The sequence below is a fragment of the Sorghum bicolor genome, chromosome 4, assembly GCF_000003195.3.
Source record: "Sorghum bicolor cultivar BTx623 chromosome 4, Sorghum_bicolor_NCBIv3, whole genome shotgun sequence".
Taxonomy (NCBI): domain Eukaryota; kingdom Viridiplantae; phylum Streptophyta; class Magnoliopsida; order Poales; family Poaceae; genus Sorghum; species Sorghum bicolor.
In genome coordinates this window covers 2,049,304-2,108,172 of record NC_012873.2, presented here as the reverse complement: position 1 = coordinate 2,108,172, position 58,869 = coordinate 2,049,304, and the positions used below count along the sequence as shown (strand labels likewise).

At 44.1% G+C, this 58,869-nt stretch overlaps 10 protein-coding genes across 11 annotated transcripts; 3 read left to right on the top strand and 7 right to left on the bottom strand.

Annotated features, from left to right (window-relative positions):
- LOC110434940 lies at positions 624-4,577 on the bottom strand. Its single transcript, XM_021460000.1, has 4 exons — positions 4,255-4,577; positions 3,720-3,952; positions 2,752-2,990; positions 624-1,422 (listed from the first exon to the last, which is right to left on the bottom strand). Exons 1-4 carry the CDS (start codon positions 4,425-4,427, stop codon positions 823-825), a joined length of 1,245 nt encoding a protein of 414 aa, XP_021315675.1. The 5' UTR covers positions 4,428-4,577; the 3' UTR covers positions 624-822.
- On the top strand, positions 8,253-9,335 carry LOC8055081. The gene has a single exon (XM_021458923.1). The coding sequence runs from the start codon at positions 8,253-8,255 to the stop codon at positions 9,333-9,335; it is 1,083 nt and encodes a 360-aa protein (XP_021314598.1).
- On the bottom strand, positions 13,886-17,825 carry LOC8055080. Its single transcript, XM_002451417.2, has 2 exons — positions 17,488-17,825; positions 13,886-14,482 (listed from the first exon to the last, which is right to left on the bottom strand). Exons 1-2 carry the CDS (start codon positions 17,722-17,724, stop codon positions 14,249-14,251), a joined length of 471 nt encoding a protein of 156 aa, XP_002451462.1. The 5' UTR covers positions 17,725-17,825; the 3' UTR covers positions 13,886-14,248.
- Positions 20,442-21,612, bottom strand: LOC8055079 (18.9 kDa heat shock protein). Its single transcript, XM_002451416.2, has one exon. The coding sequence runs from the start codon at positions 21,484-21,486 to the stop codon at positions 20,935-20,937; it is 552 nt and encodes a 183-aa protein (XP_002451461.1). The 5' UTR covers positions 21,487-21,612; the 3' UTR covers positions 20,442-20,934.
- LOC8068286 lies at positions 23,602-26,049 on the bottom strand. Its single transcript, XM_002451415.2, has 2 exons — positions 25,640-26,049; positions 23,602-24,336 (listed from the first exon to the last, which is right to left on the bottom strand). The coding sequence occupies exons 1-2, from the start codon at positions 25,768-25,770 to the stop codon at positions 23,886-23,888; spliced, it is 582 nt and encodes a 193-aa protein (XP_002451460.1). The 5' UTR covers positions 25,771-26,049; the 3' UTR covers positions 23,602-23,885.
- Positions 27,223-31,163, top strand: LOC8055078 (tRNA (guanine-N(7)-)-methyltransferase). Of its 2 annotated transcripts, XM_021459849.1 has the most exons (5): positions 27,223-27,368; positions 27,450-27,653; positions 28,511-28,559; positions 29,784-30,090; positions 30,557-31,163. In XM_021459849.1, exons 4-5 carry the CDS (start codon positions 29,788-29,790, stop codon positions 31,016-31,018), a joined length of 765 nt encoding a protein of 254 aa, XP_021315524.1. In that variant the 5' UTR covers positions 27,223-27,368; positions 27,450-27,653; positions 28,511-28,559; positions 29,784-29,787; the 3' UTR covers positions 31,019-31,163. The 2 variants fall into 2 exon arrangements, with proteins under 2 accessions (XP_021315524.1, XP_021315525.1); XM_021459850.1 differs by lacking the exon at positions 27,450-27,653 and having other exon boundaries at positions 27,244-27,368.
- Positions 31,606-33,791, bottom strand: LOC8055077 (ankyrin repeat domain-containing protein EMB506, chloroplastic). Its single transcript, XM_002451414.2, has 7 exons — positions 33,347-33,791; positions 33,182-33,261; positions 32,895-32,993; positions 32,699-32,797; positions 32,416-32,514; positions 32,228-32,326; positions 31,606-32,010 (listed from the first exon to the last, which is right to left on the bottom strand). Exons 1-7 carry the CDS (start codon positions 33,663-33,665, stop codon positions 31,906-31,908), a joined length of 900 nt encoding a protein of 299 aa, XP_002451459.1. The 5' UTR covers positions 33,666-33,791; the 3' UTR covers positions 31,606-31,905.
- Positions 38,207-39,941, bottom strand: LOC8068285 (probable xyloglucan endotransglucosylase/hydrolase protein 30). The gene is made up of 3 exons (XM_002451413.2): positions 39,428-39,941; positions 39,223-39,323; positions 38,207-39,100 (listed from the first exon to the last, which is right to left on the bottom strand). Exons 1-3 carry the CDS (start codon positions 39,648-39,650, stop codon positions 38,309-38,311), a joined length of 1,116 nt encoding a protein of 371 aa, XP_002451458.1. The 5' UTR covers positions 39,651-39,941; the 3' UTR covers positions 38,207-38,308.
- On the top strand, positions 45,017-50,355 carry LOC8055076 (ribose-phosphate pyrophosphokinase 1, chloroplastic). Its single transcript, XM_002453195.2, has 10 exons — positions 45,017-45,200; positions 45,554-45,727; positions 46,392-46,640; positions 47,124-47,267; positions 47,383-47,550; positions 49,042-49,111; positions 49,363-49,444; positions 49,557-49,716; positions 49,888-49,967; positions 50,146-50,355. The coding sequence occupies exons 1-9, from the start codon at positions 45,090-45,092 to the stop codon at positions 49,924-49,926; spliced, it is 1,197 nt and encodes a 398-aa protein (XP_002453240.1). The 5' UTR covers positions 45,017-45,089; the 3' UTR covers positions 49,927-49,967; positions 50,146-50,355.
- Positions 50,773-54,929, bottom strand: LOC8068284 (pentatricopeptide repeat-containing protein At1g71210). Its single transcript, XM_002451412.2, has 2 exons — positions 51,892-54,929; positions 50,773-51,213 (listed from the first exon to the last, which is right to left on the bottom strand). The coding sequence occupies exon 1, from the start codon at positions 54,714-54,716 to the stop codon at positions 51,963-51,965; it is 2,754 nt and encodes a 917-aa protein (XP_002451457.1). The 5' UTR covers positions 54,717-54,929; the 3' UTR covers positions 50,773-51,213; positions 51,892-51,962.

Here is a 58,869-nt window from a genome sequence, read left to right as displayed (position 1 = left end):
AGGTTCTTGCGGTGTCTTACGTGAGGACGAGGTTCGTGCAACACCTCTTAGCCAGTGAACCACCAAGTGTTGGTCAACACAACGGGGACTAGCATGCCTGTAAGCACATGAACCTCAGGAGAAAAATTATGTATCTCATTTGTGTTTGATTGGCATTCTCCCGATGATTAATTGGTTCATATCTTGGGGATTGATTCATCCCCTACGCGACGGAATAAAGATCACATCCTCTCTATCTACTTTCTCGCAAACTAGTTGTAACAAGCTCTTTGTGTAATTAGTTTCGGAGCTTGTCTTGCTTGTGCTAGTTTAGTTTTCTTTGTGTAATTAGTTTCAGAGCTTGTCTTGCTTGTGCTAGTTTAGTTTCTTCACCTAGTTGAGCTCTTTAGTGTAGCTAATTGTGAGACCTCGTAGTGACATAGCCTAGGTGACAATGACACCCTGTCCCTACATCACATTGGCATCCTGTCCCTACATCACATTGGCACGGTGGGAGAGCACACTTCAGAAGGTGCGGAGGTAATACGTAGGGTCTGCATAGACGAGCTAGAGGAGATAGTGGTGGTGTTTGAGGTCACTGAGGTGGAGGAGAAAAACCATAACAGCCACGGGTGTTCACACTCTAAATAAAATTTGATTTTTTAACATAAACAATCATTTCTTTTAGACCTAAATCTTGAATAATATGCTTTTAACTAAACCGCTGTAACACACGAGCAATTTTGCTAGTATACATATAATAGGCATAGAAGTGCAGCCTTTAAAAAAAAAACAAAAAAAAACCCGTACAGATCCATCTAGTCTAGCACAAGATTAACGCAGTTAAACAATACTAATTGATGACACATAGTCCACAATAGTGGACCAAGTCACCTTCACCGAAATAGTAGCGAATTTAAGCTTTATCTGTTGACTGGCATGTCCATGTAGCTTAGCTTGAAACTTCATCTGTCGATTGGCACATCCATGTAGACTGCCTTGCACATTGTTACCTAACTTGAACATCAAGAGCATCGTAGTACCATGTGAAACAGAAACAACAAACCTTCTGAGAGACCCTGACTGACCAATCTTGCCATTAAAAAGCTTGATTTCTTCGTAGACATCCATAACATCAACAAAAGAACTTAAAGATAAATTTAAACCACTCAGTACTTGTGATATAACAACTTCTATTGTAGCTTCCACCGCATGCTCAACAACAGCTAAAGATACGTCGACAGCTCCAGAACTGCCAGTAATGCGATTTACTACTGGTTTCCATGCTATATAATTGTAGCATGAACATGATATGGCTCCATCAATCAGTTGCTGATCATCATCCTCCAGCGCTTCATTCTTAATCCTCATGTCAAACTCTATTAGAACAATGGAATCCATTGAGATACATCTTTTGGGGCCAGTCATTTCAATGAGATCACCCTGCAAAAAAAAAAATGCTGTTATTACGTAATAGCTTTACATACCAAAATAAGAGATGTCTACAGCTAGATACTATCTTTACAAATCATGTGCCAACAGTTTCAAATAGACAATAGCATAAATTCTGAAGTTTTAGGAAACAAAATCATTCAAGTTCCAGAAACATACATTGCGAACAGAAATTATTATGTCAAAATGAAACATAGTAACACAATGGTTAGGATACTATAATGCATTAACAACAATAAATATGAATACTGCACATAGTATTTACATCGTATCAGCAGCTATACATTTTGTATAAGATACTCAGCAGGCAAATGAATTTGCATACACAAATACACCCATATCCACCAACATAAGATCCTCAAGGTAGAGCCACCAATGACACCAACTCAAACTAATTATAGGAGTAAATGTGAAATTTCAGTTATAAAAATAAGTAGAAAATAGGTAATACTTATAAAGGCTAGTCTCATGGCATTAGCATCTACATAAGCATAAAATGAAAGGAAAAGATTATTTGTTCAATTAAGGTTGGCCGAAGAATTTTAGTGCAATTTGTGCTCACTTCCATGCTAATTTATCTTTGCCATGCCCATGGATCTTCCACCATTGACAATCAAGGAAACTGATAAAATTCCAAGAGGCTTTCTTCGGAGCGAAAGAAGGATATGAGTCTGGTGGCTTGGACAAAAGTTTGCCGCCATCCAGAACTCGGTAGACTTGTTTCAGACCTCCAAAGCCTAGGCTGATAGACCTCTACAACTCGGTGGGTGGCCTCAAGGCCGTCGACAACCGCGGCCAGCCACCATCCACCGAACCAGTCACCATCAGTGGCAAGCTTCTCTTCACCAAGGAGCAGTGGCTCGCCTGCCAGAGAGAGAGAGAGAGAGAGAGAGCAGAAGAAGGGGGAGGCTTCGGGTTCGTCGAGCGGCCAGGCTTGAATTCCATTATCATCTTGGGGGCTTGGGCACTCTGGAACCATCAAAATTGTTGTGTTTTTATGGGGGCCTCACCAAATCAGCTTGGAGCTTTGTTGCTAGCCAATGAGGAAATGAGGCTGTAGGGTTTAGGGCCAGAGGTATATCCTACCTGGCTGCCCTGGTGCCCAGTGAGTCTTTGTTCCTAGGTTGAGATCATTTTTTGTTTTGGAACCAAGGCAAGCCTGTATTCTGACATTGGTGTGACTTGTGAGTGGGCGTTGGTGTGTGTGTGTTTGTAACGGTTTCTTACCCTTTTTTCTTCTTAATATAATGATATACAGCTCACCTGTGTTTTCCCAAAAACAAAAACTTATGATAATCACAGATAAGTATAAAAGTTTACCTGGTGCACGACGATGGGATCATCCCTGCTATAACTTACAACATAGTTAAGCATGCCATCCCTCTCATCCCGTGCTGCTATGTATCCATATAATTGTATTGGGCCATTGCTGATAGGACTTTTGGACAGCCGCACCGAGAAAAATTGGAATATCTGTTGTGGAAAATGGTACATACAATTTTCCGCATCGGGTAAGCACCTTTCCGTGGGCTTCGAGAACATCATTGGCTCCAACCGAGCTTCACCAAAGATGACATATTATATAACACTTGCTACTTCATAATGCAGAGAAATGAGCACATTACAAAGAGCAACCATTCTTTGCCATACATACTGTGCTGAGTTGCAGAGAACCATCTAAAGAATATTGTCAATTAACTCAATGTATGCATGGAAAAATTTAAACTGTTTCACAAAACCTGAGGTTGAATATTTCAGAATACCAGGGCTCTAGGGCTTGCATGTAATCAGATTAAATTATATATGATCACAACTTATCAAAACTCTTCAAGAAATTAAAAGAATCACAAATAACATGGGCTCAGTTGGCTGTGTGATCAATCAGCATGATATGCTTGTGACCCTTCTCTTATACTGTAGGGGGTAAATGATAAATTAAATGGCCAAATCACGGTTAAACTATTTTAGACACTAACAGGTGCCAACTAACTAGTGTTTAGCATCTAGTCTAACAATGACCACAAGCCAATATTGTGAATATATGCACAAAATCTTGCCATTTAGATCCAATTTGGACTGCCCAAGTCTAACCCAACCTGGGCTGACTAAGGTTCCAATCTAAATTGGCAAAATAACTCTGATCACGGGGCTCTCCCACCCCCACAAAGCTAAATAAGTCTGCGCATATATTCATCAATATATAATTGCCAAAAAAAATAATCATTTGAGAATCCATAAAAAAAAAATGGCAAAAGAGATTTGGTCATTTGGACCACTTACTGACTTACTCTCAGCACAGTCAGCAATATCAACTTCCAAAAATTCTTTCTGTATAAGCTTATTATTGTATATAGCGCCATCACGGTGGCTGCTATTTGTTAGGACACTTGTGAAATATATACCATCCACTGTTGGGTGGTACTCTGACTCATCAGTCACCTTTGTCCTCAGATTGTCTGTGTCCATGCATTTGGTAGTGTTACAGGCAAATGGGATAAGACTCCAAGGTTTGTAAATAGACCTAACACAAAACAACATAAAGGGTCAAATACCAAAGTAATAACCCGTCGGTATTAAAATGGTAACCAAGATTGAAAATAGTTTCTATAATTTTCAACCCGTAGCAACTCTAATACAATAATATCAGTTCTTTTTTTCCCCCTAGGTGGGTGAGCTTCGCTTGGAGTAAAGAGGTCAAAGAGATTTCCTTTCTCTTTCAAAAACCTTATATAACAGATGGAATCTAGATCCAAAAATTCAGCGTGACTATAACGAATTAACGAAACAGGTTGGGAAGACAAACGAAAGGAGGCATGAACAGACCTAGAAAGACGATCCATATGTGAAGGACGATCCAGATTTAGATGAGCTGATACTGACGCCATGACTGGAGCATCTCGTCTCGCAAACCCTGGAGGGCACCAGCACCGGCACAAGCGAAGCAGATCGGAGCCAACTCTGCCGACCCCAAGAATAGATCGTGGGACGATTTGCATATCCACCGCTTCGGTGTCTTGAGGCGATTCGAAGTGGCTGGCCACCGGGCGCCGGCTATTGGACCTAGGTGTGAGGGAATTTTGGAAGAAGAGAACTACCACCCGTGAGGTCAATCAGGTGGAGATATTATTGTGTTTTCTAGAAGGTCGGCGTTTGATTTGGGGGAATATAAAGAGTTGGTTTTTAAAAAAGGAAAGATTGAAATAGATTAAAGAAAGAAATAAAATACTATTAGAGCCGATTATAATTGTTTGAAGTCTTATTTAAGAAAAACAAAGGTTAGGAATCCTGTTATTTAAGAGAAACAAAGTCTTGTTATAGCCAAACACGTTAGAAGTCCTATTATATAGAGAAGAGTAAATTGCTGGGCCGGTCCTTAAAGTATTATGTGGTTTTCATCTAGGTCCTCAAACTATGAAATCGCACGTCTGAATCTCTAATGTATTTAAGTGATCTCATCTAGGTCCTCAAACTACGAAATCGCACGTCTGACTCTCTAATGTATTTAAGTGATCTCATCTAGGTCCAAAATACACATAAAGAGGGTTAGAAGCTGACATAGTCATCCATATGGATATGATTTAAGCACATGACTTCTGATTTAAGCACACGCGTGCGGCCGCCGGCTCTCCCCTGCTCACCATCACAGCGCCCGCGGCATACGACCTGGTCATGTAGGCGGCAATGGCGGCTGGTTACGCTGCCGAGCAGGGTGAGGTAGACATGGGAGGGGAGGGGCTTGGTCTGCGGTCATCGGTGTTACACTCACTCGCGTAACCCTACATGACCAGGTCGTATGTCGCGGGCGTTGTGATGGTGAGCAAGAGCGAGCCAGCGGCTGCACGCGTGGACTTAAATCAGGGGTCATGTGCTAAAATAATATTCATGTGGATGATCATGTCAGCTTCTAACCCTCTTATATGTGTATTTTGGACCTAGATGAGATCACTTAAATACATTAGGAAGTTAGACGTGCGATTTCGTAGTTTGGTGACCTAGATGAAATCACTTAAATACATTAGGGAGCCAGACGTGCGATTTCGTAGTTTGGGGACCTGAATGAAAACCACGTAATACTTACCGGCCGTGCAATTTACTATAGAGAAACACGGGCCTGCTGGCTGCGAGGAAGCCACGCAAACCATGGATCACGGTGACATGGCGTGGGCGAAGGCGGCCAGGGCGGCGGAGAAGGAAGATGGTGTGGCGTGGGCGAAGGCGGCCAGGGCAGAGGAGGAAGATGATAATACTCCGTTACCATCGGATTTGTTACGGATATTTTCCGGGGTGATCTCATCTCCTCGGATTCCCTTTACGGGAATCTATCCTAACTACGACTTCCCCCACGACGGCCCACGGGATATCACCCAAGACTACGCACGTACCCGTGGAGACCGGTTCCACCTCCGTGATATCACCCACGACTCATCGTGGGCACGAGTTTACTTGGGGCGAGAGTTTCCTCTCCCCCCCGACTGTATAAATACCCGTGATCAATGAATAAAGAAACCCCCCGAGTTCATTCTATTCCTCTCTGTTCTCGTACTCTCGCGTTCTACTTGTAACACGTTATCAGCACATCGCTCTCCCCTGCCCCAGAGGGGAATAGCTCGGTTGGATAGAACACCGTCGAGGGATCGACCTTCGCCTAGGGCATCACCCCAAGGTAGAATCATGCCTTTCCCTCGCCGTAATCCTGCCTCAATGGCTTCTCTCATCCTCCAAATCGTCTGGATGGCGATGAACCGTGCCCGGACATTGGGCACACACTTTGGCAACAACCGCCTTCAGGCGGAACTACTGGAGGACATCCGGGAACTCCTTGGCGAGGCTCGCGGCTATCGCTTTCGTGGCGAACGCCGTGATCTCAACAGGAACCCCGGGCGTTTTCCTGTACGACGTCGTTTCGGGGGAAACCGACATGCAAACGTCGGCCCTCCGTCACGGCGTTCGGTGGTGTCGTCCACGGCTTCGCCCGCGGCGCCATCCGCGGCTCCGCCCGCGGCGCCACCATCGAGGGCACCAACTCCACCGGCGCCTCCAGCGCCGGTCCTCGCCTTGCCGGCTCCACCCCGGCCTCGGTGCCCGCTCCACGGCGACGGCCCGTGCCCACCACCGCCACCATCCATGGTGGCCAGCCAATGGCTGTCACTGGGCATAGAGCCGCAGTCGCCGATTCGGTACCCGACGCCGACGCCGTCTTCTGAGCGGGCTGCGCACAGCCCGCCTCCGCGCCGTCCGTCTCCACCAACAATCGCGGCGCGGATGTCGGCGCCGACTCGTCTGCCGCCGTACTTCGTCGACCCAGCGCTCGCTGCTCCACCACCGCCGCCACCAACTCCACCCCCGCGTCTCCGCCGCACGTGGATCAGCGTCCCCCACGGGCCATCGGCTCGGGGACGCGCTCCCCCGGCTTGAGAACGTCACTGGGGGAGAGGGGGAGGGGGAGGAGGTGCCGTTCGCGGACTCGACGGACCACCGCGCGACTTCAGCGGCCTGCCCCGAGCGGTGGCCTCGCGCGACGCCCGGCCTCGGCACGGCGACCCGGCGCCGCGGCTCCCGTTCGCCCGCACGGCGCGGCCCACGCGCGCCGCGCGGCACAAGGCGGCCTGCGCGGCCGAGCGGCTCGCCTCCGCACGGCGCGACCTCCCCCGCGCGCGGCCCGGCCGCCGGTGGCCGAGGCGGTCCTCGCGACGCGGCCTCGCCCCGCGACCGCGGCTTCTCCACGCGCCCGCACGGTGCGGCCCACGCGCGGCACGCGGCACGACGGCGGCGGCCTCGGCGAGCGCGCGACTCCGCCCGCGGCTGCGAAGCTCGCGACGACGCGGCCCTCTGTGCCCCGACCGGAATGGCCAGCCACTCCTCTGCGCTGGCCCCACAAGGGCGCGCGGCACGAGGTGGCCCCGCGGGCCCACACGCAGGGGCGCGCCCCCTGGCGGCGGCGGCGGCTTGGAGGCCCTCCTGGCCAGGGCGCTGGCGGCGGCGGCTGGGAGGCTGGGGGTTAGGGTTTGGAAACCCTAGCCCCTGGCCTTATATATGGCCCAAATCCCCCCCCCCAATTGGGCCAAATTGGTGGCCCAGGCCCAGGTTGGGGCCTGCGAGCTTTCAGCCTGGGCCAGTTATCATTGGCTTTTTATTATTATGCATTAGCTAATTTTATTTATTTATTTACATAGCAATTTTTCATTCCCTAAATTACATCAGTTTCTTAGTCTAATTTTCTTGTAAATTTAGACACTGATGTATATATTGCATTGTAAATATTTTTACATTCCGCAATCATATTATGAATGGAGAATTTACATGTCGAACGCGTTTTGTCTTTACAATTCCCTATCACATGTATATATGTAAATATTTTTATGGTCAATTTTTCTCCCTATTTGGAATATTATTTTTCACTAGATGTCACCTTACTTTATTATTATTTTGGCGACCACAAGGTAGTACTCATACTACTGCGGGATTTATTCCTCAAAGTGCTCTCCCAAATTTAATAATAAACATACAAGGACTACATCCCAAAGTGAAAATATAAAATGGTCTACACCTCCATGGTGACTACCTATGTTCCACAAAATGAGAAATCAAAATACCATAAAACATATGCAAGTTTACCTTGCTACACATAAACAAGTTTACCTTGTTATTTACATACGCAATTTTACGTTGCTTTACATACGCAATTTTATATTGTCTTACATACGCAATTTTACATTGCTTTACATATACAATTTTACATTGTTATATAAATATGCAATTACATTCTTGTTAATTTTACAACCCCGCAATTAATTAAGATTATGCAAATAAACATGTAGGCAATGGCCACCAAAGAGTCTGATGCCCAAGTTTCTTCTAAGAAGGAATTTGCCGAGCTAGCTCTTGATGGACACAACTTCCCTACATGGGCGATGGATCTCAAAGTGAGTCTATCGTTACGCGGAATGTATAGGGCAATTGACACTCCCAAACAGGGAGATGCTCCATTGTCTGAACCATCCAAGTACCATGCCTTATACATAATAAGGAACCACATCCATTCAGATCTCAAAGCTGAATATCTGATGGAAGAGGACCCACGGGCTCTCTGGCTTGCTTTGCAACAGCGGTATGAGCAACAAAAGGCAGTTATTCTCCCGGAGGCCACTCATGAGTGGAACCACCTCCGCATTCAAGATTTCAAATCTGTGAATGAATATAACCATGCCATGCACAAACTCAGTTCCAAACTGAGGTTTTGTGAAAAGGAGCCATCTGATGCGGAGAAAATTGAAAAGACTTTGTCTACCATGCTTCCCGCTCAAATGATCCTCCAACAGCAATACCGTGAGAGGGGATTCACAGTCTATTCTGATCTCATTAAAACATTACTTCAGGCTGAGAGGCACAATGAGCTCCTCATATGGAACTCCAATCAAGGCCCTGTCGGTGCCAAGCCCTTGCCCGAAGTACATGCAAATGCTCAGAAACAGACACCAAAGGATGCCAACAAAAATGGCAATCCTAGATCCTCCAAAGGCAAAAACAAGCGCAAGGGACCCCGTAAGCCTCGAGGTACTAAGGGCAAAGGCAACAACTCTAAGTCAAAAGACAAGTCCTCAACTTGTACAAAGTGTGGTTGCTACAACCACCCGACTAAGAAATGCCGCACCCCTAAGCACCTTGTGGAACTGTACTTGCATTCCGTGGGACGAGGACGCTCCAACCAAGGACGCTCCAACCAAGGTGGACAACCGTCTGAAGCACACTTCAACGATCTGGCAGCCCCCGGATGTTCCAACCCCGCCCCAGCGGGACCGAGCAACACAATGGCGCCTCTTCCACCTGATGGCATGGCAAATGACTCCACCAACAACATGATCATTGAATACAATTCTGATGATCTGTTCGGCGACTACAACTAGATTGATAGTCATTTGAAATTTTAATTTCATCATTCGCCTTCGGGATTGTAATAATTGACAATTTGTTTTTGCTACACTCTGTTTGATGTTCATTGACTTATGCACAATTCAACATCAATAAATGTTTATATTTCATATATATTCATGTTGAGAATTTCATTCTCTTTTATATTCTCTATTTTCATAGATTGTACGGGAGTCAATCCGATGGATGAGGAAATGTGCCTAGTGGACAGTGGCACCACTAACTCTATACTCCGGGAAATAAAATATTTCCAAACTCTCACAAAGAGCAAAGGAAATGTTTTAACAATCGCTGGACGCGATGCTGTAATAGCAGGCTCTGGAAGAGCCATTATTACGCTTCCTATGGGTACAACGATTACAATCGAGGATGCACTTCTGTATCCTGATTCAACTCGTACCTTATTGAGTTATAGAGATATCCGCAAAAATGGGTATCATATCGAAACCCATCACCAAAATAATGAGGAGTTCCTCCTCATTACAAAGGATAACGGATATGGCAGAGATACTCTCGAAAGAATTCCCTCAACTTCGTCTGGATTGTACTATTCATACATAAAACCCGTACAACATGTTGCGTACAAAGTAATTTTTCAGAATGTCAATGCATTCCAAACTTGGCATGATCGCCTTGGTCACCCTGGCATAGGGATGATGAGAAAAATTACTAGCAATTCTGTTGGTCACTCGCTAACCAATGCAAAGTTTCCCCAATCCTCAGATTATACTTGCACCGCATGTGCAACAGGGAAATTAATTTTGAGGCCCTCTTCCCTCAAAATCAAAGTTGAACCACTCAACTTCCTTGAACGCATTCAAGGGGACATATGTGGCCCGATAAATCCTTTATCGGGACCGTTCAGGTACTTCATGGTTTTAATAGACGCATCCACACGATGGTCTCATGTGTCTCTTCTATCGACACGAAACCATGCTTTTGCCAAAATAATTGCGCAAGTTATCAAACTCAAAGCGCAACATCCTGAACATCAAATAAAATCCATTAGGATGGATAACGCTGCTGAATTTTCCTCTCGAGCCTTCAATGACTATTGCATGGCCTTAGGAATACAAGTACAGCATTCTGTCCCATATGTCCACACACAAAATGGGTTAGCCGAGTCTCTCATCAAGAGAATCAAGCTCATTGCTAGACCGCTATTGCAGAATTGCAATCTACCAACCTCATGTTGGGGTCATGCAGTCTTACACGCTGCTGAACTGATTCAATTGCGACCAACTGCATACCATGCAACGTCCCCGTTGCAACTAGTACATGGAAATCCCCCAAGCATTTCCCATCTGCGAAAGTTCGGTTGCGCTACATACGTACCGATCTCACCACCGAAGCGTACAACAATGGGCCCCCATAGAAAACTGGGGATCTATGTGGGATACAAATCTCCGTCGATCATAAAGTATCTGGAGCCCACCACAGGGGACCTCTTTACGGCCCGGTACGCTGATTGTATCTTCAATGAAGATCATTTCCCGGCATTAGGGGGAGACTTACCACATCACAAACAATGCCAGGAAATCAATTGGGATGCCCCAGACATACCCAACTCAGATCCACGTACTTCAGAATCTGAACTCCAAGTTCAGAAAATCATAAATTTGCAACACATTGCAAACAACGTGCCAGATGCATTTACAGATTATAAGGGTGTTACAAAATCCTATAATCCAGCGAGAAATGTACCGGAAAGAGTAGAGGTACCAAACAAAACTACTCAACTCCCTAGTAAGAGGGGGAGAAGTACGGCTATCTCCACGGATACAGCTTCTAGCAAGCAAAGGAAACGGAAGACAAAATCTTCTGATCCAGTAAATGTAGCTCAACCTCATGTTGAGAAACACCCAGTGGAGGTTCAACCTTCACATCCCACATCAACAGTGCACTCAATTACTGATGCTGGGACATCGGAATACCCTGATGCGACCATCTTGGGAAATGATGATGCATCGGAAAGGGTCCATGAAATTTCCATCAACTATGCAGAAACTGGAGAGTCATTTGATAGAAAGACTACAATTGTCGACTCATATTTCTCCGCAATGATTGCCGAAATCCTTGAAAATGATCCAGATCCTAAGACCATGGCAGAGTGCAAAACGCGCTCGGACTGGAACCAATGGAAGGATGCAATCCAAGCAGAAATATCCTCGCTCACAAAAAGACAGGTATTCTCACAAGTAATACCTACACCTCCACAAGTATTCCCTGTGGGATTCAAGTGGGTTTTCGTCCGAAAGCGGAACGAGAACAATGAGGTGGTGAGACACAAAGCGAGGCTTGTAGCACAAGGGTTCACGCAGAGACCCGGCATTGACTTCAATGAAACATACTCTCCAGTCATGGGTGGAATAACATTCCGATACTTAATCTCTCTGGCTGTACAAAATCGTCTATCTATGCAGTTGATGGACGTAGTGACTGCATATCTCTATGGGTCACTCGATTCGGACATATACATGAAGGTTCCTGACGGAATCCCAATACCGAATCAAAACGCAAATCGCAACATGTATTGTGTAAAGCTACAGAAATCACTCTATGGCTTAAAGCAGTCGGGAAGAATGTGGTATAACCGACTCAGTGAGTACCTTCTGCAGAAGGGCTACTCCAACAGTGATGATTGCCCATGTGTCTTCATCAAGAAATCCCAAACGGGATTCTGCATCATATCGGTGTATGTTGATGATTTAAATATCATCGGCCACAAACAAGATATTGATGAGGCATGCAAACATCTTAAGACGGAGTTCGAGTTGAAGGATTTGGGTAAAACCAAATTCTGCTTAGGCCTACAGCTTGAGCATCTTTCAACTGGAATCTTTGTGCATCAATCTGCATATGTCCAGAAAGTATTGGAGAGATTCAATATGGACAAAGCATATCCTTCCAAAACCCCTATGGTCGTTCGGTCTTTGGGACTAAACACTGATCCATTCAGACCACAAGATGAGGGGGAGGAAATCCTAGGACCTCATGTCCCATACCTTAGTGCCGTCGGAGCACTGATGTACCTTGCCAATAGCACCAGGCCTGACATCGCTTTCGCAGTGAATTTGCTAGCAAGGCACAGTGCCGCTCCTACCAAGAGACATTGGACAGGAGTAAAACAGATCCTCAGATATGTTAATGGCACAAGGGATCTCGGATTATTCTTCCAAAGAGGAACAAATTCCGAGATGATAGGATACACCGATGCTGGATATCAATCAGACCCCCATAATGGCAGATCACAAACCGGTTTCGTATTTTTACAAAACGGAACCGCCATATCATGGACATCATCCAAGCAAACCTTGGCAACAACGTCCACGAATCATTCTGAAATAGTCGCATTATATGAGGCCTCACGTGAATGCGTTTGGCTTCGCAGAATGATCAACCACATACAGCAGTCGTGTGGTCTTAAAGCTATCACAGCTCCAACCATTATCTATGAAGATAATGCGGCTTGTGTTACACAGATGGAGACAGGCTACATCAAGAGCAATATCAACAAACACATCTCTCCAAAGTTGTTCTATCCTCATGAATTACAACAAAAGGGAGAGATTGATATCTTGAAAACCAAATCATGCGACAATCTTGCTGATCTATTCACTAAGTCCCTACCAGCTTCCTCATTTGAAAAATGTGTCAAAGGAATTGGTATGCGACGACTTAGAGATTTGCAAAGTTCAGGGGGAGAAATCTCCTAGACATTGGCCTGTCTACACCATCATATTATACTCTTTTCTCTCTATGAGTTTTTCCTCACAAGGTTTCTCATAAGGAGTTTTTAATGAGATAATATTAACACAAGAGTGTCATATTCCTTGTTTTCCCCACAGGGGTTTTTAAAGGAGTATCAAAGACACATATTGTCCTCTAAACTACAACATGAGTTTTTCTCCTGCAAAGGTTTTCTCATATTAGTTTACAATGAGGCAATCATTAAGTGCTATAACTTTCTCCTTCTTTTCCCAAGCGGTTTTAAGGAGTTTTACTATAGCACATATACACACGTATTTTTCCTCGTTTTTTATCCTACAGGAATTTTTGGAGGAGCAATACGATTCATTGATCTCAACAAGTGATTCGATCAAGGGGGAGTGTTACGGATATTTTCCGGGGTGATCTCATCTCCTCGGATTCCCTTTACGGGAATCTATCCTAACTACGACTTCCCCCACGACGGCCCACGGGATATCACCCAAGACTACGCACGTACCCGTGGAGACCGGTTCCACCTCCGTGATATCACCCACGACTCATCGTGGGCACGAGTTTACTTGGGGCGAGAGTTTCCTCTCCCCCCCGACTGTATAAATACCCGTGATCAATGAATAAAGAAACCCCCCGAGTTCATTCTATTCCTCTCTGTTCTCGTACTCTCGCGTTCTACTTGTAACAGGATTCAAGGTACAAGTGTCGGGATGAAAACTGAAGGCGAGGGTACACATTCACACATTTCATCAGTCTGTCATATCGGTGTCTGCTCGCAGATTTGCCGCACTGCATACATCAATGAATGAATGGTCAATCAAAATCATCCCATGCATGGATTCAGTATTTCAGTGGCTCCATTAGCAATGGCAAGCACATTCAACATGTCCAGCGGTGGCTCATTCACTTCTGTAAACGTTCGGTCTTCAATAATGTACAGCTACTAGTAGTGGTACAGAGGGGTCTGAATCGCCTCGAGATCAGGCATACCAACACACTGAACGAAGAATGATGGATACACACATCAGCAATGAACTACCTCTAGGTCCACCTCAAAGATGGGGGAACCTGGGTCATTCGCTCCGCTCCTGTGCGCACGCAACCACACGTCTGCCCAGCGCGCATTGATGGATCAGAGCTCAGGATTGCATATGGGCTCAGACTCTCACACCCACCGCAGTTGCCCTTGGTGTTCCAAGCTATGGCGGATGTCACCGTCGACAGCAATGACATGCTTCCTCAGCGCTGGAGTCGGTTTCGTGTTATATTTCACTTGGAACCTTCCGACTGGGCTTGTGTTGTTGTTGACCGAGTCTTCTGGGATAATTTCATCCAAGAACTCATCAGCCACGTCGCCATCTTCATCGATCCTAAGCCTCCTTGTATACCACCTAAAACCCTGGTTGGATAAACACAGGAACCAGATCATAATTATAGTGGCTATTTTGAAATACTGGATAAAAAGAGTTGCAAGCAGTAAAATTTAAGACAACTGACAACACTGAAGGAATTACGTGTTTTTCCTCAAAATACAATTACATACTGAAAAGCACAAACATCCGAAAGGCATGTGTTAGGTAAGACTATTTTAGCTTGATGCAATCTATGCACATGACCGGAAATATAGGCACACCATTCCATAAAGAAATAAGAAAGCAGGGGGAAAAACCTAGGCCTTGTTTAGTTCTCAAAAAATTTTGCAAAATTTTTCAGATTCCCCGTCACATCAAATCTTTAGACATATGCATGGAGTATTAAATATAGACAAAAATAAAAACTAATTGCACAGTTTTGTCGGAATTGACGAGACGAATCTTTTGAGCCTAGTTAGTCCATGATTAGACAATATTTGTCAAATACAAACGAAAGTGCTACAGTGTCGATTTCCCAAAACTTTTTGGAACTAAACAAGGCCCTACTATGATAGTGACACTTAAAAAGATAAGACAACACAATTTGTTAGGTAAACAGATACACAGATGCTCTTCAACATGTAACATGAAATGTGCTATATCGAGTCCTTTTGTACAAGATATCCCCTTCTTCTGTAAGGGCCAAAAATATTCATGGAACATGCAATATACACCCAAAAAGATGAACTAATATAATTAAAGTTTGGTATTGAATATCAAATTTGCAAGTTTCATGTCCTACAACAGGAATTACAGAACTACTTGAATGATAGATGTGTGTGTAGTAGGAGAGATGCCCACTTGCTAGTTTTATGTCCTACAATAATAGAACAGTGCTTTGAAACAGGTTGACAATATAGAAATATTAGTTGATGTAGCATTACTTTTCAAAATGTATTATGAAAATTCATTGTGGAATCCACAAGAGGAGATAGTCATACAGGTTGAAAATTGCTGTGCTATGAAGAACTTGTTGCCAAACAGGCAGCAAAAGACAGTGTCTCATAATGCCAAATCAAAAGGTTTGGTTCCACCAAACACCTCTCATTTTTGTAACCAAGCAGGAATTCACAGATAACTCATGCCCGAAAATTGGTATACACAGCTACAAGCTTTAAAGGTTGTTTAAAACAAATTTACAAATCATAATGTCAAACCTCAGACAATTAACCAACTATGAACTATCTCAACAACCTTTTGTAAACCTCTACAATTTAGCAATACACATAGATCAGCTAATGAATCATTGATAGCAACAAAAGCACGAGAACTCCATCAAACGAAAATAATGTAGATAACCATAATGTTATGGTCGAGCAAGTGTACCAGTGCCGCAACCGGGCCAGTGGCTGAGCACAGGGTCGAGCTAGCCCGTGGTCACCAGGTTGCGGCGTCAGGTTCAGTTGGCTACAGCTGGCTGGATAGGGATCAGATTATTTGATTTGGAGTTTGTTGAGTCTAGTTGGTTAGCCCTTAGATTTAGGAAAGTTTGTTATCTATTTGGTATATGTGTGGAACAATTTGGAGTAATAGAGATTAGCCAGAGATTGAGTTAATCTCTCTCGCTCCCTGGCGTCCCATCTACTATTTCCTGTCTCGGTCTTTCCAGGTGCCGAGCACGGCGCCTCCAGCCCGATGCCGGGGATTCAAACCTCGGCCTCCCCTCTCCCACTCATACTCTCTGCGATCCCTGAGTTCCGACAACCTGGTATCAGCCATGTCTGGTCCTAGATCCTCCGCCGCCGCCACCGTGTCAACCACCGCCGTCAACCACCACCGCCACCACTACTTGTTTTGAGATATAAAAAACGAAGCAGATAAACTTGTAAAATGGTTCATTACTTTAATCAGATATCGTCATTGCTTGGTATTATCAGTTTTGAGATAACCAGAATCCAACAATGAGGCAAGCGGATGAAACAAGATAAATTATCGAGTGCATACTGTTTGAAGATATACTTTATCAATCAAATGGATTTTTAGGACAAAGACACAATCACACAACCTTAGGCCCTCCTATGTTCTGGACTACTGATATTTAGCATCCATGTAATTAAAAGTAAGACATGGCATGTATACCTTCTCATGCAACAACCCACAGATATAGCACTACAGTAGCACATGTAGAGTGAAAGAAACTTGGGTTCAAATTGTTACATCAACTTTTAATGCAACACTAGCTGAAGACCATAAGGTCTAACGGTGATCGACATTGGTTATTGCTTGAATTAGGTCGTTCCTACTTAAATTTATCTATGGCCATTTTCCTTGACTATCTTTCTCTTAGTTAATCGACTACAAATGATACAAACGAAGTTCAGCAGCACGAGTTTGCAGCTCTGAGGCCCTGACACTAAAATGAAGTGTACCATTGTTTTCTAAACTGCATCACAATAAGCTGTCATAAGATGCACCATTGTGTTCAACTACTTCTCTTGGACATACAATGATTGTCACATAACTAACATGGAAGTAACCCAATTTGATGCTTCGCTAAGGGCTAACTCCTTATCTTCAGTTTTCAGTCCATAATTCAGATTCACAAAAGAAAAAACATCCATGAAAAAAGAACAAGAAGCTAATAGTGCTACCCACTACCCACACTTGTTACATTCTACACATTTGCACTGAATTGGGCAGAGGGGACTAGTAACTTTCGCATAAGCTAGTCCCCGTAATCCATGCCACAAAACGAGTTTAACACGGAAACATCTACAAGTAGTTAATGTGGTTATCTAAGAGAAATCTTGAAGCCCAGCAATCAACAATTCAGTGAAGGCTCGAACTCCCACCGCAATTCAGGGAGCCATCCCAGCAAGTCCAACTCCAGACCTCGGAGCTACCAGATACTAGCGCAACAGCACACCACAAGCACCATAGAAAGAAGAACAAGAAAGGTGCCCTTTCCATGAAACCAGATCCCGTTGACTCCGGAGCACAAGTACAACCGACGCCATCATCGCAGAGGGGAAGGAATCTCCCGGGGGTGTACCTGCACGCCGCCGTCCCCCTGCGGGCAGGGCACCAGCACGGGCCCGGGCCCCTGCCGCTCGACGGGGACGGGAACCTGGACGCTGAACCCCCGCCTCGCCCCGTGCGCCGCCGCGGCCGCAGCAGCCCTGTCATGTGGGAGTTCCGCGGCGGCGGCCGCGGAGGACGGGGAGTCCGGGTGGTCGGCGTCGTCCCGCGAGATGCCCAAGAAGCTGCCGATCTTGCGTAAGAAACCCATCGGCGGCGAGCCCCCAGTCGATCCGACGGCGGCGCGGTGGGAATGCCAATGGCCCCGCCGACGCGATGTGATTATATGGGCAGTGTGGGGGGTTTCGTCGATTTTGTAGTCTTGAGTTTTATATAGCCGTACTCTCTCCATCCAATCTTAGTTTTTATTAGATTTATAAAAAATATAATAACGTCTATATCTAAGTAAGATTAATATAAAAATATATATGTAATTAATCTAATAATAATTATTTAATATTATAAATTTCAGTATTTTATATAAATTAAGTCAAATTTAAGTTTGTTTAACTTATTTTGGATGGAAGAAATATTTTTTACTGTGCAGCAGTGGTCGCGATGAAAGAAGGGAGCAGAAGTGAAAAGGGTGAACTACTTCTTTTTCTAATTTCTTATCTTATTTATTTTCACACATTTTATATATCTCAAGTTTCTGATTGTTGTCGTTGTTGTTCAAACATCATGTAATTTCGTCATTGTTTGGCTAAAAAAAATGTTTATTACTTCTTGTGAGTTATGATGAGTTGTTGCATGAAACTTTCAAAAAAAAAAGTTCGGCATCTGAAATACAAATAGCTCTCTGTTGTTATCCCTTTTTTAATTCATCAAGTTATGATGTTTGGTTGGTTTATTTTTAGATATATATATATATGTAAAAACGAGCACGTATGAAATATGAATTATGATGAGAGAGGATATTCTAGTTTGGTTAGGGGATGGTTGAGAACTTTGAGATTGAGACGATGATGCATGAATGATAAAATTATGAAGAAAGGGTGGTGATTATTACTTAACGGAATGAATGAGACATGCAAGTGCATAGACAGCATGATGACTCTTTATGGGAGATTAGTAGTTTGAGTGGTGGGGCAATATAAGTAATGGTGGGTTAAAGTTATGATTATTATTTTTATCTATCTTCTTTTACGGCTGTGAGCTTTTCGATTGCCATGAGACAAACATTAATTGGACGGGTATTGTCCATAATTTGTGTGGTTTGATTAGACTATCTTTGAATACAGAACCTAGGAGACATGTTGCATGGGGTTCTCTTGCCCTTAATTTAAAGCTAATTTGTGTAGCTCTAAGCTATCTACTCCCTCCATTCCAGAAAATAGATTGGAAGTTCTAAGTATGAACCTAGATAAGTGTTTATTTAGGTTTGTATCTAGAACTACAGGTTTTTTTTTTTGAGAAGAAAGGAGTATATGGAAAACTCAAGAGAATATCCAAGTTCTCTGCATAGATATAATTATAAATAATAGATTGAAGTGTCATCTCTAACTCTAAGTTCTCTAATCCGCGCTACAACCAATACAAACCCAAATACTTTAGCACATTTAAGACCATGTTTGGCACATCTTCTCTACCAGCTTCATGGACTATTTCAAGTTGTTTCGTTTCAAATGGATCTTTTGTAGATAGCATCACAGGTGAAGCTCCTAAAAACCTGTTCTCACAGGGAATGGATGGAAGATAAAGTTAGAAATATTGGTGTCTGCTGGTGCACACTTGTTGCATAAGTGGCCCCCAGCATGCGCAGAGGCCGGATTTGCCCCCACACAGGGAGAAGGTGTGGGGCTCGACTACCACCGAGAGCGAAGCACGTGGGCACGAGGATAGTTGATGGCGTGGGCACTCTAGTGTGTCAGAAAGAAAGAGACAAAGAAGAGAAAAACGGTGGGGAATGAGACGAGGAAGAACGAGAGATTGCGAAAAAGGATATTATAATCCTTTTATTCTTTTTTTCTTATTATGAGAATTTGTTATACCAAATAGTTTATCAAAATGGCTTCATCTCTATCTAGTAGAGTTGCTCGTTGAGCTGAACAAAACACACACTCTTCACTAGTCACTAGGAAACTAAGTTGCACCAAACGGATTATAAAGACCAGTTTTAAAAGGGCTCTTCAACTTCTTTGTTAGAGCTGAAGTCATTCTGTAAAACATTTGACAAAAATTTATTTAAATGATAATTTTATTATAATTTGTGCCAAATTCATGAGGACGTGTCAGAAGAAATCATATTTTCGTGGCTCCGCTTGCATAGTATAGAATTTAAAACGGACTCCTCCATGCTTCTTGGTAGGAGTCGTTTATTGGATGGCCGTTTGGCAACACTTGGGACATAGCCGGAGCCGCTCCAAATACCCTGCCAAACTATTCCTAATCCTAAGCCAGCAACCCTACAATTAGAGAAAAAAAATAACTAGAGCTTTAGTTTGTATTGTAGATTAAAAAAAACAAAATAATTGAGAAAAGGAAAAACGAACCATGAAGCATCTAATTCTTACCCTGAGGGGGTGTTTGGGACTCTTCGCTCCACGTTTTTTTAGCCAAACGGTTTCAGCTCCACGCACTCAGTTCGAGAAAAAAGGGTAAAGTTGTGAGAGATAATACACAAACTCCAGTTTTTTTTTAAACTGCTCTATGGTGGAGTTTGTGGAGCAGAGTTTGTGGAGCAGTCACAAACATCCTCTAAATAAATCCTTTATGTTTGATGGGCGAATCTGAAGGTCACCAGGATGTGACATCGTGCCGAAGCAAACCACGACGGCGCGGCGATCGTAGCTGCGGCTAGCCGCCGTCCTCCGGGCAACGGCGATCGGCGATTCGTGGGAGGCGGGTTTCACGAGATAAAAGGATGTGAAACCTCAGCTATAGCCTCCAGGAATCAAGAACAAGAATAATCAAGAAGGACAAATAATGTAAAGGCACACACAAAAGACTCGACTTTATTCTCAAAGTTATGCTCGGAACAATGTCTTTCGCCAAACAAGTTGGTGCAAGTGGTGACAAGCACCATATGCAAGCATCATATACCTTGCAACAATGCAAATCATCACTTACTGTATTCATCCCTCTCCATGACACTCTCTAGACTTGTTTGATTCTACTCCAATCCACCGCAATTTACAAGGGCTGAAAAAAGATTAGGTGAAAAATTAGTTATTTTTTCACCTCGATTCCTCTCGATCATCGACCCATATGGATTGGAGTGAATTGGAGTTCAGACAAACAAGTCCTTACTAGACATCAGCTAACCACGAATATTTATTCAGTGATAATGATCCGATCACACTCTATATATGGTAACTTGGTAAGTGAAGTATTCGTAGTGGTGTGAAAGAGAGAGAGAAATATTATGGAATGGAAGTGATGATCATAGAGTATTATATGGAAATGGGACTAGATAGAGTAATTAATTGGTGATGGGGATGAGCCTGCCGTAGGCCTTGCGGTCGTTGTCCTTGGGCACAGTAATGGTGAGCACGCCGTCCTGGAGCGCCGCCTGCACGGCGTCGGTGTTGGCGTTGGGCGGCAGGCGCACGGTGCGCACGAACCGCTCGTTGCTCCGCTCCACGCGGTGCCAGCGGTCGCCCTTCTCCTCGGCGGCGCGCTGCCGCTGCCCGCTGATCTTGAGCACCTTCTCTTCCTCCACCTCCACCTTCACCTCGTCGCGGCGCAGCCCCGGGAGGTCCGCCATGAACACGTGCGCCGTCGGCGTCTCCTTCCAGTCCATGCTCGCCGTCGCGAACGGCTGCAGGCCCAGCGCCGGCGCCGTGAACGCCGCCAGCGTGATCGCGTCCACCAGCGGCTGCTCCATGATGTCGATGCTCACGGGCTCCACTGCCCCCGTCTCCGCGCCGCCGGCGCCTGCGCCACTGCCGGTGCGCGCGCCGTTGCCCTTCTGCTGCTGCCCCTGCTGCTGATGATGCCTGCGGCCGCCCAATATGCTGGTGATCATCGACATGATGATGCCTCGATCTTGATCAGTCGCTACTCGCTAGTGTGCAGTTTAGTGTGTGTGTGTTAGCCCTCACTTGGTGGTCCAGTGGATGCTACCATCTTGTCTATTTATAGACGAGCAAAGGCAAAGGAACACTTGATTGGTTGGTGATGACTATGGTGTATATGCCATCGGCATACGACATGCATATATGCATGTATATGATCTTCTAGGACCTTGTATGCCTCTTGTGTGATGACGATGAGAGATTCTCACCAAAGAGCTTCTCAATTATCAAAAAGGAAAGAGATTCTGTCTCTCTCTACCCAAGCTTAAGTCTTTGAGTGACTTGAATACTTAAGATTGGTTTTTTAGTAAGTTGAAGGTTTATTTTAAAATCAATCAAGTTACATTATACTCTAGAGATGTTGAGTTTTAAGGCCTGAATCATAGCTTAAGTCTTTGAGTGACTTGAATACTTAAGTTTGACTTTTAGTAAATTGGTTGAAGCATTTATTTTAAAATTAATCAAGTTTACATTATACTCAGAGAGATGTTGAGTTTTAAGGCCTGAATCATATGCAGGACTAGTCCAGCCACACGGGTGGATCTAGCGGTTGGACAGATCGACATGGCTCAAAACCGTTCCTTATCACCTCCATGGTAATAGAGCCCATCTCTGAGCCTATCCTAATTTTTGTAAGACATAAAAGAGATGAAGTAGAAGCCATGACAGAAAGTACTGATTTGTTGTGAGAGAATGTTGAATGACTGTCAGATTCGACTGATAAACTCAAGCAACCAGGCTTGAAGATGACTCAAGCATTCTCTTCTATAGACGTCTAGGTCTGCTCCTGGATCCAGCCGGTTTGAATCCGGTTTGGCTGATCTTCTTTTGAATACCCCTACTGAATAACAAGATGTCGAGGGGAAAAGGGTTTATGATATTAGGGGATTAAAAAGAAAAGGTTGTTATGGTCCATAGACTAGTCCGCACCATACTCCATAGGGTTGTGTTATTACCAATTTTAAATTGCCCAACAACTAGCTCAACTGAGAAGAACATATCTCTTTTGTTTCTTGTTTGATGTAGAATGGTTGAAATCGAAGAGAAGTTTGTGCATTCTTGATTGTTTCAGCAGCTGCTACGATAATTTGTATAATCACCCATCTTTCGCATGAATTTTTCCTATTTTTCTTTTTTGTTTTGCAAGGACAAAAAGTTTTTTTATTACTCAGAAATCACAGTTATATATTCCTCAACAATGATAAATTTCCCTTTGTTTATTATTGTTATGTATGGATATGTATCGTCAACTATTCAACCCAGGTCCCAGGTGGTGCACATTTTATTTCCCCGAGAAGATATGTGTGGGGTTGCCTGTAAAGGGAAAATGAATTTGAAGAATGGTGGATTCGTTGTTCGATTGCAACGTGCACTGGTGAGACGGAATTTCACATGAGACCAGACAAGCGTTGCCCTCACTTCCAGCAGCGAATATAATAGTGTATCATATCATATCAAACTAAGCATGCAGTACTTCTTTTGATTGATCCACGTTCCTTCACGCTCTACAAACCTCCAACTAACTTCAATTTTTAGGGCCTCCTTTGGAGCACGGGATTCTCAAGAACACATGATTTGTATATGGAACTTACAATCCTATAAAAATTCAAAATTCAGCAAAATTTCCAGTGTAGCCTCTAGATGCAACACATGAAAAATACAGGAATTTCAAAAGAGATCAGATCGTTTCTTCCAAAGGGAAACATAGGAAGTTCCCATATGAATCATATGATCCATCCTCATGATCGTTTTTATCTTAAAATTCCTATATAGTTTTATATATCTCATATTAATCCAAAGGAATTTCATAGGGATCAGATCCTTTCTTCCAAAGGGAAACATAGGAAATTTCCCTAAATCCACTGTAGCTCATATGCTTTTCCTCGGTTACAAAGGGGACCTTAATCAAGGTGATTGGGCCAGAAAATCAAAAACAAAAATAACTTGATGGACATGGACCTGTGTCAGCCCACTCTCGTAGCTCAGACAGTCATGAACCTGCGACGAGTCAAGCATGAAATGCAACTATAATCTGTAACAAAGCAGCAGCAGAGTGAAGCAGGACGGTGTTCTGATTTCCCAATTCCCAGACAGCAACTCAAGCCAAAACGAGTACACATGTTCTGATGTTCATTACCAAACATGAAATGCTGTTCATCTGAGCATTGGTTAGAATTCTAATGGCCTAAACAGGCACAGCAGTGACAAATTCCCACGGCGCTCGCTTCATTTTTATTATTACACGATGACACATCAAACATTAGACATCTGCTCTGGGCGAATAACTAAATCGGTCTGATAATCTTCATGTTCCAGAAAAAAAAAAGTATACTAGATGGCTGCAAGAAATAGATCCTTACGCCATCAGCTGTGCAATGTCCTTGCGGAAGACGCCCTCCATCAGGCTTTTCCTCTTTGCGGTGACTGACGGGAACGGGGTGTAGGAGATGCGCCGGCACTGGCTGCTCGCGCTGATTCTGTTGGGCTGCGTCATCGTGGGCAGAACAGGGAAGGATTTGGGCCGAATGTTCAGGCGTGAGAACAGCATCTTTCCGCTGGAGTCGTGGGGCGAAGCTTTGGAGGCTGTCTTCTGTGCCCCCGCGCTCCTGCTTGCGCTTGATACATGTCTGTACTGCTCAGAGCTGCTGTTTGGTGGGCCTGGAAGACGAGGGCGGATCTCTGCTGATGGCTTCATGCGATCAAGCCAGCGAAGGATTGCGTTTCCGAGGTTCCGACCAACCTCTATGTCTCTCTGCTGAATGTTCTTGTGCACTGACACTGCAACATTGAAGATATCCCGTGTACGCCTGCAGAACGCAGAGGAGAAGAAAAAAAAGAAATCAATCTCGATAGCATGGAATACGTTATGCAAGCATTGATTGGTCATGTAAAATGCATTGACATCATTGAGTAAATCTGTTGAGTGCCTAGTTTGGCTAATTCCTCCCTGGTATCCCCAAAGGAAAAATATAGCGGATGCCAATTGGAATTTGTTAATATTTAGTCCTTTTACAATGGTCAGTATAACTGGTTTGAACACAAATGCAGTAGGACTTCGGACATAAGTGAAAGGTTAATGAAATGGGTATATTGCTATTTACAGGCCACCAGTGTATGGCATCGATATCGCATACTAGTAACAAAATCCAGATGGTGAACAAATATCATGGTGATGTACAGTTTACCAATGAATGAAGACAAACAGTATTTAAATCATCAGCAAAATGAGCTTTGCAGGGCTAACCGAAAATTCCATGCTTCATCTAAAAGTACAGGTTCGGTTGATTGAGTAATGAGTACTCCTAGGTGTCAAAACATAATGTGTGCACAGTTAAATTCCAGTACAACAAAATATTCAAATTGCTGGATGAAGTGAAGCTGAAACGTCTCAATATACAATATACCAGGATATCAGCAAACCACATAACAATGAATGCCCAGCTTCTCTTTGTAGGAGGAAAGGCTTGCCTATTTGCAGTCTTTTGGGGGGTGGGGTGGGGTGTTGGCACTACCTCCTCAGAATTCATGTGTGCTATTCACTATTCAGTACTGGTATACAAAACTACTGAATGCACAAGAACATAGATTTAACAGGAAATGTGTGTTCCCTGATTCAGCGCTTTATCTGGTTCGCCACAAAACTACTGATGCCCCGCTTATTATGCTGTAGGGACGCAACAACACCAACATAGCAGCTTGTGCTAAGGTAAAGGATGTTGCGTGAAGCCGAAGCTGCTATCGGCTTACTCGTGCCAATGTTTCCTAAGCGATTGTATAGCGCCATAGTGGCACCCACATTGGTACGTGTAGCCGATGGCGAGGGCAGGGAGCGCAAATGTGCGTGCCGGTAAGCAGGCCGCGAGGATTTGACCCCGAATCAATGGCGCGGGTGCTAATCCGCAGATAGGCGTGATTTTTGGAGACACGGAATCAGCTCCCTACCTCCCCTCCTCCTTCCCTAGGTTGTACTATTTCGCATCGAATCGAGACGGTCTAAGCCCTCAAACACGAATCGAGTCAGAACCGATGTCCTGAGCGCGCGCGCGCGCGCGCACGGCAGGCCGGCAGCTCGGCGAGGCGGGTGGGGGCAAGGGAAGGGAGAGGCAGTACCTGTAGACGAAGTCCCGGATCCTGGGGTGGTTGGGCGGGATGAGGCGGCGCTGGATGCGGAGCGCGAGGCGGTAGGTGCGCCTGAGCCCGAGGAAGTAGGCGGTGATGGCCGTGAGCTCCCACAGCACCATCTCGAACCCCGCGGCCCGACGTCCCCGGCGTCTCCTCTGGCCTCTTCTCTGGGGCGGCCTGGCCCACCAGTGGCGGCGGCGGCGGCGGACGGGGGAGAGCCGGAGAGGGCTTTACGACGGCGGCGGCGGCGGCGGCGGCGGCGGCGGCGGAGTTGCTGGGACAAGGGGGCGGGTGGCGAGACTTGTTGAAGAGGAGGAGGAGGAGGAGGAAGGGGAGAGGGCGCGGCGCATCTTCTAGTAGTATCTGCTCGAGAACAAGGAGATGCCGTGCCGTGTGTCCGTGCGTCTTCGCTTCCAATTCCTTTCTTGCAACAGGGGTTTGCTTTGCTTTGTCATGTGAGCGTGCTTCCCGTCGTGCTTGCCGAGTCGTTGCCGGGACCGGACTCACACTCCACATCACCTCACCCTCTATGTCAGCACCAAGGTTGCATATCATGTGAGAAAAGAAAATGGGAGGAAATGTTATAATCCTAGTGTATCAATTTTAATAGGCTTTATTAGAGTTTCATAGACATTAAATATGTTGATGTAACATCATATTAATAAAGAGAGATGATAAGAGTTTTACGAGAGCAAAGAGAGTTTCATAGGGATAAAACTTTTCTGCACTGTTTCCAAAATATAAATGTGTTGAAAATTAAGCTATGAAATCTACACCGAGGATGATCAAAGACGAACGAATAAAAATCGTTGTAGATAATGAGCGAAAATGTCGAACAACTCCAATAGCTTTGCTATCTTTATTGTGGAGACTATTTTAGAACTTGTATACCAGAAAAATAGGCTCCAACAGATATGCTATTTGGATTTGTAAAATAGAAATCTTGCTATCCCTTAATTTTCGATAGCCATATATAGCTAACATCAGCACTAGCTATCTAATAGCAAGTCTCTACTTGACCTCTTTTTTTTAAGAAGTCACCTATTTTATAAAAATGACTAAATATTAGAATTTGGCTACTAAAACTTTTAGGTAAACTTGCTTTGATCCTAGCGTATCGTATGAGCCATTATTTTTGACCCACGACAACCACGCAGGGTGTGTGTGAGTTTTAATTTGGTCTAGAATCTAATCCAATCCAGAAAATTTCCGATCCAACGTGGAAAACCTAGACATAACCTAGGGTATAGCCTAAATTAAACTGACACATCCATAATATTATGGACTGCATCAAATAAAATAAAGTCAAGAAGTGAACCACAATTCTAAATTTACCTATTTTCACCTCTAAAATATGGCACTACTCGATTTACTTCCAAGCATATACACATAATACTTTACAATTCATTATCAATTCATGTATGTTGGGAAAAGAAAAACCAGCAAACAAGAAGAAGAAAAAAATATTGTTAGAGCTACATCGACCCATTTTAACCCTTTTCGGTCCATTGTCATTTTGGAGACCACCTGCGTCTGCCTTGATTTGTTGAGCCAGGCCAACAATCCACCGGCCCATTCCCACCCCAACCTCATCCAGCCCACCTGGCCACGCCCAAACCCTCCGGCATTGCTTCTCCCGTGCCCCTCGACGACTGGGCGGCCGCCGGCACTCCCTACACCACCTTCGGGACCTTCGCCGGCGACGAGCACCCACCAGGTACCGCCCACCGGCTCCTTGCAGCGCAGCGCCGACGCTCCATCTTTCTCGCAGCGCCGCTCAGGCTCGGTCCCTGCGCAGATCTTCAACTCCTCCCCCCACTCGCGCTCAGGCTCGGTCCCAGGGATCGGAGCGCCGCCCCCCCCCCCCCTCGGCGGCGTCCAGCGACGGAGGGGCAGTCCCAGGCTCGGCGGCTGCGTCGGCGTCGGCGGCTCCCCCTCCCGCCTCTCGCCAGTCGCCTCGCGCCCTCGCCTCCGTCCTCCGCGCACCGGCCGGCGACCCTGCGTACGCACCTCCCTCTCCCCTCCCGTCTCTGCTGTACCGTGGGAGCCCGGCCAGCTGCCCAGGGTGGCCGGGCCTTGGCTCCACCGGTCTTGGTGGCTGTGCCGCTGTGGGACATTTTCCTCGTGCCAATCATGCCTCCAGCTTGAACTGAAGAGGAGTAGCATATTGTGCAATGTAGCGATTCTTTTTTTTTTCAGTTACTAGTTTGAACTCAACTGATAACATTGTACTGGTTTTTGCTACTCTCCCTGTTTATAGGAACATAACACTGTTAGAATTTTAGATGCCAAGCATCCTTAATTTTGCTGTTTCACTTCACCCAATGTTTTTTATATCCATGTTTTGACCAAAACATAATGTTTTCAGTCAATGGGTGCTTCACTAAGATGGGGAATTCGCATGATGTTTTGAGTTATTTATTCAAGAGGTTGTAAACTTGAACGGCTGATATGAGTCTAGTGCCAGACCTTTTTTCTTTTGACGGTTCAGTGCCAGACTTGGTGTTGTGTGCATTGTACATGACATGTACTTAATGTGTTTGTATTGCGTACCTTCAATTTTAACTGTAGAAGGCCTGGACTAATATGTTATTGTTGTGTATCTTACTGATGCATGGTCTTCCTTCCAATTGTTAACTGTGCATCTGTTTTCGTATTTCCTTGCAGTGTCTGTTCTCCCAAGGGAATTCCTTATTTTGTTCAAAATTTCTTGATCTGTCTCATCATGCTATGACTTGTATCTCTGTTCATCTTATCGATTTAGCTTTCGTTCAGTAATTATTGACACACTGACAATCCTGCCTAGATATATGTATGCACATGCATATTCTTATTCAAAGGGCCTTTCTTGTAATACAGGTCATCGTTGAGAAGGCCGAGAGGAGCGACATCGGAAATTTGCAAGAATGTCAGTTCCTACCCGTTTTAAGAATAGTTCGATTGTGCATCTAACTGTTTGGATAGTTTCCCTGGCATTACATTTTCCTGTGCTTCTGAAAGTATGTTTTGTATGGCAAACACTTTAGTGCAAAACTGTTGGTTGGTGGCTGTGCCGTGATGGGACATTTTTCTTGTGCCAATCATGCCTCCAGCTTGAACTGAAGAGGGGTAGCATTTTGTGCAATTTACTATTTTACTTGACGATTCCTTGTTTTTTTTTCTTTTTTTGCTACTCTCCCTATTTAGATACATAAGACAGTATTAGAATTTTAGATGCCAAAAATCCTTAACTTTGTGGTTTCACTTCACCATATGTTATTTAGCCATATAAACTTGACCAAAACACAATGTTCAGTCAATGGGTGGTTCACAAAGATGGGATTGGGTTCTGACAAATGTATTTGTGTATCATCTGGACCTGCGCGCTATTCTCGGCTAGAATTCAGCTAGCAATAGACTTTGCTTATGGCCGTGTTTAACCCAAAGCTGCTGGGGTGTGTTTGCTAATTAAATTTTTGGATTGGGTTGGCAGAAGATGTTCATGAGCAGTGGGGTGGGGTGGGGTGGGTTTGATCCCATTAACAGGGCTATCCAGCACAGAAGAAAGTGCTGCAAGAAAACCTTGTTGATGCTCATTTAGCCCTTTTAATTTCGAATGGTACTTGTCTAGCATGGAGAATTGCTAGACTAGCTCATGAGATTAACTTTGCTTTCTTTGCTCCGCATGGAGAATTGCTAGACTAGCTCATGAGATTAACTTTGCTTTCTTTGCTCCGCATGGAGAATTGCTTGTTTACCTCATGGTTGTCCCTGCAAAGTTAAGTGGCCACACATTTTTTGGTGGTTTCGATGAGTCCACATGGAGCCAATTTATTCAATGAAAAAATAGTACCAACCAGAAATTTACCAATGGGGCATATGCATCTTTTACTGAAATGTTTTGGTAACATACAGGAATTTGCCAAGGTTCTTAGACTTGCCACTATAATAATGTCTGTTGTTTGAAATATTCTTGTTTATGTCAAATACTATTACACTTTTAAAATTTTAATGTAGAATCTTATATAGTGGCCAAAGTGATGTGTAACTGTTACATATACTATATCATTAGTTTAATGATAGCATTATTCTTCTAGCCTTTAATTATTTATCCCCCTCTTACTCCGTTTCGGGATCCACCATTGCTTGATAGCCTGATGACGACAAACGGCGTGGGTGGTGGCGGGAAGCTTCCCAGGAAGCGCTTCTACCGCGCCCGGGCGCACAGCAACCCACTCAGCGACTCGCACTTCCCGGTCCCAATATCGCCCAAAGAGGTCGACCTCTCACAGCACTACCCACGGTACTTCCCCGCCGACAAGGGCAGTGACGGCGAGGAGGCTGCAGCACCACAACAGATCCGCTTTGCAGATGTGGGGTGTGGATTCGGTGGGTTGCTCGTAGGGCTCTCACCTCTCTTCCCGGACACGCTCATGATTGGCATGGAGCTGAGGGACAAGGTAATCACTATTATTATTTTGCCTTTTATTTCTCCCTTGATTTGTCTGGATGCCTTGTAGACTTTTCTAAGCTTAAAGATACTAGTAGAATGAAGATAAACAATGCATTTGGCATGGTTTGTAAATATAACAATGTTAAAATTTTAGAAATAAATCAAATTTGACCACATGCTTATATCATGTAACATGTGAGTTTATAAGCCAATAATCTGTAAGACTAAGACATTCCAGTTAGGTTTCTGATATGGAATTAGTATTCTGCTACACCAACTTTCTTTTTTACGAAATTAATATTTGCTTCAGCTTTGAGGTAAATATGTGGTTAAAATTTAGTCAACTGTAACAGGCTTAGATTTCTACTTAGAAAATGATGTGATTTCAGAAAGTTAGTTTATTCAAAATTTCAAATAGTTCATTGGGAAATATCTGAATTCACTTATTTTGCTTGTCATTTATTCTGGTACAGGTAACTGAGTATGTGAAAGAGAGGATTTTAGCTCTAAGAGCAGCAAACCCAGGACAGTATGACAACATATCTGTTGTCCGCACGAACTCGATGAAATATATTCCAAATTATTTCAGGAAGGCTCAGCTCACCAAGATGTTCTTCCTGTTCCCTGATCCACACTTCAAGGAGAAGAACCACAGGAGAAGGGTTATCAGCATGCAGTTGTTAGATGAGTACGCTTATGTGATGGAAGTGGGAGGAATCATATATACCATCACTGACGTCGAGGAACTTGGAGAGTGGATGCGGTCGTGTCTAGAGAAACACCCATTATTCGAAACTGTTCCTGAAGAAGAGATTAAAGCTGATCCGGTTTTCAAATTGCTGTCTACTGCCACTGAAGAAAGTCAGAAGGTTGCCAGAAATGGAGGGCAAACTTTCCATGCCATCTTCAGGCGTATCTCCTTAAAAGAAGAATAAGTCACTTACGATGTTATTAGCTCGTAGTGTACTTCCCGTGTTATGTCTTTGTCATTTTTATACATTTTTTTAGCAGTTATTGTTGATGAAGGCGTACTTGATACTAAATATTACAATATTGCTTTGCAAGGTTCTGCAGACTCAATTATTCTGTTCAGCTTTAAGAGAATTTACCAAGACGATTTTGTTGAGTTTTCCAAAACAATGTTCCTTCTGTTTTAGCTACCCGTAATCCCGTATGGATTGTTGCAGAAATCTGACATTCATGTGCAAACCTGCTCCTGATTGCATAGAGCCATGTATACCAGGATCATTTCCCTCACTCTGTATGCAGCTCAGTCTGAACTCTACATAGAAATTTGTCATAAGTTGCCACCATCCTCTCTCGTAAAATGAAATTATATAAACCTACTCGGGTACCCAGCAGCATGCAGGACCTCCTCAGGCGTCAAGCGTTCGTTGCTTCCCTCTCTTGAGATGATTTAGGGCCCGGTCGAGTTCTTTGATGACCATCATTAGTTCGGGTATATTAATGTCAGTTGTTCTATGTATGTATAATGAGTTGTGGTCATACTGAACAAAACAACTGAACTACTACGAAGAAGACTGCTGCTTGTATATCCATAAGGTTCTCCATATTTTGAGTCATGTCGAACAGACTACAGACCATGGACAGAATTCCAATGGCGCAATTATAGAGCGATATGTCAGATCGCTTGGAGTTGGCGGTCAAGAAAAACTGTTAAAATGACCAGCAGCGATAATTCCTTTCTTGTTTCTTTATAAGCTGCATCTGGACCCTTCTTCATAATCTATGCATGGCTCATACGAGGCTGCACTGGCTAACTTTTGGCTTTTGTTTCCCTGAAATTTGTGGCAGAGCGAAATCACACTCCTCTATTTGCTGGAATAAGCTTGACAAGCTTTGCAAGATCATATGACTTGAAATCCCTTCCAAAGCATAAGCTTAGATCCAGTGCAGTCCTCCCATCCTGTAATGTGTTCACAGAGAAACCAAACATTATCTCAGACAAAACGAGAACATAAAATATTCATTTAAATAGCTCGACGACCAAGTTGTAGCAGGGGATGGGCGAAGAGTTACAAAATGTAACTAAACACCCCAAGCAGATAAGCAGCAATAATCAGTAAAGTATTTTTTTGGTGTATATTGCTCATCAACAAAGATATGAAACAATAGAGGCATACCTTGGTTCTTCTTGTCTTATCCACACCATTGACAAGCAAAACCTTCACTATATCTCTATTTCTACTCTGTATGGCTAAATGGAGTGGTGTCCATCCATCCTGCACGAAAGGAAATATTATTAAGAGAACATTCACTGTCCTTGAAAAAGGGTTGAGATGATATGAAAATTGATACACATTTGACTTACATTATCAGCAACATTGACATCAACCTTGTACTTAATCAGTAACTTCACAGTTTGCAGGGCACCAGCTTGAACAGCATAATGTAATGGTGTAGCTCCATCCTGCATATCGGCAGACTTAATTCAAGGGCCAACATAGAGGAAAAGCATTCTTGTTCCTGACCAGACGAAAACCAATGTGGCAACAGCTAACTTTGCTACAAGAAGTTTCTTGAACTGAACTTCAGTCTTTCTGAAATCATGGACAACAATTGACAAGAAGAGATTATTCCAGGTACCCTCTTACCCTATCTCTAACATGGGGATTTGCCCCTTTTCTTAGGAGATGGCTAATGACAGCCTCCTTTTTTCCTATGACCGCCTTGTGAAGACAGGTGAAGCCATCCTGTATCAGCAACACTTGCGTAGTTACTTCTGCCTTCCCAGATGGTGTTTCCCAGATAGTACGAAAGAAAAATGGAAATCATAAGCACATAACTTACTCTATCAAGTAAGTTGATGTCAACACCACTGTCCAGAAGCTTGTCCATGAGGGGTATCTGCAGTGCCAGCGCGTAGCTATGAAGTGGATGCCATTTCGGCTGCACCAAACAATTCATCAGGAGTTTGGTTCAGCATCCAATATTTCAGAGAGGCAGTTAAATCAATGCATTCATTCGATGCCTGACGGATTAAGATATCTCAAATTCTCAGCAGCAAATCGAGAAATGCATCATACACAAAAGAAACATGGTCCCCAGAATATTAAAGACAGCTGGAGGAGCTTAACTGATGATATTTTAGTGACGTCAGGAGTCTCGTGCTGATCCAAGATAGCCTTTTCTTCAGGCGTTAGGAGAAGCTCGATTTCTAGGCAAACCAAACAAAAAAAAAAGAGTAAACCACAAACAGCGAAGTAGTGAATTTTTGTGGGTAATCCTAAATCGACCAATACCTCTCCGGAGGTCCTGTTCTTGCTGCCGCGCCGCCTCGAGCCTTGATGACGGCGAGGAAGATGGAAAACGCAAGGCCCTCCTCTGCTCCGGGCCGTCGTCCTCGTAGTCGCTCCCGGAGCCGTCGTCTGGCTCCTCCCAGAAGACGTTGCCGTCGGAAGAGGCGGCGCGCGGTGGGGGGTTGAGGCCCGCGCACAGCATCCGTGGAAGCGGGCGGCAGAGGGGCGGTGGAGGGCGGGGAGCGGCGGCGCGGAGGGGAGGAGCAAATGAGACGGCGGCTGGAGTGCTGGGTGGTGACGCGGTGGCCGCCCATGGGAGCATATCGAGGCAGACGGCAGCTAAAGCCCGAGTTTCCCGTCGGGGTCTGGGCACGGCGGATTTTGGTCGCGCGGCGCGGCGTCGCTGAGCTGCTTCGCGCGTCTGATAGGAGTGACGGAGGTAGACGACGACTCCGCTGGCTAAGTGGGAGATGGGCCGGCCCAAAATGATGTGTTGAGCACAGCCGGCAGTCCGGCCCAATAAAGAATCGCTGTCCGTTCGGCCCGTCCGTCTCCTCTCCTGTTCGTCAGTGAATCCTGGCAGCTAGCACGGCTACTTTCCTCAGCTTTACAAAGAAGCCGTAGGTATGTTGATTTGATTTGAATTGTAGACTAATACATGCATGATGAACTATGTGGGTGCCTGGGTGGATAGGGTTACATAGTTACTTAATTATCACCTGGCTAAAGTTGTTCATCCTTTTGTGTTTTGATCTTTTTATGTATGGTGAACCATGTGGGTTATTGGAACAAAATGCTTCATACTATCTTTGTGTGCTTTCCATGTGAGAGGTAAACATCTTGTGCATTAGATTATATAATTGTTACTAATATGTGGTTTTTGGCTAAAACATTGGTTTAATCTTGCGTGCATGCCCATCAGTGTATCCTATTCCTACCTATAATTTTGTCTTGGGTGCGCTACTGCCGACTCGAGCTTAGGTAAAACTTATTTTTTTTTCCAATTTTGTTATAAAGTTTAATTTGGTACATAAGAGCAACTACATTGTATTCCACACTTTGCTTCTTAGAATAGCAAGCCTCCATGTTCAGATTGTACTAGACCACAACCAATCTATAGGGACTACAAAAGAGTCGCTATAGGTTGTTATAGCAAATAATCATTGGTCTCTATAATGTTATCGTGACTGATCATCGATTCTTTGGTTTCTCTATCCACTCTAGTGACTTCTCTAAATATGACAATCTATTTTCAAATGACTGTTTTTAATGGCTACAATTCAAATCAATGTATTTTCTAACTTCTGTTTCTTTTTCTACTACATTACAAAAAGTGATGACCATGATTTTCAAGGATAATGTGGCTTATTGCTTGGACGAAGTAAGTTCTACCACTTGATAACATTGTTCAAGTTGTGGGCTATGAAATCCAATGTTCTCCCCAATGTGATTCATTGCTTTCTAGACTTTTATTAGGTTCTCAACTTCTCTTGGTCAAGTAAAGTATGGAAAACAACCTATTGGAACAATCCACATTGTAACCTGAATAAAAAAGTCTCTAAACTTCTAAAATTTTTGAGAGATTACTTGATACAAATAAAACTGAATAGAACACTTAGAGATCATGAAAATACATTTAGAAGCCTAGAAATATTAGATTTAGCTCTTGAAAAGTGAAAAGGCAGCTAAAATAAAATTTTCAAAACATTTGAATTGATGTCTAAATACGTTTAAAAACTTTCTGCGACAAAAATCGAAGATGCAAAGGATAAGAATGCAACATATATGTATTTTTTTTCAATGTATTGATTCTGGTTGCATCTAGTGTTTTTTCTGTGATGGAAAGTTTTCAAAAGATGTCTATACTTCGGTTATAATGTTTGAGACTTTTGTGAATATTTTTTTGTCACACCCATATTTTAAGAACAAAATAGGATGCATAAAAGACTCATATGTGCCCCAGAAACAGTCGCACACATAAGTAGACAAATCTCAAATGTACCATTGCAGTGTTTATTACATAGCGGAATATAATAAATCACGTAGTCTTATACAAAAATGATAGCATAAAGTAAGCAACGCTCTCGACGGAAGCTCCACACAGGGACACTGTTGACTGGTTGACTCCAAACCTAGTACTCATAGCGATAATCCTCATTCCAGTCATCTTCATTGTCATATCCTGAGGTGTTGGGAAATTGCAAGAGTGAGCACATATCGTACTCAACAAGTATAACCAGGGGTTCATGAGGCTCAAATAGCTGACACTGGTTTGACTGCATTTAGCTTTTAATGGTGGATAGCATGTTCATAATTAAATAGCAATTGTCAAGGTAGCATAAATAATCCATTAATCACATGATCAAGTGTAAGCATAATTAATCCATAGCATAAACGATAATCAAATGAACATAATAACATAACAAGCTCATCATCTTAATGTAGATGTCCCCAAGGCCGCTCCTGACCGTGAGCTCGGCTAGTATACCAGTTTTACACTCTGCAAAGGTTGTACATCTTTACCCATGAGTCATGATTTACCTTTTCGCCCGAGGTAGCTAATCTCTTAACCCCCTTTCTAGGGAGGTCGGCAGGGATCACTATAAAGCCTTTCAAAAGTTCGTCTAACATGTTAGGGCCGCAAGATTTCCTTTGCGAGCAGATATAGATACCCCCCTTCCGAATGGCACAATGACGCGCAGCCTATACACATAGGGACAGGGGCTCGCACTATACCCGTGTCGGTTCAGCCCCTCCGCCCTTTCGGGTAACCTCTAACAAGCTAGAAAATGTCTTCAGAGCCATTATAGCCCTCATGGTTGCACTGTTATCCCGGGTGATCACGTACAAACAAGATCTCATACAGTTATTTGTCATTCTTTTATGTTCATTGCATAGCTATTAATCATCTTACAAGATCATGGATTATATCAAGCACTAGCACATCTACACCAAATGCATATCAAGTAGGTAGCAAGGAATACAGGTAACAATCATCTATGATTTTGCTAAGGTCGACAAGGTGATAGCATGCATATGATATATATGTGTAGTTATAAGTGAATAGGTAACAAGGATGATCCCAAGTTATACTTGCCTTGATCAAAGCTCTCCTGAGCCCACTGGTCTTCAAAAGCTTGGTCTTGACCACCAACGTACGGCTCACCGTCTATTCCCAACATCAATCAACAACACGCAATCCAATATAGACAATCATACACGAAGCAAACAAGATATAATTAGAACAATACACCAAACAGTGGTAAAACAAATATAAAAGTTTATGAAAATATTCTACGCAGCGCTACGATCACATAAACGTAAAGTTCACGAAAATCAGAATTAAAACGGAGAAGTTATGCAATTTTCAAGATTTCCTATAGAGAAGTAATTAATTAAATAGAACCAGGAATTAAAAAGTTTTAAAACAGAGAATAAATAGTTCTAACATGTAGAGCATATAATTACGAACCTAACGCAATTTGAATGGACAAAAACGAAATTAAAATGAATATTTTATGAGTAAAACCAAATCAGTGGCAGTTCTGTAATTTTTGAAAACGCCTTTCAGCCCGGCTGCACGGTGGCGCGCCATCGTCGGCGCAAGTGACTTCTCATTTCCGAGCACGTTTCAAGAAAGAAAAACTTCGGGATGACGAGCAGCTCACCGCGAAGTCGACTGCGTCCTCGGTTCGGTCCGAAAGGGAGTAGGAGGAGCGCGCGGCGGTGGCAGTTCGACTCCAAGCTCGGCGGGATCTCGAACTCGGCGAAGAGCGGCGTCTAGGGCTTGGTTTCGCGGCGGGTTTGAAGCAACAGAGCGCGACCGAAGTCTAAGACCTTTAGGCCAGTCTCAATGCATAGTTTCATGACACAGTTACCAAGACTATAAACTAGGTAACCGAGCCACTTGAGTTTCATGGGGATGAAACTCCTCTCTCGTCTGATGAAACTCCTTCATTTAATGACCCTGCCAAGTCAGCAATTTTACTTATGTGGCACCCTATTTAATGTGCATGACACTTTCATGAAACATGCATTGAGACTGGCCTTATAGGGGCTTGCGGCGCACGGAAATCGATCCCGGTATCACGAGATTGATTCGGTGATTTCCACCGAGTCCGGCTCGAAGACGCTCGAGGAAGAGGATTGGAGCGCTGACATGCGGGGCCCGGCTGGCGGTGGGAGAAAAGAACGGGCCCGCTCGTCATCCACAGAGAGGGAAAACGCACGGGTCGGCCTGGCGCCTGGTGGGCCAGGCAAGCAGGCCGGAGGGGGAGGAGGCGCGCGGGGGGTTTTCTGGCTGCGGCCTGGCTCCAGGGAGTTTCCCTCTTTTTTTATTTCATTTTCCAAATCCTTTTTCCAAAAAAGTTTTGGGCACAACAAATAAAGATATAACAGAAACAGCAATTCACAAAAAAAATACTATGCTCCAGCATGAATGCAAAACATGTTTCTAAACTTATGATAAATTTTAATTTCCCGAAAATTATTTAAATGCTAAATTCAAATGCTCACAAAAATACTTAATTAAATCAAATTAATTACTATTATTTCCAAATCAATTTTTGGGTGTTACATCTTTCTATTTTCTTAGATATATACAAATATATTTTAAAGCTTTTAGTTTTTTTTGACATACTTTTGAGAGCCATAATAATTTATTTGGATTTGTGGCGGCCTAGTTTAAAATTGCATTGAAAGGCACTTCTACCCGGGAAGCGAGATAATTTAAACGGTGTTCATAGTTAATTAGCTAGAGGTAATATAGTTGGTTTTGGAGTTTTTTTTTAAAAAAAGATCATGGCAGTGTTAGTTTTGAAGGTAAAAAATAGATTTTTTTTTTGCTCGCTATTCCACCACTCCTGTGATTGTATCGTTTCCAATTAATTGATTAATAGTGGCACTGGCACACGCTAATATCCGTCAACATCACCATTACCATCACCGGCCACTACTACACGAATGCTACATGTCCGCCGCGCGCTTCTTGAGGTCCCTGTCCCTGTCCCTGCTGGCGGCGGCGGCGGCGGCTCTGCTGGCCGCCCTTCCGCCGGAGCGTCGCGGGCCCATCCGCCGCCGGAACGCGAAGCGGAGGTGTCCACTATCCTTGAACCGGCGGCGCTCCGACTCGACGACGTCGCACTCTGGGAACGCGGCGGGGTACCGCAGCGTGTCGTAGCAGTAGGAGTAGACCATGTTCCGCTCCCGGAACCTGCGCATGGCCTGCTGCTTCTCCACGGTCATGACGGCCACGTCCGACGCCCTGAGCTTCTCCTCGTCGGCGGCGCACCGGCTTGGCACCGGCGGCAGCAGCACCTGCTGGATGGCGGCGACGGGCCCGTCGACGCGGCAGCCGAGGAGGGCGAGGTCGGTGAAGGACGCGACGAAGGGCCCGTACCTGTAGTTGACGCGGTAGCGGCCGCCGGAGGTGGCCCAGGTGGAGGCGTCCCAGACGGTGGCGTAGACGGACATGGGCTTGGACGGGAAGTCCCCGCCCATGGCGTCGGACCGGCGGACCTCTCGCACCGGCACGTCGTCGACGTAGAACGCCACGGCGGCGGGCGTCCACAGGATGGAGTAGCGGTGGAACTCCGTGGTCGGGTCGAACGGCAGCACGTACCGCTCCTCGCGGCCCCGCCCCACGCTGCCGTTGCCGTACACGTTCGTCTGCACCCGCCATGGCTTCCCCCGGATGTTGCCGAGGAACTCGAAGTCCAGCTCGTCGTGCCGCTTCTCGAACACGTCGCCGTTCGACGCCTGCATGCGGGGAAGAAGTAAAGCATATGTTGATTATGTATATATACAATTAAGTTAATATATGGACATGCCGGCCGGCACGACGCTGCTGCACACAGACGACGACGACGACGATGACTCACGTAGAAGGCGACGACGACGCCGGCGGTGTAGTCGGAGGGGAGCTTGATGGAGGCGCTGAAGAAGCCGTGCTGGTACATGGACGAGGAGATGAAACCAGACCCTGCAGCAAATGCAATCCACACCCAAATTCAGCAACCCAACGAGGATGAATTAATGCGACGATTGACAAGGGGTGCAGAGTATTATTAATTATGTAATAATGACCGGTGGAGCGGTCGAGGAGGAGGCTGACGGTGCGGTGGTCGGCGGAGCGGAGGATGTTGCCGTGGCCGAACAGCGGAGCGTACCCGTCCTCGAACGCCATCGTCGTCACGTTGATCGCCGGGAGCGCGGAAACGGCGGCCGCCAGGAGGAGGACGTGGACGACGACGAGGAGCAGCGGCGCCACCGCCGCCGCCTCCGACGGCGGCGGCGTCAGGCGGCCCATATATGTATGTATGTATGTGTATGTGCGTATATATACCACACACCACTGCTCTCCGGCCGGCCGGCGGTCGAATTCGATCGCCGCGCGCGCGCGGGGGTGGTCAGGCGCGAGGGCCGGAATTGTTTGTTATTCGGCCGGAGCCGGGGGCCGGACCGGGAGAGGATGGTGAATCGCTGATTATTATTGCGTTGCCTTATTTGAGGTGGTGATGCGCAAATGAGGAGAGCTCCTCCAGCTTAGGAAAAATGGCCGCCGCGTCGCGTGCGCCGTGCGCTATATATGGATGGGGGTGGCTGGATCGATCAGACGACGATCAGTACTGGGTGGGGCCGTGGGGGAAGGATATGATCGACGCCTCCATTATATTAGGTCGCAATCCAGATTTTATCATAGAATCTAAAATTATTTATTAACTCAAATAATTTGGATTTAAAGTCAAAATAAGACTTATTTTTCTCTACTTTTTTCTTTAATAAATATGTTGCCACATCAGTAAAATATTATACTTCTGTGATAGAATCTTGCATTGTGTGATAGAATCTTGCATTGTGAATGCCCGGGACAGAGAGCAGGCCAGCAGGAGAGGCTGGCGTGGCGTTATCCGGGACACGCGTTGGCCTCCATAAGTGGTTTTAACTTTCAAAGACAGAATGTTTACACGACAGATGAAGTCACTATTAGGAAAATAACTTCCAACCCAAACTATTACTGCTAGACCCATGAGGACATGAGCAAGGGAGCCTAACACTTTTAGTGGTTAAGTGTTCCACATAGACTCAGAATGACATAATGCAAATTATTGACAAACTATCATTACTTGTGGTTTGCACAAAAGTTATTTTCTTTCATAATGTCTCACATTTATTTCATCTCCCTCTTCTTTTTTTAGCGTGGATCACCTTCTCTCTCTAAAGTCTAAACACTATGACAACTGTAGAGCACCTACATTTTTCTATGTGAAATGCCTAAGTTTTTTCCTTTGCTTAGTACTATGTGGCACAAGCATCATTTGTCTTTTCCTTTGCTTTAAAGCTACATAGCAGAAACATCATTCGCCCAACACGTGCCTAGGTGTGTCTTCATACTTTATGTCAACGAAGTCATCGTAGCTTCTGCACGCTACTATGCAACTCTATGAAGCACCACCTAAGGGTGTCCCCAATAGCCAGCGAAGTAGCCATGTCAGATTTTGGCTACCCTTGTTTACTTTCCAAAAAAATTTGCAAAATTTTTCAGATTCTCCGTCACATCGAATCTTTAGACGCATGCATGAAGTATTAAATATAGACAAAAATAAAAACTAATTACACAGTTTGGTCGAAATTGACGAGACGAATCTTTTGAGCCTAGTTAGTCCATGATTGGACAATATTTGTCAAATACAAACGAAAGTGCTACATTGTCGATTTCCCAAAAATTTTTAGAACTAAACAAGTTCACCCTGAAAACCAAAAAGTTTTCAAGATTCCCTGTCACATCGAATCTTGTGGCACATGCATGAAACATTAAATATAGACAAAAACAAAAACTAATTACACAGTTTAGCTGAAAATCACGAGACGAATCTTTTGATCTTAGTTAGTGCATGATTGGATAATATTTATCACAAACAAACGAAAGTGCTACAGTTCCGAAAAGTTTTCACTTTTCGGAACTAAACAAGGCCTAACATGGACAGGAGAGAGAGAGCATGAAAAGAAATCGCTTGGCTACTCTATCATAGATAGTCTTGCACCAAAACCGAGCCAAAGATGCTCTCTCCTACCATGCCATTGGTCCGCAGACTATACTGTATTTGTGAAGAAGAGAAACATAGAACAAAGTAGAATTTACATGTGAGACCCAAAGGGTGATGTGGCACTAAATTGTTAGCTTCCTACTATTATTGTTGGGGATGCCCTAAGGGTTGGGCCGATGGAGGTTAACATTCAGGTAAAAGAAATGCCACGTGGATAGACTATTAATCTTCCAACCCAAACATTAAAAGGTAGCCTCATACTTCAATTATATACTAATATATTCTGTAGTATTGGGACCACATATTCTTTAGGCCTTGTTTAGTTCACAAAATTTTGGTTTTTTGGCTACTATAACACTTTCGTTTTTATTTGACAAACATTGTCCAATCAAAGAGTAACTAGGCTCAAAAGATTCATCTCACAATTTTCAGGTAAACTGTATAATTAGTTTTTATTTTTATATTTATTTAATGCTCTATGCATGCGATTAAATATTCGATGTGACGGAAAATCTTGAAATTTTTTGCGAACTAAACAAGGCCTTACTTTAGCATCTGCTACAGGGTATGCACGTCACAAGGAATCACTATTGTGCTTCAACGCTTGCCTCGATGTTGTCCCTGTCTTTTTTTACACGAGGACACATTGCTTCTGCGGGAGTCTCTGCAGCTCTGCAAGACCACTAAAGCCAGTTTTAATGGAGTTTTATTAGAGTTTCATGCACATTAAATATGCTGATGTGGCGCTATATTAATGAAGAGAGATGATAAGAGTTTCATGAGAGTAGGGAGAGTTTCATCCCCATAAAACTCCTATGCACTGTTTCCAAAATATGAATGTGTTAGAAACTGTGTCATGAAACTCCCATTGAGAATAGTCTAACACAAATGCCATGGAGACCCAGGACCACAAGCTCCGCAAGACCACTAACACAGATGACATGGGACCCAGGACCAAGGTGGCGTTTGGGGTAGCACACCAGGTTATTAGAGCATCTCCAAGGGTTTTGCATTTGAGGTTTGCATTTGAGTAATTTGCCAAAAAGCTCCAAAAGAGGTATCCAACGGTTTTGCATTTGGAGTTTGCAATTTGGGCAACTTGGCAAATGAGGGAGCAAACTTGGCAAAAATGCCAAGTTGTTGACGACTTTGCAAACTCGATCGCGCGAGTAAAGTCACGTGCGAGGAAAGCGCACGCGCCTGGAGACCTTCTATTTTTATCCTTTGCCAAGTCTAAATGCCAATTCTCTTGGAGATGACCTATTTTTATCCTTTGCATTTTATTATGGGAGTTTGCAAATAGCAACAAATGCTAAGTCAATTTGCCAAAGCCTTTGGAGATGCTCTTAGCAAGCCCTAAGATGAGTTGAGTGTTGGTATCCTATGTGGAACACTGAGGTCAATGTCTAGTTTGTTGCATTGGGACTAGCCTAAAACAATTGCCAAGGCATAGCGTCCTCATAGCATGTACTACACAAAATGATCGTGATGGATAAAAGAGGTCTTCGTCCACTCCCAAATATATAATTCTATTGTATATTCTTTATCATCGATTACTCCCCCATATAAACTATAAGATGTTTTGAGCTTTTAAGTATATCATTTTTATTATGTAAGCATAATGTATGATTAAATGTGTGTGTAAAAGTTGTGTATCTAGAAAAATCAAAATATCTAATTTAGAGTGGAATGGGTATATTTGTATTTTTCCAAAAGAATTTTGAAAGTGGAGTTCCTCACCTGGTTGGGCAACAAAAAGAACCGCTAGACCAAACCATGTCGTGTTTATTGACATGATGCTCAAAACACGTGAAATTGAATGAGCGGTGGTATAGACCAGAAAATTCATCAAATTGTGTTTTCTCTATCCAGAAAAGAACTTATAACTTGTTTGGATGTAGATGTTCATCCTAAGAATTTGTTTGGATGGTTAAGAATTATTAGGAATTGAAATTTGACCCCAACACCAAACCGTATTCACTATATCTGCATCATCTAGTCCTTGGTACCGAGCCCTTTCCCTCTATATTGCTTTGCATTCATCCACCTAACCACCTTGACCCTCATGATGCACCGCCACCCGACAAGAGCCTCAATGACCTATCTTTATCGAATCATCCCAGACACTACACCCTCGATAAACCTTCCCTAACGCATCGCCACGTGACGAGCCACCCGACACACCGCCACCTTCAATGTGCTCATCCCGATGCACCTCAACCATCTTTCTCATAGCCGGTGACCTTTTATCTTCCTCATAGCTAGTGACCAACACCCTTCCATTGTCTCTTTCTAGGATTCCATAAGCAAGTTTTAACAATATAATTGAGTTGCGGTCAATTTCAATGCTAGCATTGATTTTGGTATTGAACTTAATTCAATTCTATAACTCTGAATATCCACGTATAAACAAACGCTTGATATTTTAGTTTTATTCTATGTCAACTATCTTAAACTTGAACACATGAGAAATTTGTACTCTCCTATTCTAAATTATAAGTCGAAAATGATTTATAATTTGAAACGGATGGAGTAACATTATGACACTAAATCTGATATTTATTGAATGAGACTATCCGCTTAAGCTTATCTATCGCATCTGTCAGCCATTCAACATGCCCTAACTAGTAGATATTTAGATAGTATATACATAATGGAGAAAACGCTAAATTCACATTTTTTAAGAGCATCTCCAAGGAATTTTGCAAATGAATTTTGCATTTGGTGTTGTTTGCAAAGTCCCAAACTCATTTGTAAAGTCTAAAAATAGTCCAACTCCAAGGGACTTTGCATTTAGACTTGGCAAACCCAAAGTGTGGACCCCACCCCCAATTTTTTTTCATCGATCGCGCCCGTGCGTTTTTTTTCCTTCGCGCCATTTTGACGTACGTCGTGCGTGCCAGTCGCCGCCCAGCCCATGTCTTCGCGCCAGTCGTCGCCCAGCCCAGGCCGCGTTCGTCGTTCGTCGCCGTCGTCGTTCGCGTCAGTTCGGCTCCATCCACCTCCGTTCTCCTCCGAGGGAAGGTCCACCTCCGCTCCCGCGCAGTGGCCACCTCCGTTCTCGAGCTGAGAGAGATTGAGATCCATGGAGGTACCTTGCTAGAGGAGGCGCGCGACACCTTGACGGCGGAGGGATCCTTCACAAGGAAGCAGGAGGGCGGCCGCACACGGCAGCTGGAGGGACGGCGGGCACGCGCGGCAGCTGGAGGGCGGGCGCGCGCGGCAGGGTGGACAGACGGGCGTAGAGAAATCGCGGGGGTAGGGGGGCGGGGGGACGGAGTCCGACGTGGAAGACCGAAATTGTAGATGTAAAGTGGTGGGAAGCATATATGCAAAGCCTCAACCTCTATTTGCAAAGTTAACCAAATTGCAAACCTTATTTGCAAAATCATTTTTTTTGAGGGATTATTTGCAAAATCATTGGAGAGGTGTTTTGTACTCTTTTTTGCAAATAGGACAATGTAAAGTTTGTTTGCAAAGTCTTTGAAGATGCTCTAACCAAAATCTCTCAGAATCAAAGGTCATGCTGGTCGTGACGCAATGTAGATTTTGATAATTGATATGCATGGTAACCTAGAGCGAGAGATGCATTCATGTGATTTATTCCAAGAGACCGGATTAAAAATTAAAACCCTTGCCACCGGACCTGATTAAACCCTAGCCACCAGCCTCCGCGTATCCTTTCCTTTCCCCGATTCCACATGCCGCTCTGCTGCTCCCCCACCTCCGCTGCCGCCGCCGCGGCGGCATCTCCCGGCGTCGCCCGCAGCGGGGGCCTCCTGCGCCGCTCGCGCCCAGTCCCCGGCGTCGTGGTGTGCTCCTGTTCCCTTCCTCCCGGTTCTCATTTGCTCTGTTCCGGTAATAATCACTGGCCACCTGGCTATCCGGACTCACCGGTGATTCTGCGGCGACAGCTGAGTCGGCGCTCGGAGCTCTGGAATCGCACCTGCTTGCATCACACTTGTGTGTGTGTGTGTTCGCAAGGGCGGGTTTGAAGCTTTTTCGACGCTTGTTAGTAGTATGTTTTAGGTTCTGTTTACATTAGAGAGTACCCATCTCGCATCTGCAAGTAAATGGAAGTTGCTGTAGTAATCATGTCGAGCCTGCACTTTTCTTTTTTAACTTCTGCCTGCATATAAGCTAAAAATGATCTCCATACGTGCAGAGGTGTAAAAAGATTGATTCTCTGAGGGCAATCAATGGAGCACTGCCTTGTATTCCGGTGTCCGACAGGTCGCTACTGACTCCTGTAAACTTGCCGGTTTTCCGGGATCCAAACATGAGGAACGACACGAGGCTGCGCATCTTCTCAGGCACAGCCAATCCTTCCCTTTCTCAGGTCAGTTGAGTCTAGCATGGAGAAATTCTCTCTCCAGTCTTTATCCTAGCCCTGCATTGAGTTAGTTGGAGCCGACCAATTAAACTGTACTAACCAGCTAGCACCTTAGAGCACTCATTACATTAACTTCTTTTGAGTTTGGAATAGTGATTGGTATAAAAGGTGGATTAAAATGAAGGATAATTTGGACCAATTAAACTGTACTAATCAGCTACAACCGTAGAGTACTCAGTACATTAACTTCTTTTGGATTTGGAATAGTGATTGGTATAAAAGGTGGGTTGGCCTTGTTTAGTTCCCAGAAAATTTTGTAAAATTTTTCATATTCCCCGTCACATCGAATCTTTAGACGCATGCATGGAGTATTAAATATAGACGAAAATAAAAACTAATTGCACAGTTTGGTCGAAATTGACGAAACGAATCTTTTGAGCCTAGTTAGTTTATGATTGGACAATATTTGTCAAATACAAACGAAAGTGCTACAGTGTCGATTTTGCAAAATTTTTCGGAACTAAACAAGGCCTAAGGATAATTTGAACCTCAATAGTTTTTTAACCTGGCATAGCTACTAGCCTACTTCTGAATGACGAAGAATAAACCGGAAATGTGTTATCTCTTTCATGCCTAATTTCTTTATGGTATCCTGTATTCCTATGAACAGGAAATAGCAAGTTACTTGGGGCTAGAACTTGGGAAGATTAACATAAAGAGGTTCGCTGATGGTGAAATATATGTTCAGTTGCAAGAAAGTGTACGGGGCTGTGATGTTTTCCTTGTGCAACCGTCGTGCCCTCCAGCAAATGAAAATCTTATGGAACTTCTGATCATGATTGATGCCTGTAGGAGAGCATCAGCTAAGAATATTACTGCAGTTATCCCTTATTTTGGTTATGCAAGGGCTGACAGGAAGGTAATGTTGCTTTATTGTAGCTTCTCAAATTGTTTTAATGGTTTCAAGGTTGTTCTTTTTTTATATGGAAAAAAAGACTCCTTGTCACATGCTTGTACCGCTTCGCATTTACCAGTCTTTAGCTGTGGAAGGTGCATAGGCAAAATTTCAATAGTTTTGTTATTTTAAAAGTGCTTGGAACCAGCAAATTTCTGATTACCAGCATCGATTGAGTTGGTTGGATTTCATCCAAGGCTAGGATGGCTACTGGAGAACTTGGCAACTTTGGAATATGATATTTAGACCGTTTTGCTTGTGGATTCTTTTCAATATCCATAAACAAGAGGAATTGAAGTCAATGCTCGATGACATTACAGATTATGTTATTTCCTTTGATTCTAACATCCTAGCATCTATGAAATCAAAAGACATTGCTGGACGTAACAAAAAGTATGTCTCCTTACCATTTTTAGTACTAATAGAAGCACCTTTTTCTTTTTTCAGTCTCAGGGCCGGGAATCTATAGCTGCAAAGCTTGTAGCTAATATGATTACCGAAGCTGGTGCTAACCGTGTCCTTGTTTGTGATCTTCATTCCAGTCAAGCAATGGGATACTTCGACATCCCAGTAGATCATGTTTATGGCCAGGTATATGTACTGAAGCATGCTACTTAAATCTACCAATTCTTTTAAGACTTAGTGTTTATGATGATATTCATTCTTCTTACAATTATTTTCTATTTTTCCTGTTTGATCTGTGAAGCCTGTTATTCTTGATTATCTCGCCAGCAAGACAATATGTTCAAATGACTTGGTAGTTGTTTCTCCTGATGTTGGAGGTGTTGCCAGGGCACGTGCTTTTGCCAAAAAGCTGTCAGATGCACCTCTGGCTATTGTAGATAAAAGAAGGCAAGGACATAATGTCGCTGAGGCAAGTATTATTGTACTGTGTTATTTGTTTAAACACTAAATGGATATATATAGAAGAAAAGTATCAACTTCGCAACTCAAATATTAATTTCTCCTTAATAACTGTACTATTATTTGCTTAATCAGTGTAGCAGGCCAAATGGATTTGTATAGAAGAAAATACCAACTTCGTAACTCAAATATTAGTTTCTCCTTAATAACTGTACTACTATGAACATTTGATTTGGAACAGAAGAAAATCTTCACATGGTACTCTGAAGGGATTAGCCCATGTTTAGCCCCTCAACTTTTTTGTTTGTCTAATTTTAACCCTCGACTCTAATAATGTCTAAGCACAGTATCCCAACTATCAAACCCACTTGTTTTTGACCCTCAAGCCCTTTTTGGTTGGTATTTGGATGGTTTTGTGGCACATTTTTTTCCCTGGCCAGGAATCTAGGACATTATGTGGCAGGGTCCCATAGGTCTTTCATTTACTTCCTCTTCTCCCCTCTTATCTTGCATGTTTACAGATCTTGATTGGTAGCGGCACTGTGGCAGGAAGGGAACACAGTGCTCCTGATCGTAGGAAAGCAGAAAGGGAGCAGGGTTCCCTGTGTCCATGCCCATCTCTTTTCCCCTCACATTTTTTATCCAAGCAGAAAGTTGGCGGCCAGCCTGACACCTGGCTATCCTCCCCCATCTCTCGCTTGTCCTCTTCTTGCCTTGGCACCTCCTCTGTTTCCATGTCGTCTTCTGTTCCAGCATGAGAAGGGAATGATTTGCTGATCCCTTCTTTACATAAAAAAAATACGCCACCTGACTTGTTGATTTGTGCTTGCGTTTCATTGGGAATCGAGAAGCAGGAGGCTGCTCGCTGTCTCTTTGGATAGGGCGAGCAACCAGAGTGCTGAGACAGTAGACTAGGTGGTGCACCTGCTCTGGAGGCTGGAGCATCAATGCTGATCTGCACCACCCGCCACACACATGAGGTTTGTCGAGGTGAGAGGGCTTTGGGTCAGCAACGAGACAGATCTGGCTTGTCTTGTAGATGGGGTGACTTGATCCGCCTTTGCCCTTCGGTGAGTCAGTTATCACGAGGGGCGCTGCCACCGCGTGCTGTCCTGGCCAGAAAGGTAAGGTAGAGGAAGGGTGGAGAGTGACAATGACATGTGGGATATCAAAACCCTGACATGACACAAAGGTCTTGTTTCTCCAAACTGTTTATCTCCAGAAACAGGAGAATCCTTACAGAACAGAATCGTTTCTGGGGAGAAACTAGGGACTCCCTACCAAATGATTCAGGGATTCAAAGACAACCAAAAATGTTTCTTGGATTCTACCAGAAACTACCTGTTTCTGAATATATTACTTACTATTCAACCCACATCAATTGTATAATGCATTTGAAGATGTGCCTATCTCACCACAAGGTGCATGCCTGTTTTATTGCCATGCTCATCTCAGTTCTTTAGAATGAGCATGTACATTTTGTCATGTGCATTTATTACAGGTAATGAATCTTATTGGAGATGTGAGAGGAAAAGTGGCTGTTATGATGGATGATATGATCGACACAGCAGGTACGTTGTCCCCTAGAAAACAATTCTTAGATTGGACATTTTTTCCCTCATCGGCCATGGATGATATGAGTTTCAGACTGGTTCGAAATACAATTTAAGCTATAACTTAAACTTTAAATCCCGATGAATTATGCCACACTGCTGCATCACTACTCAAGAAAATTGTACATGATATTGCATACTAAACTAGTTACCTGAGATACTTTGCTCTGTGATATCATTATTCTCATGGAACTATCAAACACAAATAGGTACTATTGCCAAAGGAGCTGAGCTACTGCATCAGGAAGGAGCTCGAGAAGTATATGCTTGCTGTACACATGCTGTTTTTAGGTATGCTTTAATTCTTGAAACTAACCTAAGTCAATTCTATTCTCTTTCCGGTGGCCATACATTGTAGCGACCTGGTTTTTTCTGCTATTGTAACTGTAAGTTACCTTTTCAGCCCACCTGCCATCGAAAGGTTATCAAGTGGATTGTTTCAAGAAGTAATCATCACAAACACTATCCCTCTAAAGGAGGAGAAGACTTTTCCGCAGCTGACCATTCTTTCAGTTGCTAACCTCTTAGGCGAAACAATCTGGCGTGTTCACGATGATTGCTCGGTAAGTTCTGACTTCTAACTCAACAAAAAAAATACTACTATGTATACCAGATCCGGTGGTTGCAATTGATTCCTCACTATCATTGTGCAAGCCCCATGACACTATTCCTCAAGCAACCGTATTCTCCTTTTCTGGTGCAAAATCTTTATATAAATCTCTAAATCTGCCCAGGTTGGTCATGAGCCATACTCCAGCTTGGATATTGACTGATGCTTAAGGTGTATGACCCATGCTATGCTCTTCATGCCTAGGTGAGAATGGCTTTTAGTGGTGATGTCTAGTCTCCGCACGACATACCATGACAAACAGCTATTTCTCTACAAGCTGTATAGTGTGCATAGTTGATTCCATTGTGGGCAACGTTTCACCAGCTGTTCATTTTTCATCTGTGGCATGTTCACCATTGCTGAAGCTGTTTTTCTTATGCAGGAATAGTTGTGGCAGCTCGCAACATTTTTTCTTCTTTTTCTTTGGCCTCAGTTTTTCTGCGTATGTGTAATAATCAGTGTTATGTGGAATTCTGTTAGCACAGAATCTCAACCTTGTATTTGAGTGACAGTACATAAGATGATGTCATAGATTGTAGTGCAGTGTTTCAGCTATCCTCAATATACATACATACGGCTCCATCCTCCATGACATCCCAGTTTTTGGTTTCCGGGTTTTGCTTTATATGTGCGTTTGCTTGCTGCATTAGGCTTTATGATAATGGGTTTTAGCTCACCAGCGTCTCCTGAAGTACTACTAATTGCAGCAACAGTAATCAGATAATCGTCTGTGTAGCATCGGTGTTTTATCGACATTCTTTTATTTGGCATCCAAAATGGACATGAACGTACGTCAGGGCTTAATGATGTAGCAGTTCAAATGCGATTCAACTGTCCCCTAGGCAAACTGAGGCAGTAATAAGAGTATTATCTGCTCAGAAAGCTTCAACCAGTCATACTGGGTCATCTTCCAATACAATCCATTTCTTTCAGCATCCAAAATGAAATAAGCACTTTTCTGAATCAATATCTATCCATGAAAACTATTCTTAAAACCTGGATTGTTACATGACAAGAAACTGGTTAGATGTTTGAAATCGGATTACCCAATGGATCCATGTCTTCTGTACGCATTGGACAATGCCTGATTGCCTCTATTCTATTACAGTGCTTGACTCTAGTTGTAAAGAATGGTCATTCTTCCTATAATCTAGTAGATTATAGCGAGATTGACAAATTGGTCCACTTAGACAAACAGTCGCAAAAGATTGAATGGCCAAGAACCTTGAAAATTTTGGGCACAAGGTATAATTTTACAGCAAAATTTTGTAATACTAGAATACATCAAAGTCAAAGGAGAACTCCATGCTACACGTAAACTGATATCCTAGAAGCATCCCAGACATCAAGTGATGATAGATGAGATGTGATTCCGGGCAGAAGTGTTAAATCTCGGAGTACATCTTTACAGAAAGTATATTTGATCTTCCAAAAGAATGCCTGCAAAGAGCTGAAATTTTAAGGAAACAATGTCAGACATTCAGCTGTAAAACGTAGATTGCTGCAGCTTGTAAAACATCAGGCGATTTACTGATGCAATTATGCAACGGACAGTATCCCAAGAAACCACGTCAAACACTCTTCTAGTAAAGAACAATAAGATTCATGAACACTATATGCTTATACAGGACAGCTTGTAAAACATTAAATGCAACATTATCCTAAATCTCTGGTCCATTGTATGCCTGTATAAAACAAAGTAACTACAGCCACCAATATTTTGAACAGAAAATGGTGCGTTCAATGGGTGCAGCTCGAATAACACATGAATACATGATAGAACTTACAAAGAACTGCCAATACAAATCCACCTTTTATTAAGAAACTTTATGCAGGGAAGCCATTTGCAGATCCCATGAACATGGTCTGATCAAATTATTAAGCAACTTTATGCAGGGAAGCAACTTGCAAGGAACACTTCTTTCACTGATCTAGTGTGATATCCCTAAGTTGAAGTACAAGGTCCTAAAACTAGTCTTCGTACATTCTAAGAAAATGTAGCATGAACTATTAGTTGGTTATCACAGTTTCTAAGACTACAGAAGATGTACAAAGCATGAAAACTCTCAAATTCCAAATCTCATAGTAAAATATAGGAGCTGAAACAATAGCAAGGTTTGAAGATTACCTGTGTCAGCTGCATAATAGGATCAAGGCAGAGAGCAGACCACTAGTTCAATATGAAATAGATATAGTTACTTATACAAAAGAAATGATCTTCTGATCATTTGCTCGCAACAATAAATTGTTGTATAACCTCATAGTGTACCAAGTGGGATAGAAACCATTTCGATACAGTGCATCCATCCACCTCTCAGCTTCATTTTTGTCACCAATCTTGCAGAAACCATGCACAATTATATCAAAAGTCCATCGATTTGGCTGATACCCCTGCCTGCATATCCTTTCATACAAATTACAGGCAGAGTCCATCCTTCCTGCCATAGACAATCCTCGTAATAGCATGTTATAAGTGTAAATATCAACAGGAAAATACTTTTCCATCTCCTCTCCAAAATGCTCCAAGTCACTCATGTTTCTAATACCACTTGCAAACGCGGAAACTAGATCACCAATCAAGAGCCTTCCTGCCTCCCGACCTTGGATCTCTTCACCCTTCACTTCTAGAGGCTTTGATTTATCTCTTGAACGTAAAAAAGCCTTCAGAAGGTCGCTGCCCATCAATGTGTGCAAGAGAAGCACATTACACAAGAAAGCTGAAACAGGGCGACCTGTTTCTCTGAAATCATCAATAACCTTTACAGCAGTGCCATAATCTCTGACAGAGCACAGCAAGAGAACAAGATGCTCATAGCAGTTGATGCTTGGGATTACACCATTATTCCTTGCTTCCCTCCAGAACACCATTGCCTGCTCAGGCTTCTTAGCTTCACATAGACCAGATATAAATACATTATATAACCTAGTGCAAGGTGTTTTCTTCGCACGAACAAGGTTAAAAAAATTAAGTGCATCCCTAATACGTTTGCTCCTCAGATAACTCATGAGAAGAAGGATGTTGCTTCCAATTGATGGTTCAATCCCTGAAGCCTCCATTTGGTCATACACCGCCTTGGCCAAGTCTGCCCTCTTAGCATGACCAGCCCCAGAAATAAAGTAGTTGTAGCACACACGGGGTTGGAGCTCACTCCGCTTCAACTGGCTGTCTAACAGATCAAGAACCTCGGCATACCTATTCAACTCACACAAAGCACAGACAACTGACTGATAGAGGTTTCGGGTTGGGATGTGCCCCATATCTTGCATTTGCAGTATTAGCCTTGGCAGCACATCCACCCTCTTAATCAATATTAATGCTCGAATCAAGCTCTTGTACGTTGACTCATAGCGATATAAGCCCACATGGCTCTTGCTGCTTGCTACCTGAGGCAATTCGCATGCCGCCTCCACGTTCCCACTCTTGCATAGTGCCGCGAGGTACTTGGCCAAGACAGAATCGATTGTCCAGACTTCCTGCTTGAGTGCCCTGTCTAGCAGCTCCCGCACCCTATCCAGCTTCCCCTCCTGACACAGCACATTTGCAAGCATGGAAAATGTCTGACGCCCCGGAAAGTACCCTCCTGTCATAGCGTCCTCCAATAACTGGCATGCTTCCTCTGTCTCCCCACCGTGGCACAGTGCCCTGATCAGATTATTGTAGACATCCTTGTTTGGGTCAATCCCAAGCTCCATCCTCGACCTATACAAATGCATGGCTACTTCGACAAGACCAGCCTTGCAAAAGAAGCAAAGCGCAGCATTCATGGTGGATATGCCAGGAGCAATGCCCTCCTCCATCATTTGAACAAGCAAGTCGTATACTTCACCAAGTCTGTTCCTGACAAGCAAGCGATAAACAAGCTGGTCACACCGCTTCCCATCAAGGATATAGCCTTCACTTTCATTCTTATCAGACAGGAACTTCATCGTAGCATCAAGCTTTCCAGCCTCACTGAGTCCATGGATCCACGCACCATACACATCACCGGACGGAAACTTATCGACGAGCTTGGCTGCCTCAGCAAAACATCCACGGCGGCAAAACTCAGTGACGATGGAGCCAGCCGCAGGGCCACGGGATGCATCAGCAAACGGCATGGTGTCGAGGAGAGCGACGGCATCGTCGAGGCGGGCGCGACGACAGTGGCTCTTAATGAGTATGCATGTAGCAAAGGGGCTTGGGGCAAGGTTGCGGGCGAAGGACTCGGCAAGGTCGTGGAGCGACGCATCGACCAGGGAGTTGAGGAGGATGCGTGATGAGACGGCGTTGAGGTCGAGGCCGCGGAAGCGCATGCGCCCGAGGATGTTGAGCCCGCGCCGCGGGTCGCCCGCGACGGCGTAGCCGACGACGAGCGTGTCGTGGAAGCGCAGGTGGCCGCCGGGCGCGGGGGTGTCGGAGAAGAGGCGGAGCCAGTCGAGGAGGACGGCGTTGCGGCGCGCGCAGGCGAGGAGGCGGAAGACCGCGTGGTAGACGACCCGCGTGTGGGTGTAGTGCGGTCGGCGGCCCGACCAGTCGAAGAACCTGAGGCGGAGCAGCAGCAGGGCGTCGTCGTCGTGGAGTCCCAGCGGGCTGTGGTGGAGCACGGCGAGGACGAGCTTCTCCGAGAGCGGGAGCGCTTCGAGCGCGGCCGTGTCATCGGACGCAAGCGCCCCGTAGATCGCGTCGAGCGCCCTGGGCGGCGGCACCGGCGCGGACGCGGACGCGAGGCTGCGGGACTCTAGGAACCAGTCGTGGAAGGAGGCGGCGATGGCGGACTTGGCCGCGGCCACGAAGCGAGCCTCCTCGGGGCGCGGCGGAAGCAGCGGAGAGAGTGGCGGCGCGCGCGGGGGTGACGAGGAGGCGGACGCCGAGAAGGTGTTCGAGAGAATGGCGAGGAGGGGCCGCGAGAGGTGGTGGAGCTGGAGCCGGCGGCGGGAGCGGCAGGAGAGCGGGGCGAGGAGGATGCCGGGCATGGCGAGCCGGGGCGGTGATCAGCGCTGCGGACGTGGCCGCCGGCAGCTGTGGCAGCCGGCGGCGGCAGGTGGCATCTGTGGGGTGCGTGCGGACGGGCGGGGCGGGGCGGCGGCGGAAAGGCAACCACCAGGCACAGGCAGGGTACCCCTTGGGAGTTGGGTCAGTCGTGGTCGTGGTGGCATGCTGTGGGCCGAGTGTGCGTTTGGACTTTGGATCGGCCTGGCTCCGGCCATTCCCTCTCTTTGTGTTTTCCTCTTTTTTTTTATTTCACCACATATTTATATTATCTGCTTCTAAAAAAACACATATTTATATTTTTTTATTCTTGAATAACAAAGGAGAGATACATGTTATTTTGTTTTAAGATGGAAAACACAAGTATTTACTCGGTCCCAAATTATTAGATGTTTGACTTTTTTGACACCAAGTTTGACCACTCGTTTTATTCAAAAATTTGTACAAAATATCACTTCTTTTGTCGTGGCTGGTTTATTAATAACATTTCTTCAAAAATAATGAAATTTGACTATTTTTTAATAAATTTTTTAAATAACATGAGTGGTCAAATTTGAAGTAAAAAAATAAACTTCTTATAATTTAAGATGAAGGTAATACAAAAGAGTTATGCAAAGAGACGAATCTGAATACAAACGGACACCCACAATTAAACAACCCAGAGGAAAAAGACTCACTGCAAGAAAATAGAAAAGATTTGAACAAGGACCAATCGGCAAAACTAGAGAACTATGAAGCTGGTGACCTAGCGAGGAGGGTGTTGAGCTTGGAAGCACTAGCCCAGCACCATATGGTTTGCAAGAGAGCCTGAAAAGTTTGGCTGAAATTCTGTTATAGATATTTTTTTCATCAGCGGTTAAATAGGAATGAAAACAAAAAAAATAATAAGTCTATTTATAAGTTCGCGGATAAATCGGTTTAGTTAAACATGTGTATAACTAGGGTTTACATGGAGCTTAGGCGGCTAAACAGATCAAAATAATGTGGTGGTGCAAATTCTGGTTAGCGATATCGTGCTACCGTTATGCCTACAATATAATGATTTTAATAGGCTTTAACACATCATTATTGGTGTGCTATCAATGGTACTGATCAAAGAGATGGTGAAGTGGTGAACAAGGGGTTCTAACTAGCTAGTTTGGTAAAAACTCATCAACCACATTATTAATACAAATATTCCATGGCTAAACTTTAACTAAAGTATTTAGATCCTCCGGTCAATAGACTTAGCTAAACTTTAGCTAGCTTTATATGGTCTTTTAGCTAACCCATTTGGATCTCTAGTTAAAATTAGCTAGCTAAAATTTAGATGGCAAAGAATTTTGGTGAACTTAATTTTTATTTGTGAGAGTTTTTTTAATGTTTTATTCGTGAGAGTAGCCCGTACTCTCTCTTTTCTTTCCTAGATGGACAAAGTGCCGCTTTCTTGAATCATTTCATATGCTTACGTGATGCTATGGTCACAAATATATAACGAATATTGTGGGCTACGAGCTACTTGCTAGATTTGTTTCAACAAAAGACACCTCGTCTTGCAGGGGCAAAGCCACCTCAAAATCAACCTTGGTGCACACTCTATCAAATATAAAAGAATGTATACAATATGAAAATAAAATAGATAAAAAAATTAAGACAGGTATTAACAAACTTTTATTTTATCATGGTGCACGTGCATTAGGAAAAGCCAACGTGGCTTCGCCTCTGCCCCACTGTGTGATGTGGTGCAAAACCAAATTCTTCTACAAGGTGTGTGGTTGCTCGCGCAAATAGAAAATCAATAAAAGAACCTCCTTTTATGACTATCTCTCATCATATCTCCCCCTAAGAGTGAATGTAAAGTATGACCACTTGCTAACATGTTCATATGCGCGCGTGCATGCCTACAATGGCAACTAGGGGTTGTTTGGTTCACGGCCACACTGTGCCACGCCACAATGATGGTAGCCGCAGCATGGTATGGCGGTGGCGGAGAAAACGCCCGCCACACTCGCCACAGCTTCGCCACAATCGCCATGCGCTACACGACAACCACAAGTAGCAAAGGACAAGAAAGAAAGACATATGGCCGCCACAGCTAAAAATTGAACCAAACAGCTGCCTCCACTCCGTGGCTCACCGAAGCTTAGGCAGGCAAAGTATGTTTGTGAACCAAACAGCCCCATCTTTGCGACTTTGTGGCCCACATGAAATGGAAAACCAAGGAGCCAGGAATTGCATGCGTCTATATATAGATATACATGCAATTAGAACCAAGAGGTAGGGAGGCAAACTCTCATGGCCACACACTTACATCTCCTTTTTGCGATCTCCTATATATGTATGATCAACCACCTATATGATAGTTCTATAAGCAAATTTAAAGTTGTCATCTCGATCCTCCATCACCACCAAGTTCAACAACAACAACATCCATATCGCCTAGAAAATGAAGACATTGGCAACCACATTCTTCATATTATCCCTTACACTAGTGGTCATACCACTCATAGCAGAGGCAGAAGAGAGTGATGATGCAAAGAAGGCAGCAGAAGACTTCTGCATCACTAGCTGTGCAGACAAGAAGGAGCCGACTATCAATAGCAACTGCAAGGAGTCATGCGCCCTCAACCAGCGCTCCGACTTAGTGTTCTTTGAGAGTGTCACGTGCTTGGGCAAATGCACCCAATTTGACAATGTCCCTGACATGAAGTCTTGCGAGGAAGGATGCAAAAAAGAGTACAATGCTAAAGCGGCGGAGGTCACCGCTAGCTGCAATGCGGTGTGCAGCAAGGTGGAGAAGGACCCGCATCGTATCGAAACATGCAAGATGGAATGCACCCCGCCTAGCTCCTAATTGAAGGACTTCTATGTATGTACATATGGGTGACCTAGCATTCTTGGTGAAGCATCAAATCATTATTGTATCATAAGTGTAAGTGACTTAAAGCTATGATAAAGTCACATGTGTTAAAGTGGTTCAAGTTATAGCTCAAGGTCATTGTGTTGAAAAGAAGAATGAGAACAAGATTGTTTTAAATTGTAATCCCTTATATATATTGATAAGAATTAGCAAAGATATTATAAACTCAAGTGAGTGAAATAGTTTGACAAGCCTCAAGTGCTCAAATTAACTAAAAACCAAGGCTTGATCGTAGATGAGCTAGTTGGGTCGGGTTCCTTGTGGTGGGACCTGTCCACTCAGATTTAAGTCCTCGACTTGGCACGGGTCCTGGACTTGACAAACCTGTTAGAGCTCTCCTCAACCCCCTTGTTGTGAGATTTGTGTGATTTATGAGAAATCTAGTGAATTGGGTTGAGAGATTTGGTGAGTTAGAGCAAGAGTGAGCAACCAAGTCATGAGAACTTGTGGGCTTCATCAAGTAATATATTAATATTTGTTTGCTACTCTCAAATGTCAAGCCTCCTAGTAGATTACTAGGAATTATTCGACGAGTTCTTGTGCTTGTGTGGTGAGTCATCACACGAAAGATTGTGAATACTTCAACTTTGCCTCCGCAAGGGAAGAAGTCCATTAGTGAAGCGAGAAAAACAGTTGAAATATATTCAGCTAGAGCTTGACCTTGGGTGGTTGTTCACAGCCTACTCAAAAGAGACACTGGTCCTTCCTTGGGAGCAGCCGAACTTTAGAAATAACTCATTGTATCTTCAGTTTTGTTTGTCTATTTTTTACTTCTTTTCTTGACGTTGTTTCCACTCGATCTAGTTGGTTATGTGTTTGTGAGTGTATGTACTTTGTGGACTTGCCAGTGGCTATCTCCATATGTATACCTTCAAGTTTGGATTGAGCTAGAACTCTCTAGGCATAATTATTCTATATTTGTGTGGAAGTTCTATAGAATTTTGCGGAAGTTTTGCACCTAGCTAACCCGCTGCAAAGTTTTGTTGTTAAATTTAAGAAACCCTATTCACTCCCTCTAGATGACACCCCGATCCTTTCACTTGAATTTTTTTCATCTTGTTTGGAACATAGTTTTATTCAACTAAACTCCTATGATCTAAGCCAAACAATATATATAGTTGTACCAGCTCGGCTTGAAGTGTACAATTAGAGGAAGAGAACGACTTTAGCTTGTCCATAAGAGCTTGAAGAAGGTGACTTTGGAAAAGGCATTCATTCCCCAACTCATGTGAGGTCAT

Excerpts from the sequence above, each read along its gene's own strand:
- LOC110434940 (XM_021460000.1), bottom strand. The coding sequence starts at position 4,427 with ATGCAAATCGTCCCACGATCTATTCTTGGGGTCGGCAGAGTTGGCTCC. Across the intron at positions 2,991-3,719 it reads TATTGCTGACTGTGCTGAGA|CTCGGTTGGAGCCAATGATG; the intron begins GTAAGTCAGTAA and ends TCTTTGGTGAAG. Across the intron at positions 1,423-2,751 it reads ATCCCATCGTCGTGCACCAG|GGTGATCTCATTGAAATGAC; the intron begins GTAAACTTTTAT and ends TTTTTTTTGCAG.
- LOC8055081 (XM_021458923.1), top strand. The coding sequence starts at position 8,253 with ATGGCCACCAAAGAGTCTGATGCCCAAGTTTCTTCTAAGAAGGAATTT.
- LOC8055080 (XM_002451417.2), bottom strand. The coding sequence starts at position 17,724 with ATGGGTTTCTTACGCAAGATCGGCAGCTTCTTGGGCATCTCGCGGGAC. Across the intron at positions 14,483-17,487 it reads AGGGGGACGGCGGCGTGCAG|GGTTTTAGGTGGTATACAAG; the intron begins GTACACCCCCGG and ends TTATCCAACCAG.
- LOC8055079 (XM_002451416.2), bottom strand. The coding sequence starts at position 21,486 with ATGTCGATGATCACCAGCATATTGGGCGGCCGCAGGCATCATCAGCAG.
- LOC8068286 (XM_002451415.2), bottom strand. The coding sequence starts at position 25,770 with ATGGTGCTGTGGGAGCTCACGGCCATCACCGCCTACTTCCTCGGGCTC. Across the intron at positions 24,337-25,639 it reads ATCCGGGACTTCGTCTACAG|GCGTACACGGGATATCTTCA; the intron begins GTACTGCCTCTC and ends TGCGTTCTGCAG.
- LOC8055078 (XM_021459849.1), top strand. The coding sequence starts at position 29,788 with ATGACGACAAACGGCGTGGGTGGTGGCGGGAAGCTTCCCAGGAAGCGC. Across the intron at positions 30,091-30,556 it reads GCATGGAGCTGAGGGACAAG|GTAACTGAGTATGTGAAAGA; the intron begins GTAATCACTATT and ends ATTCTGGTACAG.
- LOC8055077 (XM_002451414.2), bottom strand. The coding sequence starts at position 33,665 with ATGCTCCCATGGGCGGCCACCGCGTCACCACCCAGCACTCCAGCCGCC. Across the intron at positions 32,798-32,894 it reads ACATCAACTTACTTGATAGA|GATGGCTTCACCTGTCTTCA; the intron begins GTAAGTTATGTG and ends TTGCTGATACAG. Across the intron at positions 32,327-32,415 it reads ATGTCAATGTTGCTGATAAT|GATGGATGGACACCACTCCA; the intron begins GTAAGTCAAATG and ends CCTTTCGTGCAG.
- LOC8068285 (XM_002451413.2), bottom strand. The coding sequence starts at position 39,650 with ATGGGCCGCCTGACGCCGCCGCCGTCGGAGGCGGCGGCGGTGGCGCCG. Across the intron at positions 39,324-39,427 it reads CCTCCTCGACCGCTCCACCG|GGTCTGGTTTCATCTCCTCG; the intron begins GTCATTATTACA and ends CATTTGCTGCAG. Across the intron at positions 39,101-39,222 it reads GCGTCGTCGTCGCCTTCTAC|GCGTCGAACGGCGACGTGTT; the intron begins GTGAGTCATCGT and ends CCCCGCATGCAG.
- LOC8055076 (XM_002453195.2), top strand. The coding sequence starts at position 45,090 with ATGCCGCTCTGCTGCTCCCCCACCTCCGCTGCCGCCGCCGCGGCGGCA. Across the intron at positions 47,268-47,382 it reads TAGATCATGTTTATGGCCAG|CCTGTTATTCTTGATTATCT; the intron begins GTATATGTACTG and ends TGATCTGTGAAG. Across the intron at positions 49,445-49,556 it reads TGTACACATGCTGTTTTTAG|CCCACCTGCCATCGAAAGGT; the intron begins GTATGCTTTAAT and ends TTACCTTTTCAG.
- LOC8068284 (XM_002451412.2), bottom strand. The coding sequence starts at position 54,716 with ATGCCCGGCATCCTCCTCGCCCCGCTCTCCTGCCGCTCCCGCCGCCGG.